The 72,089-nt window shown below is 35.8% G+C and overlaps 1 protein-coding gene and 1 pseudogene across 3 annotated transcripts; one reads left to right on the top strand and one right to left on the bottom strand.

Annotated features, from left to right (window-relative positions):
- Window positions 1–26,692: 26,692 nt before the first annotated feature.
- On the bottom strand, window positions 26,693–29,753 carry LOC120089398 (membrin-11-like). 2 transcript variants are annotated; one of them, XR_005485164.2, is made up of 5 exons: window positions 29,260–29,753; window positions 28,544–28,664; window positions 28,310–28,459; window positions 27,090–27,468; window positions 26,693–26,943 (listed from the first exon to the last, which is right to left on the bottom strand). XR_005485164.2 is itself a non-coding variant. In XM_039046850.2 (4 exons), the coding sequence occupies exons 1-4, from the start codon at window positions 29,616–29,618 to the stop codon at window positions 27,307–27,309; spliced, it is 792 nt and encodes a 263-aa protein (XP_038902778.1). In that variant the 5' UTR covers window positions 29,619–29,676; the 3' UTR covers window positions 26,693–27,306. The 2 variants fall into 2 exon arrangements, 1 of the variants encoding a protein (XP_038902778.1); XM_039046850.2 differs by having other exon boundaries at window positions 26,693–27,468; window positions 29,260–29,676.
- A 34,147-nt stretch (window positions 29,754–63,900) lies between these two features.
- LOC120089058 (binding partner of ACD11 1-like) lies at window positions 63,901–69,070 on the top strand (annotated as a pseudogene). Its single transcript, XR_016523933.1, has 7 exons — window positions 63,901–64,026; window positions 64,134–64,243; window positions 64,522–64,597; window positions 67,591–67,662; window positions 67,745–67,810; window positions 68,180–68,520; window positions 68,862–69,070. The product of XR_016523933.1 is annotated as a binding partner of ACD11 1-like (transcript).
- Window positions 69,071–72,089: the final 3,019 nt, after the last annotated feature.

The raw sequence follows: 72,089 nt of genomic DNA, 5'->3' as shown, positions 1-72,089 counted from the left end.
CAATACCCAATAGCTTACCCAAGGAACTTGGTTAACAACCACTCCAAAATCTCCTTCCAACAGATTTTAACTCCCCAAAGGACGACAACTTGGAACCTTAAAGATACAAGGGTTAAGTCAAACCTAGTTTAGAAATCAGAGCATGCCCACAAACCAACAATAAGGACTATAATCCTTACCAAAACTCTTGTCGAACGATCTCGAACCTGCTAGACAGCCACTCCAATAGTTTCCTCAATTCAAAACTAAGGCAAAAAATAATTCGAATAAGTTAACCTTCATTCCAAACATAATAGGGCCCAAACTTCCACCCAACTTCACAAAAGGCTTACCTAAAACTGCCAGATCCCGCGAACCCAAAGGTGACAGCGGTGGCGGACGACGAATGGAGGGTGGCAGCGGGGTGGCGGACGCACAGATCCGGTGGCTGGGCTCCGACCTGGGCAAAAACCGCACAGGGCGGTGGTACAAAACGAAAGCGGCGGCAGTCCGGCTCGTGCACCGAAGGGAGGCGCGACGGCGAGTGGCATGGTCTGACCGGCGGGATCTGGTCGGCCGAAACCCACGAATGGCGAGCAACGCAGTTGGAAGGAGGTCGACGACTGGGCGTGCGGCAAGGAAGAAGAAATCGGGGGCTCGTGTGGTGACGGAGAAGGTGAGGCGAGGGGCCCTTTTTATAAAAAAAATAATATTTAATAATAATAATAATAATAAAAGGAAAATAGTATAACCTTAATTAGATTTTTTTTCCTGAACCCACTTTATACTATTTAATTCCTTTCATTTTTCCAAAAATAATTAATTCCTACCATAACTTTTTCCAATTGAAAATTTTTTTGAATAAATTCCACGACAACACTTAAATCCTCGCATTTATACTTTAAATTCAGAATCTCAAACATGTCCTTCAACTAAGGACAATTTATGGAAAGGGAAAAGTTTTACATAAAAAAAATAAATAAATAAAAAGGTGTGGGATGTTACACAATTAATCTCTCAGATCCTCATACAAGAACACACATCGGTTATACTAAACTATCAATTTATCATGCTATCGTTCTGTCATAATATCAATTTTTCATGCTAGCATACATCTAGTGCCTGGCCCGTGAGCAGTTCCAATAGTAAGATTACTTATCTCAAATAAAGTCCAAAAATTAATTCAAGCGAACAAACTCCTTTCTAGCTTTCCACAACTTTTGAATGAGATCCTAGAACATGGATAAAAATTGATCTTAATCTTTAAGCCCAATTTTAAACATTAAATCATTCCAAGATTACAGGCACAACTTACCCAATAGTGGTTTGACCAAGATCACCTCAAAGTACTAACACCAAAATTCTTGTTGGAATCAAACTCAAGTTGTTTGCTTCTAAATTCAAAATAACTCCAAAACTTGAATCTAAAGCCTAATTAATCTGAGTAAACAAAAAAAAAAGCAAAAAATCAAAACTCCATGGGCATTCAAAGCTCTTTCAAGAGAGTTCAACAAAGCACCAAAATCTACCCAAAACCTCATCTACTTTCAAGATCTGGTGAGGCCACAGCGGCAGCGTTCGACAGAGGGCGGCAGAGCGCGCGACGGCGACTGGAGTAGTGATGGGTGACCAGCAGCTGGAAGATATGAGGGAACGGGTGACGCGGCTCAGATTCGACAGTGTGGCTTGGCGTGAACAGATCTGGTGGTGCACGAGTGGCTGAAGAAGAACCAAACTGGCGGGGCGGCCTTGGAACAGCATCGGTGGCTTCAGAATGTAGACAGAGAGCGGACGCGGGCACTGAGGGACTCAGATCTGGCATTCGACTTCAGCTCCGGACAGGTCCAGACGATAGCGAACAACAGTGGACTCAATCCAACAAACGAGAGGTGGCTGGCTTGCTGGACGTGTGCGATGATGCGTTGTTTAATGCAATGAAATAATGGAGTAGAATGCGATGGTGGAATATGCCCTGTGCAAACAAGTTTTCTCAGCAAGATCCAAGTATAAATCCTACTGAGTTGCCTGGTAAGACTAGGGTCGAACACAGGGACTAAGAACACAGTATGCGATGGTAAATTTCGATTACTTTGTGGTAACAAATAAATCACAGTGTTGGTTGGTTTGTTGTTTAAGGTATAAAGTTTATGCGGCGGATTTGAGAAAAGAGTTAATTATGCGAAAGATACAATGAGTATGCGAGGAACCGGTTAAGAAGGTCTTTAGCTAGCGTTTCCTGAGGATGTGTTCAAGTTATGCGATCATGCTATACTCATGCGACAGCAATTCATTTTCCAATGCAAATGCGATAGCTCCTAGTTTTAGGATGCATGCGATGTATCCAATGATGTCTATAGAGCTTATTCCTATGTCTCTATTTCTTGCCTATGCGATGATGAAAGATGCACATAGGTACAAGGTGACCACATACAATCATCTCCTATCTTTAGGGTGCATGCGATGCGTTAATAGCAAACAGAACTTATTCCTAAGCTTCTATCTCTTGATTATATGATTCTAATCTGACTTTTTCAAGCCTAGATTCTATCCTTAGACTACCCTCCCAAGTATCTCTAATGGACGAATGACGCATACATAATACAAGATGATCGCATAGAATGAAGATCTCATGTTATTCTAGCTAAGTACTTCTCAACCCATTTGATAGATTTAGTTATTATGTGTAATGTAAAGAGAGTGGACAGATATAAAGATGCAATTTTCATTTTATAAATAAGTTCATAATACAAAATAGCAATGGGAAAATAAGGGTAGAGAGCCTGGTAGCAATATCTTGCTTCCCAAGGCTTTTACACTGAGTTATCTCTATTCTGCCCAAAAGATGTTTTTGCTTCCGCAAGATGTGGCCCTCCCTCTGTTTACTACGCTTCTCGACACTCTTCCCAGTTCACCAGGATGATCTCTCGGCGTAATCTCCCTTCACTCTCTTCCGCCTTCTAAGTATGTAAAATCTAAGTATATGGTGAAGAAGAACTCTAAAGTTTAAGGAGCAGAATCGAACTATTCGAACTCCTTAAACGAAGGTGGCCTTCGGTATTTATAGAGCTTCAGGGTGAAAAGATTTTTTCTCTCGAATGATTACACTGATGGGATATCATTAATTCTCTGTCTGATGCACCGAATATTTATCAACGAAAAGTTGAGTGTACTTGCTACAGTATTTTGTTAACGGCTTGTCAACTTAATTCAGAATCAACCGTCATCAGCTTTCTATCCCATGCGCATATGATCGCATAGTCTTACGGTTGTTAACGGCTTGTCAACTTGATTTATTACGCTTTCACCTTGATGCGCCGGCTTTATAGACTACCTTCTCGAGCAGATTTTCCCGAGCGCATATGATCGCATAGTCTTACGGTTGTAATCTCTTAATGCGCTCGGACGCTAATTTCCTTGGATCGCAATTTCGCCTTGCGTCAACGTATTTTCCTGCATAAAATACATAAGTTAGCTGTTTTAAAGCAATGGATGCATGCGATCGCAATGTTGTAAACTTAATGCTTTTGGATGCAATATTATATATTTTTACCGCTGCAATCCTGCATTGTTTTATATCTTTGCGCTGTAATAACATGCATTTCTACCCGTTATCATGCGACCGCTAGGATTTGGACAAGGAAGATGAAGATTGGGGGAGGGTGTTTCAGGGGCTACTGCACGTGAAGTTGAAGGGAAGGGAAAGAGGAAGAAAAAGAAAAAGAAAATAAAAGGAAAGAATTGAATAAATAAAATAGTATATTTTATTTTATTGTTTCCTTAATCCACATTATTTTCTTTAAATTCCCTACCTTTCCAAGGTAGAATTTATTCCTGCCATCAATTTCCATCATAAATAATTTTCAATGTCAATAATTAAATTCCCGCAATTACACTTAAAGTCCAAAATTCAAAAAATGCCATCAATTAATATCAATACTGAAATTACATTAATAATAAAAAAAAATTTGGGGTATTACACACATTGTTATGAATAAAATAAGAGTTATTTTATTTGCATCACTCATATCTAATAAGCAAAGATCTGTGGTTATTGTATGTAAACCTAAGCATGTATATGAGATATACAAATGGATCATGCCTTAAGTAATAACCTAAAAGATCTATAGTATAAGGATAAAGGAAGGATACCTTATCCTGGTGACACTACGGATATGATCCACTTTGTAGAGGCATACAAGTGTTATGAATTACTACAGATGATCTGATCCTGACCATTCATATGGAGACATACGAGTGGGGGTGCCCTATACAAAGAGTTTGTATAAGACCGAACCACGAGATGATTCGTCTCTTTATATAACATTGTTGATACTTGAAACTTACATCTTACTATAACGACCATAGGTGACATGACCTTAATCCTGAGTGTTTGAGGAACTTCTGTCTTTGAGGGCGGTCCTTTGATTAGTATGGGTGAGAGTGGCCAGATTACCAACTCAAGCAGCCTACCTTTTTGGAGATTTGTCTGATTGGGGAGCTAGGAACTCAGTTACACAAGACGAAATTCACTCCTTCCCCGAAGCAGGGGTAGATTGCTCCCTTAAGGGCTGATTTCAGTTCTTGAACATAGTGGACACATCCTCTCTTTGAAAGAGAGGACCCAGTCATAGTAGGACTATGACTTATTGTTCATTAGAGGAATCAGTGGTACTTAAGGAGTTAGATGTAACTATAGGGGCAAAATGGTAAATTGGCCCAGCTGTACTTACGAACGATCTGTGAAGGGTTATCGCACTGTTGATTGATTGATATGGACACAGAAATATATTTGCAGTGAGGAGAGTGCAGTTGTTGGTCTTTAGTAGAATGCCCAGATGTTAACGGATGGTGGATCCCGTGACTAAAGAGTTTAGTCAGTTATTCACGTACGGTTGAAGCTTCAAGTTACATGTCCATAAGGTCCCCTTGGTAGCTCAATGGATTCAAGCTGAGAATCAGTACTTGGGGTTAGTTTGAAGTTTTCAAATTAACAAGAGGAAATTCAATTATATATGATATAATTGGTGTGATGTATGAGATACATCAAGTGGAGGATTAATGTAAATATGATTTACATTAAGTACCATAAAATAGAAAAAGAATTATGGTTTGTATGTTTCATGAGATGAAATATTAAAACTATAGGTTATAAATATAATATGGTAAGTTGGTTATCATATTTATTTATAATATATTAATTATATGATAATTAATTTTTTTCTCTAATAACCAATTGAGTGGGGGTTATTTGTGGTTTTTATGGTAACCGTGAGATAAAAAGGAAAATAGTTTTCCTAAATTTAGAGAGTTTCTTCATTAACTCATGGATTAAGTTATCAAGTGAAAGTGTTTCACTAAGCGATAGTTGTGCAGAGACTAAACGATTGTGGAGCTTTGACTATACGATAGTCTTTCAGCTGATTATAGCTAAATGATCGCGGGGCTAAGTCTATACGATAGGTTGCCATTTACTACACAATCGGGCACGTGTATACGATAAATGCCTCTTATCTTCCACTGACTCAATCATCTACACAATCATTTTCCTCCAGTCTCTTCCTCAAGCCAAGATCATACAGAGCCCACAAATCCTAGATTCTCACATCGAGAATACTAAGATAACCATTGTGGTGTTATCCTCACTCACTTCGTGGATCGAGTAAGACTCGATTGGTTTCGTGGAGACTGTTTGTTGTGTTCGTTGTGCTCGTGCAGTTGGTAGCAGTCTGTTCGTTGCATTCGTGTTGTTGTGGATGCTTGTAGACTGATCGCGGGATTTGTGAAAAATGTTTCTTCAAAGGTATACATACTCTATCACTTGATACTCTTGTTAGCATACTGTAATTTCTTGTTGTGCATGACCTGTTTATTTCCGTTCTTGTACTGTAATTGTATATGTTCAATTTCGAATGGAATTTGGAACGATCCTTCCGCTACTCATGGAAATTCTCATGTTTGATTTCCTTCAGGGAGAAATTTAAACGATTGGTCAAAAATTGTCCTAAACATGGACTACCTCTAACTGTACAAATGGAAACTTTCTATGGAGGATTAAACAGACCTTTCTAAATTACAGCAGATGTAGTCGCTGCAGCCGGCATTATGGATAAATGATATAATGAAGCCAAGAAAATTTTAGATCGGATTGCAAAGCATAACATGGAATTGGTTGATGATGCCTACGACTCCAGAAAAGACAATAGGAGGTGTTCTCAGAGTGCTATTGACACCAATGCAGTGGCCATTCTTTCAGCATAAGTAGCTACAATGACTAACATGTTGAAAAATCTAACGATGAGTAATGCAGCACAAATGCAAAGTGTAGAGCAGGTAGATGCATTCACATAACCCATGGTCAGCTGTGTGGGTTGTGGAGATCCACACTCATATAATGACTGCCCAAAGAATCCATAGTCAGTCTGCTTCATAAAGAACAACTCTTTTTCAAACACATATAACGCTGGATGGAGAAACCATCCTAATTTTTCTTGGGGAGGTCACCAGCAAGATCAACATCATCCTTGAACACATCAACAGTATAGGTAGGGTCTACCGCCTGGATTCTAACCTACACAGTACCAGCCTCAACATCAAACTCTTAACAGAGGGACAACACGTCGAGCTCATCATCTCCACTTGAAAACCTGTATATATATATATATATAGTTCAGAACGATGTGTTACTGAAAAGCCAACCGTCATCAATCAGGAACTTGGAGAAGCAAGTTGGGAGATTGTTAGCGAGCTGAAGAATCGACTGCATGGAGTATTTCCTAGTAATATTGAAGCACTAGGAAATAACAACGGCAAGGAGCAATGTCACGTAGTGAAATTGCGCAGTGGTAGATCTTTTATAGAAGAGAAGAAGAACCTAAGAAAAGACCTTCATCCTTCAACATCTGAAAACACAACACAAACAACTACGAAAATCAAGAGAGAGCAGCAAGAAATTGCATTGGCTCTATCAGTCCTTCTCAATCGAGCACTTCTAATGAAGGGGAACCTAAGGTGCATCTGAACGCACTATTTTCTCAACGCTTGTAGAAAAGAAATGACGAGAAGTAGTTCAAACACTTCCTTGAGATTCTTAAACAATTACATATTAACATTCCTCTCATCGAGGCAAAGTTCTTGAAGGATGTTTTGAGTAAGAAAAGAAAGATTAGTGAGCTTGAAGCTATGGCACTAACACAGGAATGAAATGCATTGACCCAAAAAAAATTCCTGAAAAACAGAGAGATCCAGGCAGTTTCACTATCCCTTGCTTGATAGGTGGAATAGACGTGGGGCATGCATTATGTGAAGTAGGAGCCTGTATCAATCTCATGCCTCTCTCTATTTTCAAGAAACTTGGAGTTGGTGAAGCTAGACCTACCATGGTAATGCTTCAACTCAATGATAGATCAATCACGTATCCAAAAGGAAAGATTGAAGATGTTTTAGTGAAGGTCGACAAGTTCATCTTTTCGGTAAACTTTATTATTTTAGATTATGAAGCTAATAGGGATGTTCCAATTATTCTTGGACGCCTGTTTTTAGCCACCGAAAAAATTTTGATTGATGTGTAAAAGGGGGAACTCACAATGTGTGTAGATAACCAAGAAGTCAAATTCAATATGTTTAATGCATTAAAGTTCCCAGAGATGCAGAGCCTTATCAACCTATTAATTCAATTCAACTGCCCAAAGAAAAGGAACAAGAAATGGACCAAGTCTGTGAGGTCCATGTGTGAGTGAACCATAACTAAGTTTAGATGAGAGGTAAACCAAACCAACAATCTCATCTCTAGAGGACCCGCCAACCCTTGAACTCAAACCTCTTCCAGATCACTTGAAATATGTTTTTCTTGGAAATAATAATACCGTAGCTGTCATAATTTCAGCTAAACTTTCTCATTCACGAGCAATCGGATGGACACTGGCTAATATCTGAGGAATCAAACTAACTTATTGTATGCATAAAATCAGATAGGAGGAAGGAAAGACTGGATCGATCAAGCCTTAATGCAGGCTCAACCTTATAATGAAAGAAGTGGTAAAGAAGGAATCATTAAATGGCTCGACATAGGGGTGATCTACCCTATCTCTGACAACAGTTGGGTAAGCCTAGTTCAATGCGTGCCAAAGAAAGATGGCACAACTTTTCACACCCCACTCTAGATTCCCCTCTTAACCTGGAATGAGATTGGACTGCAGTAGTTACCAACCCTTTTGCTAGCACTTCTGCCTAACTAACCTATTTAACTTGTTACGAACCCTGAATACATACATCTCATCAACATACTAAATAGAATACTCGAAACTTAACACATGTACATTACAGGGTTGTAAGCATTGTTTATACATACACTTATGTATATTACAATTTAGTGAGCCCAACATACAAGACTAGTCCCTATATGACAGACATATGTGTACTAACAAATACAGAGTCCTCAATTAAGCTTCTTTCAACCTGAGTCTTTGAGTAGTAGAGCAGCAGTAGAGATGTCTTATGAGAACTGACCGCTACCTAAAGGGGGAAAACATTTGAAAACCTAAGCTAGAAGCCCAGTGAGTGACTAGCTTTGAAAACATAAGCATCATATATAAATCTGATAGTAAAACTGAAAGCTTTAATTAAAAACATAAACTTAGGCAACCATCATTCACGTAATCATTAACGTAACAAAGCACAATTTATGCTTTGTTGAACTATGATTTAGTTGAGAGTGGCTCTCTTGCTCACTCTTTACCATACTTAACTGCATTACTACTTAACTGAGAGAAAGAAACCTTTTGTTCAACTCTTTAAAAAACATAACTTGTATCCTTAATTGAGAGAACCCTTTTTGCTCAATCCCTCAATATAAATCATTAGATGGTGTGGAGTAATCTCAACACTACCAACGTCAACTCCACTTACATGCACGTGGTTCTAGTTAAGTACGGTCGTACCTTAGGTATTACCACTCAGATACCTTCTCAGTGTCCTTCAGTATCGAGCTACTCAGATACCTTCTCTATGTACTTCAGTATCAAGCTATTCAAATCCAAGATTGAGCTTCAGTACTTTCTCATCTAGTCCTTCAGTACTAAGCTAATCATGTTGAACTCGCACATCTAAGACTAAGCTCCATTACTTTATCATTTAGTCCCTCAGTACTGAGCTATTCATATGTTCTAAGGCTCATTCTTATCTCTTTATGACTTAGTTGCCCTAAAGCATTCAGTACTAACGTATACTCATGATAATTGAAATGCATAGCATAAACATAAAATTAGAGAAAGATGTGTTACTTGGAAACTATTTGAGAATAGTTGTCATAAATAGCTTTCAGTAAACATGTATTGCTAACACATTCATAAAGCATTTGCAATTCACTTAAAGCATTTAAAACATTTAAAGTCACTCACTGTCTTTGGCAATCCTCTTAATGTACTTCTCCTTTTGATGTCAAACCTTCCAATGCTTAAGCTCACTGTGCGTTGAACACTTAGCCAAATTCTTAGACCTTAACTTGACTAGGAAGCAACTGCTTCACCATGCGTCCATTGCTTGCGTCCATGTCTTGTCTTAGGCGTTCAAGCCTCCTATGCGTTCAAGCTTCTAGCCCATGCCTACAACCCATCACATTTCTAATCCATTGCGTCATACTACCCATGCACCCATCTTGTGGCACATCAACGTATGCCCCCTGCATTCGTCTAGTCACGCTCACATGCTTCAACGCAACCTTTCGCCTAACACCTTGCGCGCCTGCCTGCACGGTCCAATACTCACTCTGCTGCACGGACCAACGCCCTCGTCATTCTCTTGCGTTTATAACCTTAGCATGTGTTGCATGGTTCAATGCATTTCAATGCATCCTTGTGCTCAGGCCAACATATCCCTTGCATGCAACTTAGCTTCTCAGCGCGTGCATTCAGCATCACCCTCTGGCCCTTCAAGCTACTTGCTTGTTCATCCCAAGCAACTGCCTACTTGTTCAAGATTCCAGATTCAGCTTAAAATTTAAATAACTAATTGTTGAAGCCTTCTATCAAGAAATTTCCTTCTACAAACTTGCTCTAAAATGTCTTAGCAAGCTTACCTTCAAATTTCAGCTTAGAACTTCTCATGATTTTGCCGAAATTCTCAAATCATCAAGGCTGGCCTAAGCTTACCCGAAAGCCCGACCTTCAACCAGAGTTTTCAATCTCCAACCTAGTTCCTCTAGAATTTCCTTCCAGCACTTCAACCTCAGTAATTACACACACTCAGGGTTTTAATGGCTCTGGAATCACTCCATTTGCACGAGTAAATTGCTCAAACCCTCTCTTCAAAGCCAAGCTTCTCTTTTATACTAGTAACTACATGCTAACCCCTCAATGTCAAGCTGCCACCACATCCTTAAAGAGATAACAACAAACCTGAGCATGACAGCTAGCTTAGCTGATCAGTCACTATGTTGATCCTTTTCTCTTGGTCAACAACGCAAGGATCAACTCTCAATCCAATGCTTGCAACCACATGGCCACATGCCTCCATACAATGCATCGCCCAACCTCGCGTCCCTCCTTTGATCGCATACTCCTAAGCCAACGCATGTCCTAGCCCACGTATAGCTTAATCTTAACATACCATCAACCAAGCATTAACTCTTCCTCAACACTCAACCACCGAGATTTGCATCGCATGCCTCTTGAACCTTGTGCCAAGACTGCCAACGCTTCAAAGCAATCGCACAGCCTTCCTCGCTTCATCGCATATATCATCATATACTTACTTGCTCCATCGCATAGCTTTAGCATGCATCAAGTGTTCAGTGCCTTGTGCTCATGCCTCATACTGGTCAGCGCACATGCCCAGCCTTAACGCCAACGTCTTGCACTCATCGTCTAGTCCTGCGCACATCGCATACCCCATCGTCTAATGTTCAACACTTATCGTCTAGCGCCTATCGTGTAGGCGTGCAATCTCTATGAGATCACCCTCGCTCAATGCCCAGTGCCTTGCTCCCGCGCAACTGAGTGCTTCCTCACCCTCGCCTGGCCTACTCATTTCACGATGGTTCCTCCTCGCTACACAATCACGCAAGCCTCAGTGCATCCCTGCACGCGTGCACTAGGCTCTACGCCAACGCCCAGCATGCCTTGCCCGAATGCTTATTAACCTCACAAGCCCCCTTGGCTGTCGCATGCCTTGTCAATGCATCATGAAAGATCCTTCAACTCATGCATTCGTTCTTAGTTCCGACACATAGTTTGTCCTTGGATTCAACACTTAGCCTCACACAACCTTTGCAATCTTTGGTCGTTACACACAACCTCATGCGTCAATGCTTCCCAACACCAACGCATGCCTTCTTTTGGCTTCTATACTTGACCAATTTTTTGCTTGTTAAACTATCTAAAACTCACTCGAGACTAAGTGTTTCCAATACTTAGAATTTTCTTCCTCCATCTTCCTACTTTCTTTACTTCCTTTCACAACTTTACTTTAACAGGCCCATTACTTACTTATATAGGAAAAATGGAGTACAAGGCTTACACAACTCTAGTAGTCAACAACAACAATTTGGGACATATGTCAACTTTTAATTGGTCCCAAATTTGATGATTTGTAATTTCATCATTAATTTAGAAAATGACGTGGCAATTTATGATTGGTCCAAAATTATTCATTCAACAGATACCCTAGTTTATTATATTTCTCTATAAAACTCAGAAACTCAGTCTTATATATTAGATATATAAGTTACAACTAGAGTTCTAGTCCAAGCAGAAGTTTGTTGGGTTTTATGTTCTAAAACTCGTGGTTTGTAAACAATATAACTTATTCCGAAAGTTCAATAAGGTGTTATTCAATAGATGTTTTTCTTGATAGAAATCCAATAAACCTAAAAGTCCCTTGACTATTACATGAGTACTTGAACTTTATGTGGAGACATAAAAGTGGATCAAGTTTGAGTAAATAATCAAAATGATCTATAGAATATGAATAAGGTTGGGTGCCTTATTCTGGTAACACTATTGGATGTGGCCCGCTCTATAGTTATTACAAGGAGTTGTAAAGTGTTACAAACGAAGTGATCCTAATTTGTTCATGTTGGGACATGAGGAGTGGGGGTGTCCTTGTGCAAAAGGGTTTGTACAAGATCGGATCACGAAATTCGCCACTCTTACTTTATAACACTCTTTACTATTTAAGACTGACTATTTCACAGCGATCGCCTAGGTAACTTGACCTTAATCCTGAGCTAACTATGAACTTCTATTTATTCGGGATTATCCTTAGATTTGCATAGGTGAGGGTTCACTCAACAGCGCCGGCTCAATAACCTCCCATTTCAGGGGTAAGACTGGATAGATAGTTAGGAACATAGGGTACAAGACATAATTCACTCCTACCCGCTGTTAGGGATAGTAGAGAGGTTGTTCCCTTAAGTGCTGATTCTGGGTCTTGAACAAGGGGCCCCACCCTCTCACTGGCCCGAGAGGGACTCGATTTGTTGATTGGATAACAAAACAATTGTTCATTAGAGGATCAGTGGGACTTAAGGAATAAGAGGTAATTTCGGGGGTAAAGCAAAGATTTGACCCAGCCGTTATTACGAACAACCTGTGAATGGTTAACTCATGGTTATATCGAGTGGACATAATATATCTACAGTGAGGGGAGTTCAACTATGAGCTTTAATGGAGTGACTCATTAGTAACGAATGGGGGTTAGTACGGTCTAATGAGTTTAGCCGATTAATCTCGGATCGTTGGAGCCCATGATCTATAGGTCCACGAGGTCCTCCTACTAGCTCAGAAATGGATTAGCTCTAGAGTAGCATGATAAGTTAATTTGAAACGTTCAAATTAGAATTAATATTTAAATATGATTTAAATATATAAAGATGGATATGTATAAAATTAATTTAATATTGGATATTAAATTAATTATAATTATTTAAATTGTTTAAATAATTATTTATTAATTTTATTAGAAAAATTAATTTATGAAAATAATTTTTGTAAAACTAATAATATTTTCAATTTTAGAAAATAAATTGATTTATGAAATATAATTTTGAAAATTTGAAAAAGAAGAAAAACACAAAATGGAAAATTGGAATTTCTCATCTTCATCTTCAAGTAGCTCACACTAAACTCACCATCTTTAATCTCTGTTACTCCAAGCATGACCTGCAGCAGCCATTCTCATTGCTTGATGGTCTGCAATATATTGAAGAGATTGAAGTGAATTTGAGGCAAGGAAATCGTAAAAATTTTTGCTGAAAATTTGGTTGAAGAAGGAGTTCTCCAAGTGGGTTGCTACTGATCTATCTCCAAGTTTCCTTGATTCCAACTTATTTTGAGTCCCACAACTCAATCTAGAGCACCAAGAGAATATTAGAAAAGATCTTGTGGTCCACAACAATATTTGGAGACATTTGTAGCTGAAAATTGAGATTTTAAGAGTTCTTCAAAGGTATGACTTAAAACCCATTTATTTTTATTTGAGCATGCTTTCGTTTCTGCCAAAATTATTGCATTAGAGTACTTACTGATTCTTGTCACTTCTGTTGTGTGCTGATATAATCCAACAATTGGTATCAGAGCATCATATAAGCATTCAATTCAATTTAATTTTGGTGTGATGGGTGTTTAATATGAGTTATATGAAACTACTGTACTGATATGGTTTTTTTAGTTTTGGCCTTTAATTTCTCTTTTATTTCTCAATTAAATTTGTAATTAGCTCTTGTTTGTGAGCTTATATGTGTTCCCAAGAGTCAGTAATTTATTTGGAATCATTAGAGTTGAAATTAAGTTGTAATTGAAGAAATAAGTGAAGAGGCCGAGTTGCATATTCCAGTTTTTCAACCTCTGTTCATATCGTCGTTGAGGTTCAGTGCTAGACAATCGTTTAGCTTCAGGCATTAGACGATGTGAAGAAAAGCTAGATGATCGTGTAGCTTCGGGCGTTGAGCATTGAAGTGTTGTGCGCTAGACAATCATGTACCTGCGGGAGCTAAATGATGCGTAGAATTGCTATACGATTGTGTAGCTTCGCATGGGAGCTAAATGATGCGTTGAAGGGTTATGCAATAGCACTACAAGATCGTTTTCCTTTGTGCGCATCTAAACGATGCGTCGAGGTGCTATGCGATAGCACTACACGATCGCTTACCTTTGTGCGCGCGCTAAACGATTAAGTTGAGGCGCTAGACGATGGCACAAAGCGATCGTGTAGTATTTGTCTGGCATTAGATGATGGTGCTACACGATAGTGCTAGAAACTAAGCGATCGTGTAGCGTTGTCCGGCACTAGACGATGACACTATGCGATAGATGGAAGACACTACACGATCGTGTAGCTTGGTCAGGCGCTATGCGTTGGCTGCTACACGATCACGCAAACGCCAAACGATCAAGCAAACGCATGGCGATGGTCGTCATAGCTAAACGATGAGGCTTAGCGAGATATTGAGCATGGAGCTAGAGCAGCCGATTTGACCAGTTCTTTTGATTGCTGGTCCTATTTAGACAGTTCGGGTCTGGTTCAAGCAGTTTTGGTTCGGTTTGGAGCGGTTCGAGCGGTCCAAAAGTGGTTCAAAAGCTGTTTTGTAATAATTAGGCTTTTCCTTGCTTGTTTTTGCCAAGACTAAAACCATATCAATCTGTGTTTAACTATTTATGCATTGGATGTATGTTATAATTAAATAAATCTTGTATGTGCATACAGTATGCCATGTATATTTAAAATCCCACTATAGGAAGCATGCTACATGAATTGAAAGTATGTTATAATTTGTTGTAATATATAGTATGCATGTTAGGGTTTCTTGTATTTAATATAATGGTTATATTAAATATTGAATGTCTTTATGTATGTTGTGGATGTTTAGCATGTCTAAAGTTTTATAAGCTGTTATAAAATTTGGTTAGACATTTAAAATCTATAACAAAGAATAGTTGCATGCTCACATAGGTTAACCACTTGTTTTAATAGTTAAAATAGGTCGTTAAACTTGTAAAATTAGGGTAACAAACTCAACCGGTATATAATCCTGTCAAAGGCTGAGGGTATTTAAGTTGACGGCCTACGTAAGCAATGTGAGGTAATAAAACGGTTTATCACCTAGACATCAGTCCATTTATAAGTGTTATATTTGGATAAACTACTTAGACTTAGGGTTGTTTTTATTAGCCGGAAAAGAACCTAAATATAAATTTACCCTTGTTAAGTAGAACACTTCAGTGGTAGTCCAATAACTTCTATATGATAAAGTTAGTAGAAAACTTCAGTGGGAGATTAATAACATATATGATATGCTATTCTTAGCTCTTACGTCCCTAAGAGTTCACAGTCTGGATTTAAGCAGTACTTCATGTCACCCTGGGAGTGACCTCTATATGGAAAAGTATTTTTTAGCTCAAATCTAGATTTTGGTGAATAAGGGGAAGTTGTTCGAACAGAAATCAAGTATACGATTTCAATTGCCACGTCTCCACATAGTTTACACCATGAGATTCATATGACGCTTCATGTCACCCTGGGAGTGACCTCCATATGAAAGCAGATGTATGAGTCAATAACAAGATAAACGGAGGAAGTAGTTCATAGTAAATGGATGAGAACAATGTGTCAACATATCCTGCAGTCTCTTCGGTTAGTTTGGACTGTGAGATTCCTATGTGCGCCTGCTGGTTAACTTTAAGTGGCCCTTTGCTAGTCGTTTAATGATAGCTATCCCCACATAGGGTTGTAACATAAGATTCAGAACAACTCAAGCTCCAGAGATGGATAATATTTCTTAGGTCCATTCCGAACCTTGACTCTCCATTACGATAGCATAGTTAGGGCCGACCTTTGACGTCTGAAAATGGAGGATTACACTTACAGAATTATTAAGTGTTAATAATTTCTGATCAAAAGCGGTACCTAAATGACTATCGGAATATGAGTTATTCTGGAGATAGTATTTAGTCAAAAATGACATGTTGTATTGTTGCAAAAAAATAATTCTGGGTATTATTATTAATTTGCTAAAACTTGATTGGATTTAAAAGCAATTCGATTATAGAATTTGTTTATAATTTCAGAATGACGAGTTCAATAATACAATTGTTGGCATTGGATAAACTGATCGGGGATAATTATGTGACCTGGAAATCAAATTTGAACATGATACTTGTGATAGACGATTTGTGGTTTGTCTTAACAAAGGATTTTCCTCTCATTCCTAGCTCTAATACAACTCGGACTATTCGGGATGAGTATGATAGATGGATCAGGGCGAATGCTAAAGCCCGTGCTTATATCCTAGCCAGCTTATCTGATGTTTTGGTGAAGAAACATGAGGATATAAGTACTACCAAAGAGATTATGGAATCTCTGCGAGGGATGTTTGGACAACCTTCTTTCATCCTGAAGCATGATGCCATCAAATACATTTACAACAGCCGTATGAAAGAGAAGGCCTCTGTTCGTGAACATGTCCTGGACATGATGGTCCACTTTAATGTGGCAGAAGTAAACGGCGTCATTATGGATGAGAGAAGTCAAGTCGGTTTTATTTTAGAATCTCTTCCGAAGGGTTTTTGCAATTCTGTACAAATGCATTGATGAATAAAATTGAATACAACTTGACTACTCTGCTGAATGCGCTACAGGCTTACCAGACTATGTTGAAAACTAAGGGTCTAGAATCAGAAGTAAATGTTCTACTGCTGAGAAGAGAGGAACGTCCTCCAAGCCTGATGTTGCCTCCTCTTCGAAGTGTAAGAGTACTCCTATGAAGAAGGGCAAAGGGAAGGGAAGAAGAAACTTGTTGCAAAGAAAGGCAAGGAGAACGCTGCAGATAAAGGGAAATGTTTCCATTGCAACAAAGAAAGGCACTAGAAGAGAAACTGCCCTCAGTATCTTGCCAAGAAGAGAGCAGAGAAATGAAACAGGCAAACTAGTTCCTGGGGACCGCTTTCTCAGCTTGACCAGTGGGAAAAGTTATTGTTTGATCTTACTGCTTTTGTGATCTTGTAAAGAACGAATTGTATATATTTTTGTTGTGAATGAAATGTTCATTTTCGGAAAATTATGTTTGTTCTATCTCATAGCAACTTCTGTTAAGAATCAAACTGTTAAAAGCCATTTTCAAAATATTCAGATATTTAAAAATGGCTAGATCAAAGTAGAGTAAGTTTAAAGATATCTAGATCTGACTGTTAACAAGAGTTGTTAAGACAGATCAGACACGTCTTACTCAAAGAGTTGAGAGTACCTGAATGTAGTGAGAGGAAAGTTTTCTTCCTGGCCATTATTGAGACTAAGATGCATTCTGATAACTGGTAGAAATGCAAGTTATTGTAGCCTTTTATTTAGAATTATGAGGAATAACAAGAAGAATATATGGTGGTTATACTAAGAATTCATGTGAAAAGTGAGCTTGCGTCGATCAGCATTGAAAATCTGGGCTAACCCAATATTATGCGTTATTCTGCGATAAAACGTCTATTTTTACAGCTATCGCAGGAACCGATCACATGCGGTGAATCCCAGACCATCTCAAGGGTGATCGCGTACGTTCATCGCATGGATATTGTGGCCATTAACCGCATGCATTCATCGCATAGAGGTTGCGGCTACAGAGTAATAACCATGATAGAAAGATGAATGCAAGGGTGATGGAATGCGATGGTACTTCAGAAACCAAGCATGAACACATACATTGGGAGTATCAAAAAGATAATGTTGACATATTACCTACCACGCTGCTAATAACAGAGATTCAGAGAAAGTCCATCGCACCATTAGTGACAGAGATTCAGAGCATGACCATTAATGTTATCGGTGATTGAGCTCTATAAATAGAGCCTTAGAGCCCAACTTCAAAGTATCTGAGCTTCTGCCTTAAGGAAGATCCTTGTGATCACAGATGAGAGTGTGAGAAGACATTCTTTGAGAGCTCTTCATTCCTTCAACCATTCCGAGTGACGACTGGAGCTTTGCCAAAGATAGATCTCGAGAGAGACTACTCCATCGCTCATCCATGGCACCACAGCAGCCTTGACACACATCTGATAGAAGCAAGACATTGCCTACATCTAGCCCTCCATCTCTCTTCTTATCTCTGTATTGTATTACATTTTGGCTTAAGACATTGATACATTTTGTAATCAATGCATCTCTTTATTTCCTTCAACTCCATCGTCATTAACTTCTTCTTTATCATCCCTTACTTTCATTGCAACGAACTAAGTAACATTGCTAGAGTATCGCATACTTAATCTTGCAACATAGACATATGAAGCATGTAGCAAACCACCGAGAGGTGTGTGTTGCGCGAGTATAGTGAGTAAATCCTCTTTGCTTAGTGTGAGGCTGTAGCAACGCTTGTCTGTGAGCGGTCGCAATACTTGTCTACAAGTTGATCAGCGACGACTAATTGCCCGAGAGGGTAAGTACTGGAACTCACTAAGCAAAGTAAGCAGTGCTCCTAGAGATAGGAATAATCTTATGTCAACCATGCTTTATGTGATTATCTTGTCTTATGAGTGCATCATTCATCATTTGGACATACTTGGGAGAGTAGTCTAAAGACTAAATCTAGGCTTGAGAGAGTCAGATTGGATCGCATAAGCAAGAGTAGAAACTTAGGAATAAGTTCTATCTACTGTCTACACATCGCATGCGCCCTAGAAGTAGAATATGGTGGTATGCGGTCACCTTGTTTTATGTGTGTCAGATCGCATAAGCAAGAATAGAGACTTAGACATAAGTTCTATCGACATTTTCGCATATGCATCGCATGTGTTTATATTTGTGTATAGCATGATCGCATAACTTGTGTTGGCGGGGGTTACCCTTGCGATCAAGCTTGATGATGCGGTGGAGTCATCCCCTCCACCATTTTATCTATTTTTCCATACATTTTATCACGCGTTAATAATTTTCGCATCCCTACCAACTCTCATAGTCATACTTCCATTACTTAATCTATTTAATTAGGAGTAGGAGTAGCGCATAGTTCTTTAACTTCATTATTCTTTTATTCTTCGCCGCAAACACATTACGCCACAAAATTTAGTTACAAGTCTCTAAGTTCGACCTCAGATCACCCTGAGAAACTTGCGATCTCGTTATACTTGGTGAGAGAGCAAGAAAACTTGTGGCAGGAACACATGGTCATCGCATATATTCTTAAACGCATATTGCATATCCCTTAGTTCAACGCATGACCATCGACGCATGGAGATCAACTCATATCATAAGACGCACGCATATTTACTCTCCACATTCTCCATGCATCACATTCCCATATAGTTTAATTAAAATCCTATTGTACAATGACATGTTTACAATGATTCTCTGGCTAAAGTGTTTGACTTGCATTAAATTTCATACCCTGAAACAGCCGCCTGCCACTTCTGAAATATTCAGACGCTGCCAGTCAGATACCCATGCCTGCAACTGGTGATTCGACATGAAATGCACGAGCCAATGTATCCTTCATGTGTCGAATGTTGTCGGATGCATACTCCTTGCATTGGAATACTTAGTAAATTTCTTTGATTCATGTGTTGAAATGTGTTAGGGAAGCAGCTTTTTGCTTAAAAGGATATTATTATATGAGTTCACTACATGTATGGAATTTCATGTGTTTTTCTTTATAATGAATGTGATTATATCAATAAAGATCCTAATTATTTTAACTTTGAGAGAACAATAACTTGTATTTCTATAAGTTATCACAACCTCAAATTTTAAACAATGCTCATCCTCGAGTATTCCTAAAATAATTCCTTAACATACTCGTATTATCTAAACGCATTAGCTCCACCTCTCATCATGTTTTTTAATCTACAAATTTTTTAGATTGGCGTTGAAAATACAAGTTTGTTCCCTTTCCCAAAGAAATATATAATCGATCTTTAATGCAGCAAGCCCTTTATTCAAAACTCTTTTGCTTTCTAAAACATTTTTATCTTTCAAATTCAGAAATGTGTTGGAAGGTTTTCTTATTATAAAAAATTTTGTGCAATTTATTATTTTCTCAAGACTACCCATGCATTGATTCAGGTGACTTACTTTCATTTTGGCTTGCCCCCACGGGTGTCATGCGAACATCCAACTATGAGCAAGTATCCCTCACAACTTAACTCTTATCTAACCATTTATGTGTTGTATTTTTCTTCCTTGGGCTTAGATAGCGAAGTTGGGACACGTTAGTCTTGGTTACTTAATTTCGTGTTGGCTTCCTTCACGGGTATCATGCGGGCATCCAACTATGGGTAAGTGTGATTTCCAATCTTAACTCATATCACTGGGATTTCTCTCTTGCGTTGATAGTGGAGTTTGTTGATTATGTCAATTTTTTTTTTTTTTTTTGATGAAATTAAGAAGAATTTTATAAGTAAGAGAAAGCATCAAGTCGAACCTCCCCAACCCCAAATTTTGGAGATCAGCAAGGTCCTCATTGCTGAAAAAGAACTATAAAAATGCTTTAGAATTTTCAAAAGGAGGTTTGAGTTGAGGCCTACATGCATGGGAAATAAAAAAATATGTTTCATTTAGCTAGGTACTATTCTTATATTTCTACTGCCTAATTAAATATGTAAGTAGTCAAACATTGGTATTATCATTGAGGTATCAATGCTAGACGTAAGGCATAAAACTAATAAAAGAAAGTATAAGAGGAATGCTTAAAGTAAAATGCAAGAATTATAGTGATATAAATTTCATTCTTTGATTAAGAAATTTACATGGAATTAAAAAATATATATATGTAAACGCATACAAAAGTAATTCAAATAAAATAGAAAAGGCCAACACCCCCAAATTTAACAATCATTCAAAAGCATGCAAGGTAAACAATCATGACACAAACTTAAAATTTCGATGCTAAACAAGAATTCAAACAGGAATAAAAAAAAAAACGCATAGTATACATAAAGCAAAAAGAAAAAGCAGAAGAGAGGAAGCGTCCCTAGAATATATGTCTATATGCATGCAGGGACACTTTGACACGAGCTTCAAGCAACCTCGCATAACTCGATGGATGTTTTGTTGCATTGCATATTCCCTTCAAAGTATGGCTTTACCCTCTACCAATTTATCTTGAAGGCGTTAGTGCCATTCTCTTGAATGAGCTCCAAGACTCCATGAGGAAAGATTGCATTGATAAGAAATGGCCCTGACCACCTCGATTTAAGCTTTCCTGGAAACAGTCGCAAACGCGAGTTAAAGAGTAAGACCTTTTGACCAATGAAGAATTCTTTCTTACTGATGCGTTGGTCATGCTAACGCTTAGTCTTTTCCTTGCAAATCTTCACATTTTCATATGCGACAACCACCACTCATCCAGTTCATTGAGCTGCAACTTTCGATTTTCCTCTACGATATCCAGATCTATGTTTAGCTTTTTCACTGTCCAAAACACCTAGCACTCCAATTCATAAGGTAAGTGGCAAGATTTTCCAAATACTAAGATATAAAGAGATATACCTATAGGCATTTTAAATGCAGCTCTATATGCCCAAAGAGCTTCATCCAACTTTTGTGCCTAGTCCCTTCCAGATGCGCTGACAACTTTCTCCAAAATCGACCTGATCTCTCTATTAGATACTTCTGCTTGCCCGTTTGTCAGTGGGTGGTATGCGGCAGCCACTTTGTGCCTGACATTATATTTAGCAAGTAATTTAGAAAGGATGCAGTTAATAAAATGTGTATCGTTGTCACTTATCAACATCTTTGGTGTCCCAAAATGCGTGAAAATGTACTTGGTCAAAAATTTAGAAACAGTTGTTGTATCATTTTTTGCATAGACCATTGTCTCGACCCACTTAAACACATAATCCATTGCTACTAGAATGTACTGCTGACCACAAGATGGAGGAAAATGTCCCATGAAATCAATGCCCCAAACATCAAAAATTTTAACTTTGAATATGTTGTTGAGTGGCATTGTGTCCCTTACTGAGAAGTTGCCTGTGCATTGGCATGGGTCACACTTGAGAACATATTCCCTTTCGTCTTTAAATAGAATGGGTCAAAAGTAACCACTTTGGAGGACGTTTGCAACTGTTCTTTATCTTCCAGAATGACCTCCGTAAGGAGAATCATGGCATTAAGATAAGATGCATTGCACTTCGACCTCGGGGACACATCGACACATAATGGAGTCTGGGCCTTACTTGTGGAGAAATAGTTCATCCCAAAAGTAGAACTTGCAATCATACACAAGTCGTTTCCTTTACTAGTCATTGAAGTCTTCTAGAAACTGTTTTATGGCTAGGTAATTGACAACGTCAACATACCACAACTCCTTATCTTCAACTTTGAGCAGGCATTCATCAGGGAATGTTTCTTCAATTTCAGCCTGGCCTAGCTGCATCTCCTTATTCTCGAATTTCAATAGGTGATCAGATACCTGATTTTCAGTACCTTTTAGATCTTTGATTTCTAAATCAAATTCCTATAGCAGCAACACCCAAAGGGAGGCTAGGGCACAACAAGAAGACGCCCATCTCTATGCCGTTATTGAGGTAGAGCAACCGACCCTCATAATTTTAGCCTAGCCTAGCTGCATCTCCTTATTCTCTAATCTTAATAGGTGATTAACTACCTGATTTTCAATACCTTTTCCATCTTTGATTTCTAAATCAAATTCCTATAGCAGTAACACCCAATGAATGAGACTGGGTTTCACGTCTTTTTTGTCCATCAAGAACTATATAGTGGAGTGATCAATGTAAATTGTTGCTGACACACCCACCAAGTAAGCTCTAAACTTCTCAATAGAAAACACTACCGCTAACATTTCTTTTTCAATAACTGTGTAATATTCTTGGGATTCTGTAAGTGTCTTTGACGTGTAGGAAATAGGATGTATCAGGTTTGCCTTCTTTTGGACTAACATAGCTCCAACAGCCACATCGCTTGCATCACACATTAATATGAAAGGTTGCGTCCAATCCGAAGCTATCAATACTGATGTTGTTGATAATGCATACCTTAAGGTTTCAAACGCTTGTTGGCAATCTTCATCAAATATGTAAGGCCTGTTCAACTCTAGCAATGCGCTTAGTTGATGCACAATTTGGGAAAATCCTTCTACAAATCTTTTGTAGAAGCCTGCATGGCCTAGAAAGCTCCCCAGGGCCTTGATGTTTGCAGGTGCGGGCAATTTTGCAATTGTTAGATTGTATCAGCGCGCAGCGGAAGCGACAAGGATCGATAAGCACTCTAATTCATTAATTTTGGCAGAAACGAAAGCATGCTCAAACAGAAATAAATGGGTTTCAAATCATATCTTTGAAGAACTATTGAAATCTCGATTTTCAGCTACAAATCTCTCCATATCTTGTTGTAGACCACCACAAGATCTTCCCTACTATTCTCTTGGTGCTCTAGATTGAGTTATGGGACTCAAAATAAGCTGAAATTAAGGGAACTTGGAGACTAGCTCAGCAGCAACTCACTTGAAGAACTCCTTCTTCAACCGAATTTTCACCAAAAATTCTTACGATTGTCTTGTCTCAAATTCACTCTAATCTCTTCAATATATTGCAGCCATCATGCAATGAGAATGGCTGCATGAGATGCAGCTCATACTTGGAGTAATTGAGGCTAAAGATGGTGGATTTAGTGTGAGCTACTTGAAGATGAAGATGGAAAATTCCAATTTTCCATTTTGTGTTTTTTTTCTTTTTCAATTTTTCATAAATCAATTTATTTTCTAAAATTGAAAATATTATTAATTTTACAAAATTAATTTCATAAATTAATTTTTCTAATAAAATTAATAATTATTTATTTAAAAATTTTAAATAATTCTAATTAATTTAATATCCAATATTAAATTAATTTAACACATATTCATCTTCATATATTTAAATCATATTTAAATATTAATTCTTCAATTCTTTTTAATTCTAATTTGAACGTTTCAAATTAACTTATCACGCTACTCTAGAGCTGGTCCATTTCCGACCTAGTAGGGAGACCTTGTGGACCTACAGATCATGGGCTCCAACGATCCGAGATTAATCGGCTAAACTCATTAGATCGAACTAACCCCCATTCGTTAACTAATGGATCACTCCACTAAAGCCCATAGTTGAACTCCCCTCACTGTATAACTATGATTAGTAAGTTAACCCTTCACAGGTTGTTCGTAATAACGGCTGGATCAAATCTCTATTTTACCCCCGAAATTACCTCTTGTTCCTTACGTCCCACTGATCCTCTAATGAGCAATTGTTTTATGATCCAATCAACAAATCGAGTCCCTCTCGGGCCAGTGAGAAGGTGGGGCCCCTTGTTCAAGACCCAGAATGAGCACTTAAGGAACAACCTCTCTACTATCCCTAACAGCGGGTAGGAGTGAATTTTGTCTTGCACCCTATGTCCTCAGCTATCTATCTGGTCTTACCCCTGAAATGGGAGGTTATTGAGCCAACGCTGTTGAGCCAACCTTCGCCTATGCAAATCTAAGGACAATCCTGAATAAACAGGAGTTCATAGTTAGCTCAGAATTAAGGTCAAGTTACCTAGGTCATCGCTTTGAAATAATCAGTCTTAAACATTAAAGAGCGTTATAAAGTAAGAGTGACTAATTTCGTGGTTCGATCTTGTACAAACCCTTTTGCACAAGGACACCCCCACTCTTCATGTCCCAACATGAACGAATTAGGATCACTTCGTTTGTAGCACTTTACAACTCTTTGTAACAACTACAAAGCAGGTCGTATCCAATAGTGTTACCAAAATAAGGCACCCAACCTTATTCATATACTATAGATCATTTTGACTATTTACTTGAACTTGATCCACTTTTATGTCTCCACATAAAGTTCAAGTACTCATATAATAGTCAAGGGACTTTTAGATTTATTGGATTTCTATCAAGCAAAACATCTATTCAATAACACCTCATTGAACTTTCAGAATAAGTTCTATTGTTTACAAACCACGGGTTTTAGGACATAAAATCCAACAAACTCCCACTTGGATTAAAACTCCAATGGTAACTTATATATCCAATATATAAGACTGAGTTTCTGAGTTTTATAAAGAAATACAATAAACTAAGGCATCTGTTGAATGAATAATTTTGGACCAATCACAAATTGTCACGTCATTTTCCAAATTAATGACGAAATTACAAATCTCAAATTTGGGACTAATTAAAAATTGTGATATGTCCCAAATTGAAATTGAAGACGTAAGTTGGTTAGCTAAGTTCAATTAAGCCCAAAAAAAATAAGTTTAATTTGGTCCAAATACCAAATTATGCTCAAATCCAATTATTGGGCCTAAGGGCTAGGTCCATAGACCAACCAAGGCTTGGTACACTAGAGAACTCTATAAATAGAGAAGTTCTATTTATTTCTGGTGGAAGAAAATTCTACACTCCAAAAAACGGAGAATTCTCCCAACAATCAGAAGACTTCCATACTTTGAACCTCGACTTCAAGAATATCACAAGCGTACTCGTTCAAATAAGAGAGAATCAAGTATTATAAATCAAACCACATCTGCATCAAATCTACCTCAACACGAGTTAAACAAGTTTTTTCGGGAAGCTCGTGTGAACATATGTAGATTTTAAAATAAATATATCAATATTATCTAATTAAATCAAACATTTACTGTGTATATATATATATGTATATATTTCCTGTAGAGACCCGTCTCAAAGAAGAAATCAAATTAAATGAATTAAATTTATAATTATATCTTTTTGTAAAAAAATAAAAATAAAATAAAAGAAATTTTGCAGTCTTTTTAAGTTTTTTTTAGTTTTTTTTTTTTTAAGCTAACAATATGCCATGATTGTATTTCAAGTTGAGCACAACATCCAATATGCCATAATTATATGGATGTCTATTAGTTTTTTTTATTATTATTATTATTTCTATAAATAGTTTGACTCTCTTTCCTATTGATAAAAATTTTCTTCCAAAATTTTCTTTTTAATTATTATAATATATCATGTTAAATTAACTAAAAATATAGAGCAAAGCAATCATCCAATTATCATTTACAATGCAAATAAAAGCATTCAAGTAGGTAAGCAGAGCCTTAACTTGGAAATACAACTTCTACCATGAATTTATTTGTTTTGTTTTATACTTTCTTTCTAAAAGTGTTCAAAATTCAAGCAAGTTTTAACCTTACTGTTATTATCATTAGTGTTTTTATGTTTTACAATCTGGCTTCAAAGTTAAATGATCCTTCAAGGGGAGAAAAAACCATATTAAAAAAAAAAAAAAAAAAACAATTTTTTAAAACCCAAAACTAAAAAACAAAGTAGAAGATAATTACCTAGAAACATATATACCACACTACCACTTGGGTTAAGTACATATAATCTATCTTTCATAATCAGGAAACAATATTATTCACCTCAAAATATTTCATTGAATACATTGAGCTTGCCATCAAAATTAAAAAATCAAACTGTAAATTGCCGAAATAATTTGATAATGAAGATTCTTTATACTCTTGGAAGGAAACAATAAATACTTTTTATTAATAAAATGAAAATAGGCTAATGCTCAAAAGTACAAGAACTCCAAGAGAGGAAACAAGAATGAAAAGCAAAGAATAAAAAGGAATAACACAAAAGTATGTTGCGAGGGTAACATAAACTCATTCCAGTTAAGATAGATATCTCGAACAGCATATCTTGTTTTGGAGACACGGTGAGGAGGGCCTTCAAACGAGAAGAACCGAATCAATCATCCCACGATAAAGATTTATTAGGAAAAATCCTCTAATTGCATTCAAACCATAATTTTGATAATAAAGGTGAAATATGGGAGTCAAATAGCATATAGGCACAAGAGTACAACTTTCAATTTTAAACACCACACTCATCAACTAAGGTTTTGCCTAAGGACCTAACTTTTACCATTTCTTCCAAAATTGGAAAAACGCTATAGAGAATGTTGAGGCAACTCTAAGCTTAGTTGTAGTTCAAAATCTCCACATGTTTGAATTACAAACCTGAAAGAAAAATTCCATAAGGAAATGTCACAAACAAAAGCCTAGCATCACCACCACCATCAGCAAAAGAAGCTACTTCTGACACATCCATGCATCTCACATCAGAACTTAAACGATGGCAACCCAGAAGGGAGACTGCAGATTACCTGAAAATTTGCTGGGCAATCGAACTTGCAAAGCAAAGCTCGACATGGAGGGCATCATCAAAGTAGCTGTGCTTTCTATGTACTCTATTTTGTCTTCTGGATGGTGAGACCTCCAGAGGTGCAAACACTGGGAGGTCAAACTAAAGCCAGCCTCAATATGTACCTTCCTTCAAGGAGCCAGCATGGATTGAATTGTACGACAATCATTGCGTAAGAATCACCGTATCCATCGAACAAAAACAAACACAACTACTATGGTTAAAATCATGCCTGCATATTTAATCCAATTATCAACTCGGTGTCGTCTCTCAATGAGTTTCAGTACAGAGTTGGAGAGCCCCACTGTATTAAGGACGTCTAGTGCCTTCCTTTGTGCTCTCTGAACCACAAAAATAAATGAATGAACATGAGAGACAGAAATGGATTTTTTTTTTTGTGGGGGTGATCAAAATGCAATGTAGTAAAGCCAATAAAGGCTGTAGTAAAGCAACTGCGGATTCAGCCTGCTGTAGTTTATAATTGCAAGTTTTACTCCGTCTGAGAAATAATTAAATGATACTAAGAAGGTAGTTTGGTTTAGTAAAATAATGAAGTCTTTTTTGTACAGAAATCAAAAACAATCATGGCACCATCAAAAAGCCTCCGACGAATGTTAGCCCATAAGTTTAGATTTGCACAATCTTAGGTTACAAAATTGCTAATCTCCCATAACTATAAATTTGTATAACAACGCTCTTTTATCCAATCGTAGATACTAATTACAAACTAAAACAGAAAACACAGTCAAGCCTGCCTAAATTTCTATAATACATATTTTCCACACTTCTAATTATAGGTCACATGAAGTTGGACTCATCAACTAAAACTTATTAAAACTGTGAGTCAAACATTCTTTTAAGTATTTAATTAGTATAATGCACATGTTCTCAAGCCAATCAAAGAGTTTTTTACTCCAGGAGAATCTATAACTGGCATAATATAGCAGACTCTAGTAAATATTCATATGTAGAGTATAACTTCCAAAACAACTCAAAGACGCCATACCTGCAGCTATCTCCTAAAGCAACAAGAGACTATGAATATAAAATAGAATCTTTACCAAATTCACATTTAAAGGGAATGCATCCAAATCCATAGTCTTCAAAGATTTCTTTAACAGTCAACGGTAGCCTCAGCAAATAAAAACATATTTATCTACATGCTCTCAATTATGCACATACCTTCAGGCGGTCTCTCTGCTCAGAGTATTTGAAAAGGATTGCTTCTCCGGTTGCACTAGCTTCCTCTAACATCCGTGATGAATTTCGAACTGAGTTCATAGCTTGTGCCTCGTCGTCAAAAATTCTTAAAATGTGAGCAGAGTCACCACTCTACAAAAAATAAAACCAAAGACCACTTGAAATGAAAGGTTAAAGAAGGGGTTCAGCCACAAGTAGCTAAAACTAAGTACATACAGCTCTTCCAAGTAATTCTGTTCTCTCTTTCGCTTCCATCATCCGTTTCTGGTTTCTAAGAAAATACTTATCCAAACTTTGTTTCATAGAATCAGCCTCCTCAGCAACCTGTTCCACCTTTCTGCACAACAATTCCCAGTTGTATCACATCAAGGTTAGTCTAAAATCTCCTATTGCCCCAAAAGCTTAAGATGATGGGTAAAGGCAAATTTAGTATCATACTTGGAGTTGAAATATGAAGAAGACCCAACAAGTGGAATATTAAATAGGAAGAAAATAACATTGCAAGGTTTAAACACATTACTTCTCTAGACCACCTACCATTGATCAAAAAGTTTAAGCTAATGAGTAATGATAAATTCAATATCATATCATCTAAAGTTAAGCATTATCAAATTGGACATAAGTCGTAAGACGAATTACAATAAATTCCCAATCCCACATTCATTTTTCTCTTTTCCCTTGTATGGAAGAAGCAATGAGTTAACTCCAAGGAAACAAACAGTCACAACAGTCACATTTGAATAAACTAACAAAACAAGAAATTCAGAAAGAATAAGCAATTTTGAATAAAACCCAATAAGAAAAACCATTTAATTCAAAATTCGACCCAACAAAGGACGAATTCAATCAGATGATATGGTAACCGTACAACTACAAATTCAATCAGGAAAAAAAAAAAAAAAAAAACACAAAGGTGGGAATGGAAGAAGAACCTTTTCCACAAATCACGTTGAGATTTCGCCGCAACAGACCGCCAGAGCCTATCCATCTCCACACAGAGAGACTGGATCTGAGTAATATCCCTCTTGATCGAGAAGGAAAGCTCGGGGGAATCCAAGCCGCTAGCCGCCGTGTACTCAAGACGCTCCAGCTTCTCAAGCCCATCCCTAGTCCTCAACAACAGCCTCTTCGCACTCTGGTATATCTCCGAAAGCGTACCTCCTCCTCCTTCCAAGGCCGACATTGGAATCACAGAGAGTAACAGAGATTTGGATTTCTTCAAATCTGAAATTCGAGAAGAAAAAGAAGAAGAAGAAATAGAATTGCAGATAGTTAAGCGAAAATCGATCATAAAAACAGAGAACAAATGAGAGATTGAAAAATGAATAGAAAAACTCTCTTGATCTCGATGATTGGAGAAGCGCTAAGAAATATCAAAACGACGCCGCGTTCAGGATGATGACATGGCGTATTCTTGGACCGTAGATGTTTACGTCTTTTGTAATGAATGGATCAGATTGTTCGAGTATGTTCACATGCCTAATGAAGGTTTCGAGATGACATCGCCAGACCAATGAGAGGTTGCCAACGCATTGAGCTTTATGACGTGGCAGACATCGCGTTTTCAAGGTGATTGATTTGGGATGCCGATTCTTTTCTTTATTTTCCTACGTTGTTTCACAAAATTTCAGTTTTTAAAATCTAGTGTATTATTATTCTCGAAATTTCAAAACTTATCCGACATAGATATTTTATACCTACAAAATTGTGAGTTTATTACAGTAAAATTATGGTTTAATAAATTAATTTTTAAATATAAATAGACTTAATAATTTTCAACTAATATCTTTAACATTGATAGTTTATGTCATCTTAATTATTAAATTATAATTATTAGGATGATTATCAATAATCTAATTAATTTATAATAATTTATTATTTTTAATAATTAGTTTAAATTAATTAATTATGTTTAAAAAGAGTTTAATATAAAAAGTATTCGTTTTATTTTTATTTTTGTTAATTAAACAATCATAAATTTATTTGACGACTATAATAATTGGTCACTTCTATTTAATTAAGTAATTATTTAACTTTTGTTTCTAACTAGAAAATTGGTAAATTGAACACTCATATTAACTTCCATAGATTAATTAATGTGTATATTCAAATACAGACATTAATTACATGTATTTTGTAATCGTATTGAGCTGTGGGGCCCAACACTAATAGTAAATGAGACAAGTTTGTAATTTTAAGTAAATGCGATCAAAAGCAATTCAATTAAGTTCGCGATTCATAATCATTACAATTGATCCATGAATGGAATTTTATTATGATTATACTAATTTTTATTACGACTGGGTGAACATGGCCTTAAATGTCATAAAGTGTTTGTCTATTATCGATTAAAATTACATTTATTTATATTATATATTATATATACTATCTAAAATGGACTAAGAGATAAACTTTTAAAATTGTTAAAATCATTATTGTTACATTCAAAATCACCCCAAATACGTTTTTAATCACTTAAAATTATTTTGATATTTAAATTTACACTTCTAGAAGTTATGAAGCACATACACAGATACGGCTACACGAGACGGATACGGTGATTCGTCAATTTCTAAAAAACTAAGATACGGATACGTCTAAGGATGCGTCATGTTTTATTTATTTTTTAATATATATATTTCTAAAAAATGAGGATATTGATATGTTGAAGAAACATTTAAAAAAAATCTAGGATATAGATAAATTTAGCGTACAAGTTAATAACAATAGCACAAAATAGAATACAAACACTGAAATACAATACAAAAAAAACAACATCTAAGATGTTGAAGTACAATAGTTAATAAAAAGCAATAGAAAAGTGACTCATATTACAAAAAAGAAGAAGAATAAGAGGGGGAAGTATGAAAATAAACGAAGAACTTATTGATGAATATATCCAAATGATTTATATTTTTTTAGACTTTGTGGGGACTCAAATGTAAATATGAAGATTGAATGATTCTAGTCTAGGGTTTGGTCTTTTTTTTTTTTTTTTAGTTTTGGACTCAAATAGTGAACTTTTTAAATAGGTTGCCTAATTTTAGATTGGGAAAGATTAGATGAGTTACTTATCTTTTTTCTTAAAAAAAAAATATGCATAGAAATAGATACGTTAAATTGCATGTTAGATACGTATCTGGGAAGTATCTAGAAGTATAGATACGTCAAATCGCGTGTCAGATACGTATCTGAGAAGTATCTGAAAGTATCGATACCCGATACGTGTCTGATATTGATTCTAAAGTATTTGTGCTTCATAGTCTAAAAGTAATTTTCATATCATTAAAATTGATTTTGAATTATAAAAACACATTTCATAGTGATTTAAAAAATAACAAACGTGATTCTAAACAACTCAAAATCATTCTTATATATGTCCTATAATTGGGGCAACGGTGAAAATATTTTGACTTAAATGGCTAAATAATACCTTAGCTTAATAATTATAATAACACATGCAAAGTTGGGTAATATTTTCACCTACTATAAGCAACAAAGTTAATTCCCACATTTAGGCAAAGCCAAATCAACTCTTTTGAAATGAAAATTTGCTTATAAACCTAAACCCCATGGTAAGCCAAGAATAGATAAGATCACTAATAAGAACAAAATTTCCTAGAATCGTCTACGTGACACATTAATCAACTTGGTTAGTATAAGCTTTTGTTGCAAAAGTTACAAACATTGCAAGACTTGGTCGTTGAGTTCGAGAAAGTCAAGAAACTCCCAAGGGTTGATGACTGAATAAAAAATATGATCAATTTTCTCATTCTCGAGTATGTCTTAATTCGAAGTTGTTCGGGAATAGTAGTGTGAACCTTTTACCTAGATTAATCATGTCAACCCTTTGTCTAAATTATGTGTTGGGGTTAATGCCCTAAATCTTGTATGGTCCTGTAGTTTGTTAACATCTATATGAACAAACGCTTGTGATGTAATAATATGAGATATTTTCTTCACTATTGTCTATGAAATATGAGATTTTTTAGTTGCATTTACCACACACCAATAAACTAGGATCCCTGGTTATCGTTGTAACTTAAGCATGTATGTGGAGACATACAAAGGGATCATACCTTAAGTGATAACCTAAATGGTCTGTAATATATGGATAAATGAGGGAAACCTTATCTTTGTGACACTATGGATACAGCTCGCTTTGTAGATGTTACAAGTGTTGTAAAGTGCTATAGATGGTCTGATTCTTATCATTCATGTGCAGACATGCGAGCTGGGGTGTCCTATACAAAGGAGTTCATATAAGACCGGACTATGAAATGTTTAGTCTCGTTATATAACGTCGTTCATGACAGAGACTTTCATTTCACTATGATGACCATAAGTAACATGACCTTAATCCTGAGTGAGTTGGGAACTCCTACCTATGAGGGTGGTCCTTTGATTTGCATGGTATGGGTGGCCAAATTATCGACTCAAACCTATCATTTTGGGGATTCGTCTGATTAGGGAGCTGGGAACTCAACTACACAAGATTGAATTCACTCCTTCTCCGAAGCAGGGGTAAGTAGATAGATTACTCTATTAAGGGCTGATTTTGGGGCTTGAACGATGTGGTGCCACAGATCTTCTCATAGTCCGAGAGGTGTTCACTCATAGTAGAACTATCATGTATTGTTCATTAGAGGAATCAGTGGTAATTAAGGAGTTAGATGTAACTACAGGAGCAAAATAGTAAATTGGTCCAGTTATACTTATGAGCGATCTATGAAGGGTTATCGTACTATTAATTGGTTATATCCAATGGATACAAAATATATCTGTAGTGATAATAGTGCAGCTATCGGTCTTTAGTGGAGTACCCACCAGTTAACAAATGGTAGATCTCGTGATTAAAGAGTTTAGTCAGCTATTCACGTGCCTTGGAGCTTCAAGCTACAGGTCCATAAGGTCCCCTTAGTAGCTCAATGGATTCAAGTTGAGAATCAGTTTTTGAGTTAGTTTGAAGTATTCAAATTAACAAGAGAGAGTTTAATTATATATAATTAAACTGGTTCAATTATATGTGATATAATTGATATGATGTATGAGATACATTAATTGGAGGAATTTAATATAAATATGATTTATATTGAATAAAGGAGAAAAGAAATATGGTTTAAATATTACATATGATGTGATATCAAAACTATAGGTTATAAATATAATATGATAAGTTAGTTATTGTATTTATTTATAATTAAAATAATTATGAGATAATTGTGGTTGGTTATTTTCTCCATTAACCGTGAAAGTGGGAGGTTATTTCAGTTTTGAATAACTGAAGGATAAAATGAAAAGTGTTTTCATTTTGAAAGAGATTGCTTCATTGTGTGTATTACTAATCGTTTAGCTCACGAGAGACTACACGATAGCCTTTTAAGCGAGAGACTAAACAATCGTGTAAAGCGTCTTTTATTAAACGATTGTGTAAAGGATTTACTAAACGACCGCGTGCTAAGCAAGTTTTACTAAACGATCGTGTACCAAGCAAGATTTACTAAACGATCAAGCATCACAGTCTATGCGATAAACAGTGCATTCTCCGACTTGTTTGAGTGTATAGTTCGATCGTTGCCTTCCTCCATCCCTCTAACAAAATCACAACAAAGTCCACACCTCCTGGATTCTCATTCCGAGAATACTAAGGTAACTTATATATGTTAGATACTAAAACACCTAGTTATGAAATGCATCATACCGTTATTGCGGGTACTAAATAAAATTTAAATGAAAAATTCTCTTTATTATGGCATGAACGTTTGGGATATATTTCTAAACAACGAATGTAACGTCTTGTGTCAGATAAAATTTTCAATTCTCTTATTATGACAGACTTGCAAATCTGTATAAAGTGTATCAAAGATAAACAAACAGACAAAATAAAATTAGGTGCAAATCGAGCTACATAAGTCTTAGAACTGATACATACTGATATTTGGTGGTTTGTTCCTTACATCTTCTTGGAATAGACAACATTATTTTATCACGTTCATTGATACTTTTCTAGATATTTCTATTTGTACTTAATTCATGAGAAATCTCAAGCGTTAGACATGTTTAAGTTTTTTAAAGTTGAAGTTGAGCTTCAACTTAATAAAACTATCAAAGCTGGCAAATATGATCGTGGAGGTGAACATTATAGGAGATATGATGGCTCAAATGAATAACGTCCAGGTCCATTTTCTCTCTTCCTAAAAAAATGTGGCATCGTACCACAATTTATTGTGCCAGGAACATCAAGTATGATGGTTTGGTAGAAAGCCGTAATAGAACACCTCAAGATATGGTTATAAATACGATGAGTCATACTTCTTTACCTAAATCTCTTTTGGGAGAGGCATTAGATATGGTTGTATACATACACAATCGTGTATCTAACAAAGCAATAATTAAAACCCCTTATGAATTATGGATTGATAAGAAACCCAATATAAAGCATCTTCATATTTGGGGTTGCCTAGCTGAGGCTAAATCTTATAGTGAAGGATCTCTTAACGAAGAATTCCATGAGCGCATTCGGATCGCTTCAATTTCACAGTGACCAAAATACACCAGATACATTCAAACGCAAAGTCATGCAAACAAACGGTCAATTAACGACATGCTTTGAACAAAAAATAACAAGGGAGAGAGTTCACATACCAGTTGAAAACAGTCTTCAAACTTTGGAACTCAACACAGCGGATGACCTCTACCCGATCAACCAACGCCAAGCAGATGCGTCGACTACAGCAGCACGAACAACCACAAAAACACGAACGCAGCGGGGACGACACCACCAGAAAAGAGCCTCAGGTATTCTCGGAGTGAGAACCCACAGCGTGGTCTTTGGTGAATTTGGTAGAGGTAGGAGGAAGAACTGATCGTGTAGGTGATAAGCAAATGGGAGAGAAATGAAGCTATCGTATAGAAAGATGTTTATCGCTTAGGAGAAACTACACGATCGTGTAGATTTTACTGAACGATCGTTGATGTGTTATTTTATACGATGAAATAATGGTAGGGATTGTTTTGATGGAAAATACGTTGTGCAAACAAGTTTTCTCAACAGGACCCAAGTATAAATCCTACTGAGTATTCTGGTAAGCCTAAGGTCGAACTCAGGGACTAGAAAAACAATATGCAGTGGTAATTTATAGATCACTTTGCGGTAATAATAAATCAAAGAGTTGGTTGGTTTGTTGTTTACAGTATAAAATGTATGTGGCGGAGTTAAGAAAAGAGTTAATATTATGAAAGATGCGATGAATATGCGGGGGAACGGGTTGAGAAGGGGTTTAGCTAACACTTCCTAGGATTGCATTCATGTTATGCGATCATGCTACACACATACAACAACAAATCATCTCTCAACACAAAGGCCACAGCTTCTAGTTTTAGAACGCATGTGATATATGCGATGATGTCTATAGAACTTACACATCAACCTCTATTCTTGTCTATGCGATGACGATTGACACACATACATACAAGGCGACCGCATAGTACCATAACCTATCTCCAGGGTGCATGCGATGCATGTTGACAAACAGAGCTTATCTCTAAGTCTCTATCTCTTGCTTATGTAGATCTAATGTTGCTCTCTCGAGTCTAGATTCTAACCTAGCTCTCTCAAGTCTTAGGTTTTTTCTTTAGACTCTCTCTTGAGTAGCTCTAAAAGGGTGATGGACGCAACATAAGACAAGATTATCGCATGCGATGAAAATCCTAGGTTATGTTAGCTAAGTACTTCTCAACCCATTCGATAGATTTTGCTACTTATGCGTGTTTTAAAGAGAGTGAACAAATGTAGATAAGCAAGTTTCATTTTATAGATATATAATCGAAATACAGAATGACAATGCGGAATAAGAATAAAGAGCCTGATAGCAATTTCTTGCTCCCCAAGGCTTTTCCACTGTTCTTCTCTACTATGCTCAAAAGATATTCTTGCTCTCGTAAGATTTGGCCCTCTCTCTATTTTTCCATGCTCCTTGGCACTCTCTCGAGCTGACCAGGGAGATCTTCCAGCGTCTCTTCCCTTCTCTCGCTCCGCCTTCTAAGTATAAGAAACTAAAAACAAGGCTAAGTATCGTCTAAATGGTGAACTCTCAAAACTGGTGAATCTTTCACTAAAGGTGGCCTTTGGTATTTATAGACTTCAGGGTGAGAAGCTTATTCTCTCTTATGATTGCGCTGATGGGATGGCATTAATTCTCTGCCTGATGCGCCGAATATTTGTCATCGAAAAATTGAGTGTACTTACTACAGTGGTCGTTAACGGCTTGTCAACTTAATTCAATCGACCATCATCAACTTTCTGCCCCATCGTAATCTATTAAGCTTTCACACCGATGCGCCCACCTTGATGCGTCGGCTTTATGCGGCCACCTTCTCGAGTAGATTTATGAACGCAAATGATCGCATAGCCTTGCGGCCACAATCTTGATTTCGCGAGTGCAAACAATTGCATAGCCTTGCGGTCGTAATCTTTTATGCTTTAATTTCTTCGGATCGCATTTCTGCCTTGCGTCAACACATTTTTCTGCACAAAAATACATAAGTTAACTGTTTTAATGCGATGGACGCATGAGATCGCAATGTTGTGAACTTAATGCTTTTGGACGCAATATTGTATATTTTTATCATCGCAATCCTGCATTGTTTTATGACTTTGCGCTGTAATAACGTGCAATTTCAACCGTTATCACACCCCCAAATTTAAACAACGCTTGTCCTCAAGCATAAGCTAAAGATTTCTTTTAGAAAGTCGAGCGCCTTCTCTTTCCTAGATTTCTCAAGGATGCCTTATTCAAATCCTATACACCAAAATCTCCTTAATTCTTATTCAGGTCTCTTCTTAAAATATTTCTAAAATTTAGGGACCGCAAGTTTATCCTTCAAAAAGATTTACTAGATTCAGGGCATCGCATGATTTATTTCATAAAAAAAACTATTTCACTGGGGTATTTTTAAATGATTTTTTTATCCTTGCATATTTTAGACATATTATTTTTTTTCTATGACCTTGTGATGCGTTATTTTATGCAGTGAAATAATGAAAGGAATTGCGGTGATGGAAATGCGTTGTGCAAACAAGTTTTCTCAGTAGAATCCAAGTATAAATCCTACTGAGTTTCCTGGTGAGTCCAGGGTCGAACTCAGGGACTAAGGAAAACAATATGCGATAATAATTTTTAAGAATACTTTGCGGTAACCAATAAATCCAAGAGTTGTTTTTGGGTTGTTGTGTGCGGTATAAAAAGTATTCGACGGAGTTAAGAAAAGAGTTGATAATATGGAGAATGCGATGAATATGTAGGGAAACGGATTGAGAAGGGGTTCAGCTAACATTTCCTAGGATTGTATTCATGTTATGCGATCATCCAACACACATACAATAGTAAATCATTTCTCAACGCAAATGTTACGGCTTCTAGTTCTAGAACGCATGCAATATATGCGATAAAGTCTATAGGACCTACACATAAGCCAGCAAGTTCCATTTTATAGATATAGAATTGAAATACAGAATAACAATGCGAAATGAGAATAAAGAGCCTGGTAGCAATCTCTTGCTTCCCAAGGCTTTTACACTGTTCTTCTCTACTCTGCTCAAAAGATAATCTTGCTCTCGCGAGAGTCGGTCCTCTCTCTGCTTTTCCACACCTTCGGGTTCTCTCTCAAGCTGACCAGAGCGATCTTCTGGTATCTCTTCTCTTCTCTCGCTCTGCCTTCTAAGTAAAAGAAAAACTATGAACAAGGCTACTTCTATCTAAGGAAAAATTATCTAACTGTCTGAACTCCTTCCCTGAAGGTGGTCTCTAGTATTTATAGAGCTTCGGGGTGAAAGTCTTCTTCTCTCTTATGATTGCACTAATGGAATGGCATTAATTCTTTGTCTGACGCGTCGAATATTTATCACCGAAAAGTTGAGTGTATTGCTACAGTAGTTCGTTAACAGCTTATCAACTTAATTCGGAATCAACCGCCATCAGCTTTCTGTCCCATCGTGATTTATTACACTTTTCACTCGGATGCGCCCACCAAGTTACGCCAGCTCTCTGCGGCGACCTTCTTGAGCAGATATTTGCGAGTGCAAAACACCGCATAGCCTTGCGGTGATGCAATCTTTTGATGCGCTCGACCATTAATTTCTTGTGATCGCATTTTTCGTCGTGCATCAATGCATATTTTGCACAAAAACACATAAGTTAACTGTTTTCATGCGATGGACGCTTGCGACTGCAATATTGTGAAATTAATGCTTTTTGGACGCAATCTTATATATTTTATCAACGCAAACCTTCATTGTTTATTAACTTAACACTGTAATAACGTGCATTTCTGCCCGTTATCACCTTGCGCTGATCCAAGTGACTAGGCTTCGTTTTGGCTTTCCCCCACGTATGTCATGCGGACATCCAACTACGAGTAAGGCCCTCTTTCTCAGTATAAACTCATGCCCATTTGGCAGTGGAGTTGCGATCATTTATTTATGCATTGATTACGATTTCTACCTTCGTTTTGGCTTGCCCCCATGTGTGTCATGCGGACATTCAATTATAAGTAGGATCCAATCACAACATTATGATTTATATATATAATATTGCAAGCTAAAAATAGCAAGGTCCAAAATGAATATTGCACCCCCAAATTTAAAATACGGCAATGTTCTCATTGCTAAAGGATTGAAAGAAGTCATGCAATGCTCTTAAGAAGTTTTGTAAAGGGTCAGTTTGAAAGAAAGCTAGCAGACCACTAACTTCTAGAAATATTTCATGAGGTGACTGTCCTAAAATTAAGTTGACTCTAATGTATACGAAAAAATAGAAGCATGTGTTTCATCATTGAAATCATAATTAGCAAGGAGAAATAATGCGGTGACTTACTAAATTAATCAATGTTAAATGATTACGCCAATTAAAGAAGATGCGATGATAAAATTTTTAGAGTTAAAATGCGATGCGATAGTGAAAAATTTGGAAATAACTAAGTCATAAAAAGATACAACCACAAAATTTGCATTGTTGCCCGCATCCTGCTTTGCGGCGAACTGCTTTCTTTGAATAAGTGATGAAATAAAGTAGTTGCGTCTTCGTGTAGTGCCTCCACAATTGTTCACCTCGATCGTTGCAAAAAACAGAGGGTCAAATAATAATAAAACAAAGTTAGCAAAACCTTTATATATATAAAGATAAACGATAATCGAAATAACATAAGAGTAATGAGAGTTCATGAATCATTGGTAGGAAAAAGATATTCCAAAAGACTTGCGCCCCAAATGATTTTCTGTCATATGCCAACGCAGGGGCCACTCGATTTTTTCTTCATTCCGAATTTCTCAGGTCTACGGAGGTGACCTTGTGATGCCAGTCTTCTCCGCGATATATTTTCACCTGTTGCCCATTAACTTTGAATATGTTGGTCCCGTCGCCATTGGATAACTTAACCGCTCCATGCGAGAATACCTCTCTGACTATGAAGGGTCCGGACCAACATGACTTTAATTTCCCAGGGAAGAGTCGTAGCCGTGAATTAAATAGTAAAACCTTTTGCCCAACTTGGAGATTCTTTTCGCGTAATTGTTTGTCGTGCCAGCACTTTGCGCGCTCTTTGTAGATCTTTGCGTTCTCGTATGCGTGAGTTCTCCATTCCTCCAGCTCGACCAATTGGAGTTTTCTTGCTGCCCTCGCTGCCTTTAAGACGAAGTTAAGCTTTTTCATCGCTCGCAGCACTTTGTGCTCCAGTTCAAATGGTAAATGAAATTCTTTACCGAACACCAACGCATATGGAGACATGCCTATAGGTGTCTTATAGGCGGTCCTGTATGCCCAGTACATCGTCCAACTTTGTTGTCCAATCTTTTCGAAAGGTTTTACCACCTTCTCCAATATCAACTTGATTTCCCGGTTGGACACTTTAGCCTGACATTCGTCTGTGGATGGTATGCGGTGGCCACTTTATGGAGGATATTATATTTGCGCAGCAATTCTTTGACAGTGTGATTGAAAAAGTTAATGCCTTCATCACTTATTATGGCATGTGGAGTGCCAAAACGAGCGAAAATATTCTTCTTCAGGAATTTGGAGACTACCGCCGCATTGCTTGCGGTGCATGCTGCTGCTTCTACCCACTTGGAAACGTAGTCAACAGCTAACAAAATATATTTGTGACCATTCGATGATGCGAATGGTCCCATGAAATCAATGCCCCAAACGGCGAACAATTCCAATTCTAAAATGATATTCATAGGCATCGCATGTTTCTATGAAATATTACCCATGCGTAGGCACCAGTCACACTTCATCGCGTAGTTTCTTGCATCCTTGAATAATATTGGTCAATAATATCCACGTTGTAATACTTTTTCTGCTGTGCGCTGGCCTCCAAAGTGCCCTCCATATGACGAGTCATGACATTGTGATAATATGCGTTAGTGAGCAACATTCGGTACACACAGTCGCAGAATCTGGTCTGACCCTCTCTTATACAGATTTGGTTCATCCCAATAATAAGATCTGCATTCATGTTTGAGCCGCCTCTTTTGGTGGTTGCTATAATCTTTGGGAAATTACTCGCAAACCAGATAATTTACCACATTTGTGTACCATGGCAATTCTTCAATCTGAAATAGCTGCTCGTCTGGGAACGTTGCACTCACTTCTGACTGATTGCGGTCAACCTGGATAAATGATCTGCAACTTGGTTTTCCATATCGAATCCCTAGAGGAGGAGAACCCATTTAATCAACCTTGGCTTCACATCCTTCTTTGTCATCAAATATTTTATCGTCGAGTGGTCAGTATGGATGAGTACTTTCGTTGCCAGCAAATATGCTCTGAATTTCTCCAACGCAAATATCACCGCATGCAATTCTTTTTCTGTAGTGGTGTAGTTTGTTTGAGCAGGATTCAAGATTTTAGTCGTATATGTGATGAGATGTAGCATTGTTTTTCTCTTCTGTGCCAGCATTGCTCCCATCGCATAACTGCTTGCATCACACATTAATTCAAAGGGCAGTGTCCAGTCTAGTGCGATCAACACAGGTGCGGTCGTTAATGCGTTCTTCAAAATCATGAATGTGTTAAGGCATTTGTCATCGAAAACAAACTTTCTATCTGCCTCCATCAACGCACTCAGTGGTCGTGTAATCTTTGAAAAGTCTTTGACAAAACGTCTATAGAATCTAGCATGTCCCAAGAAGCTCCTGACAGCCTTTACACTCGTTGGAGGTGGGAGCTTTTCAATCGCTTCAATTGTTGCCTTGTCCACCTCCAACCCATCCTTAGAGACCTTGTTCTCAAGCACAATGCCTTCATTTACCATGAAATGACATTTCTCCCAATTAAGCATGAGGTTCGTCTCCTCACATCTTTTTAATATCTTCTCCAAGTTGTTAAGGCAGACTTCGTATGTTTTCCCATACATGGAGAAGTCGTCCATGAATATTTCTACATAGTCTTTAAGACATTCCGAAAAGATGGCCATCATACACCTTTGGAAAGTGCTCGGCGCATTACAGAGGCCGAATGGCATGCGTCAAAACATAAATGTTCCATACGGGCAGGTAAATGTGGTTTTTTCTTGATCTTCAGGAGTGATCATGATCTAGTTATAACTGGCATACCCATCCAAAGAGCAGTAGAAGTCATTTCTAGCTAGACGATCCAGCATTTGGTCAATAAAAGCTAAAGGGAAATGATCTTCTTTGTTGCCGCATTTAGTTTGCGGTAGTCCATGTGAATCTGCCATCTGGTGACGGTACTTTGCGGTATCAGCTCGTTATTTGCGTTAGGGACTACCGTCATCCCTCCTTTCTTCGGCACGCTTGCACAGGACTGACCCACGTGGTGTCTGCTATTGGATAGATGATGCTCGCGTCTAACCACTTGATTATCTCCTTCTTTATGACCTTCTTCATTGCAGGGTTGAGCCTGTGTTGATGTTCGATCAATCCTTTGTGATTCTCTTCGAGACGAATCCTATGCATACAGTATGTGGGGCTGATTTCTCTAATGTCTGCGAGCGTCCAGCCAATTGCTTTTACATACTTTCTTAGAATGCTCAGCGGCGCATCTTCTTGGTCTTCATTAAGTGCAGAGGAAATGATTACCAGTAACTTTTCATTCTGCCCCATAAAAACATACTTCAGGTGATTAGGAAGGGTCTTCAGCTCGATTGTTGGTGGTTATTCTAAGGACGGTTTTGTGGTTTTTCTTTCTTCATTCACTGTCAGATTGTCTTCTTTGGATGCGATCATCTCATCTTCCTTGTTTTTTTTCTATGATCGCATTGCATGCTACAATGGATGTGATCGCATCCTCATCTTCGTTTTCATCTTCAGGCTTCTCTTCGTCATTCAAACTTTGTTCATCGTCGGATTCATTAAGGTCTTCTTCATCAGGATATTTATGGCTCAGATAATGTCAAACCTGAGCTTATGTCCATTCATGCTCAAGGTGATCTCTCCTTTGTGTATATCAATTTGGGCACGACCGATCGATAAAAATGGTCGCCCTAGGATAATGGGCACATCTTTGTCTACTTCGTAGTCCAGGATGATGAAGTCTGCTGGTAATATAAATTTGTCGATTGTAACCAGAACATCCTTCACCTTCCCTTCTGGATGCACAAGAGATCTATCCGCTAATTGGAGAGTCACCGTCCTGGGCACAAGTTGCCCCACATTTAGCTGCTTGAAAATTGACAGGGCATCAAGTTAATGTTGGCCCCGAGATCGCATAGCGTTTGACCGATGTATAATCCTCCAATTGAGTGAGGTATAGTGAAACTCCCAGGGTCGCGCATTTTCAGTGAGATTATAGATTTTGAACTCTGCGTCAAAACCACCATGGCGAACTTACCAGTGCCTCTCTTCTTTGTCACCATATCCTTTAGAAACTTCGCATATGCGGGCATCTCCTCAATTGCTTCAGTGAACGGAATATTAATATGCAACTGTTTTAACATATTCATGAAGCGTTGGTACTGTACCTCATCATTTTTCTTCTTTTTAATTCTCTGTGGGAAGGGTGGCAGTTGTATTCTTATGGCCCCCTGTTCTTTTGGCTCCAAGGTGGACACAATCTCTGATTCCATCGCCTCTTTTTCTTCTGTTTCTTCTCAAGTCACCGCAATCTTTGGTTCCAGCACAACTGGAGCAATCCGGCTAGACTTCTTCTTCTCCCCTACCACAGCCTTTCCACTTCGTAACGTCATGACTTGACATTGCTCTTTACCCGTACCCCCGGGTTACGTGGGAGTTCCGTTGAACTCGGTAAGGCCCCTTGTGGTCTGTTCTTGAGTTCTCCCGCAATATAGCTTATCTAAATTTCCAAGTTGCGGATAGACGTTGCTTGGTTTTGAAGCATAGTTTCGTTCTTTTCAATATATTTCTTTAACAAACTTTCCAAAGAGGAATATTGTGGCACCTGTGAACTGCTGGCTTGATTACTCGTTTGACAGTTGGTTCGCGAGAAAAATCTAGGTGGCCCCTCTTTTTGCGTCATTAATTGAAAATTTTGTTGTTGATTTTTCCACGTGAAGTTGGAGTGGTTTCTGCACCCAGGGTTATACGTGTTAGAAAACGGATTATTCTTCACAAAATAGATTGACTGTGGGTTTCGCGGGCATTCCTCCATTTGATGTCCTTCATCGCAAGTAGCACAACTTGCGGTTATCTGGTTGATTGCGTTCACTTGCCCACTATGCGTTGTTGGGCTGTTGATTGCAATTCCCTGTATCAAGTTCATCATCGCAGTCATTTGACTCTAAAGGGATGCGATAGTACCATTGTTCGTGTCACTGTCCTTGATTTTCAATCTTTGATCGCTTTCTTTCAAGTCTTCATGATTTTTAGAAATGTGATCAAGGATATTCTTGGCCTCATCATAAGTTTTATCCAGTGAACCTCCAGCTGCTACCGCATTGGTAGTGGTCTGCGATGAAGGGTTTAATCTGTGATAAAAAAATCTCCATCTGTAAGCAATCTGGTAAGCCGTTATGTAGGAAATCTCTTACCAGCCTCTTAAACCTCAGCCACGCATCGGTAAGCGATTCATCAGTATCCTGTTCAAAATTGGTTATCAATTTCCTTCTTCTGGCATTCTCCATCGGAGGGAAGTACTTCTTCATAAACTTCTCTACTACTTGTTCCTATGAGGTAATCTCCCCTGGCTCAAGAGAATAAGCTCATTTTCGTGCTTGGTCACACAACAAAAATGGAAACAAAGTTAGTCGAACCTCCTCAGTGGAGATGTTAGGGAACACAAAAGTGTTGCAAATCTCGATGAAACTCCGGAGGTGGGCGTGCGGATCCTCGCCACGCCTTCTAATGACATGCAGAAATGCATGTCATCTTAGGCCTTTTACTTAGAATTATGAGGGCTATTAAACGAAATATGCGGCAATAAGGGCTACAAAAATAGACAATTGAACGCATAATAAAGCAAAATAACGAGTTAGCTGAGATTCTTAATGCTAAACGCCGCAAACTCAATTTCTCGTGAATTCCTAACACAATTGCCACATATTCCGCTTAACAGCCCTCATAATTCTAAGTAAAAGGCCTAAGATGACATGCATTTCTGCATGTCATCACCTTACACCAAACTGTCCGACAGTTTGGATCATTTGTAGCATCACCGGTTTCATTTCGAATCTCGATCCATTAAGAGCGGGCCTCATGATTCTTGGGGAGAAATCGTAGAGGTTGGGTGACGTATAGTCCCGAATGGGCCTATTGCAGTCGTTCGCCAATAGGATGGCATGACACTATTTTCATTTGGTGCTCTATTTCTTGGTTGTTCCACCATGTTATCTTTCTCTTGTTGTTGGCGGCTATCTCTCAATCTTCGTCGGAACGTTCTTTCAATCTCTGGGTCGTAATTCGCCAGAGATTGAAAGCTACAAAGAAAATCGAAAAATTACCATTAGCACAATGTATTGTCGAAGTCCCTAGCAACGGTGCCAAAAACTTGATGTGTTATTTTATGCAATGAAGTAATGGTAGGGATTGCGTTGATGGGAAATGCGTTGTGCAAACAAGTTTTCTCAGCAGGACCCAAATATAAATCCTACTAAGTTTCTTGGTAAGCCTAGGGTCGAACTCAGAGACTAAGAAAAACAATATGCGGTGGTAATTTATAGATCACTTTGCAGTAACAATAAATCAAAGAATTGGTTGGTTTGTTGTTTACAATATAAAATGTATGCGGCGAAGTTAAGAAAAGAGTTAATATTATGAAAGATGCGATGAATATGCGGGGGAACGGGTTGAGAAGGGGTTTAGCTAACACTTCCTAGGATTGCGATCATGCTACACACATACAACAACAAATCATCTCTCAACATAAATGCTACGAGTTCTAGTTTTAGAACGCATGTGATATATACGATGATGTCTATAGGACTTACACATAAGCCTCTATTCTTGTCTATGCGATGAAGATTGACTCACACACATACAAGGCGACCGCATAGTACCATAACCTATCTCTAGGGTGCATCAGATGCATATTGACAAATAGAGCTTATCTCTAAGTCTCTATCTTTTGCTTATGCAGATCTAATTTTGCTCTCTCGAGTCTAGATTCTAACCTAGCTTTCTCAAGTCTTAGGTTCTTTCTTTAGACTCTCTCTCGAGTAGCTCTAAAATGGTGATGGATGCAACATAAGACAAGATGATCGCATGCGATGAAAATCCTAGGTCATGTTAGCTAAGTACTTCTCAACCCATTCGATAGATTTAGCTACTCATGCATGTTTTAAAGAGAGTGAACAAATGTATATAAGAAAGTTCCATTTTATAGATATATAATCGAAATATAGAATGACAATGCGAAATAAGAATAAAGAGCCTGATAGTAATTTCTTACTTCCCAAGGCTTTTACACTGTTCTTCTCTATTCTGCTTAAAAGATATCATATATAATCGAACTTTCTCTTGTCAATTTGAACATTTCAAATAAACCCAAACACTGATTCTCGACTTTATCCAAGCTACCCAGGGGACCTAATGGACCTGTGGCTCGAAGCTTCAACGGTCTATGAATAGCTAACTAAACTCTTTAGCCACGAGATCCACCATCTGTTAACTGTCAAGCATTCCACTAAAGACTAACAGCTGAACTCTTCTTACCACATATATATTTTTATGTCCATCGGACATAACTAATCATGAGTACGATAACCCTTCACAGATGCTCATAAGTACAGCTGGACCAAATTACCGTTTTATCCCTGTAGTTACATCTCACTTCTTAAGTACCACTGATTCCTCTAATGAACAATACAACATAGTCCAATTATGTGTGAACACCTCTCGGGCCAAGAAAAGGTGTATGGCGCCAAATCGTTCAAGTCCTGGAATCGGCCCTTAAGGGAGCTATCTATCTACTTACCCCTGCATCGGGGAAGGAGTGAATTCCATCTCGTGTAGTTGAGTTCCCAGCTCCCAAATCAGACGAATCCTCAAAGTGGTAGGTTTGAGTCGGCGACCTGGCCACTCGCACCCATACAAATCAAAGGATTGCCCTCAATGGTAGGAGTTCCCAACTCACTCAAGATTGAGAACATGTTACCTATGGTCATCCTAGTGAAATGAGGTTTCTATTATGAATGGTGTTATATAATGAGACGTTAACACTTTGTGGTCAGGTCTTATACAAACTCTTTGTATAGGACGCCCTCGCTCGCATGTCCCCTACACAAATGATCAGATCATACCATCTGTGACAAGTCACAACACTTGTGACCATTCCACAAAGCGGGCTGCATCCGTAACGTTACCAGGATAAGGTTTCCCTTTTATATCCATATACTACATACCATGTTGGTTATCACTTAAGACATGATCCACTTGTTTGTCACCACATACATGCTTAAGTTACATACAGATAACCAGAGATTTTAGGTTTATTGGTTTGTGGTAAAGCAAATAAAATAAATAACTGAGCAAAATCAAGAAGTAAAATAAAACATCATATATTATACATAATAAGCGTTCGTACAAACTGTTTACAAACTACAGGACACGAGACTTTAAGGCATCAACCCCAACAAACCCGACCTTAAATGTGAGTAACTCGAGACCCGATCCGGAATTTAAATTTTTAAAATTTTTTAACCCAACCCAACCCAATCCTTACGGTTTAAGTTGGGTAGTTTGGGTTGGTCGGGTTATCGGATTTTTTGAACACCCCTAACTGTGAGGTCTATAACGGAAGTGGGGGTTGTTCTGAATTTTCAAATTTCATAGAGTTTAAAATACAATAAACAAAAATTATGCAAATTAACAAATTTTATAGCATGTTTCTAGATTCAACAGAGAAAGGGATTAAGGGTTTGGATTTATATTTACCATTGAAAAATTGAACCCTCACGAACCTCTTTCATCTGGTCACAAACACTTCATACAGAAACAAACCTCAACATGGACACCATGACAAATGAACCTCCTGTATTCTCCTTAGGGGTGAGAATTACTTAGAGAGTTGTGGGTTTCTTTGTTAATTTTGGGAGAGGAAGAGGGTTTGAGAGGAGAGGAATTTTTCTGTGTTTGTGAGAGAAATTATTGAGAGATCACGGCCAGAGAGTAACTAGTAGACCTTATCTGCGTCAGAAGCAAAAGGAAGAAGAAAATCTCTTATAACCTCTCATTCCCACGTACGTGATTAGAAAGAAACCAGGGAAGGGAGTTATAACTCCCTTTTTTTATTAAATTCAAATTAAACTATTTTAATTCAAATTATAATTATATATTAATAACTTTATTATATAATATATATTATACTATATGTTATATCTAATAAAACATATAATCTATATTTTTTTTCTATTGTAATAAATACAATATAACATATAGCTTGAATTCACTCAATCATTTATGACATTTAATATAAATCAAATTCATATTAAAATTAATTATATGAATCTCATCCATATAAATAGTATTTGGATCATATTCAAATATTTAATTCCTCTCAAAATAAACTTTGTATTATAATGTATCAAATAAACTTTATATTTAATTTCTCAAAATAAACTTTATATTATATTATATTGAAATTAATTAATTTTTCATTTGTAAAATCAAATTTTGATTTTTAGATAAAATTGGAAATTGGAAAACAAAAACTCCATCACCTAAATAGCTCACACATAAAACATTAATCTTGCCTTTGTCTTCTCCACGCATGAGCTGCAACTCATGCAACTCTTCTCTTTTGCATGTTGATCTGCAATATAATGAAGAGATTGGAGTGAAAATCGAGCATGCAATCTAGAGAGTTTTTTAGAGAAAAACTGGTTTGAAGAAAGGTTCTTCAACAAGGTTGCAACAGTGAGCTTTTCTTCTTCATCCCTTGATTCAAGCTTGTTTTGAGTCCCAGAACTCAATCAAGAGCACCAAGAGAATAGTGGAGAAGATCTTAAGGTGGTCTACAACAAGATATGGAGAAGATTGCAGTTGGAGAAGGAGCTTTGAAGAAATTCTACAAATCTTGTAACCCATTTTCTGCAGAAGCATGCTTTATATTATGCCAAAATTAGTGAATTTGAGTGCTTAGATGATCATTGTGTTCCCGCTGTTGTTGATACAATCCTACAATTGGTATCAGAGCATCAAATAAGCATTCAATTCGATTTAATTTTGGTTTGATGGGTGTTTTATATGAGAAATATGAAACGGTGCACTGATAGGATTTTCTGAGTTTTGGCTGTTTAATTCTCTTTAATATCTAATTTAAATTTGTAATTGGCTCTTGTTTGATGAGCTTTAATTGTTCCCAAGAATCTATAATTTATTTGGAGTCATTAGAGTTGAAATTAAGCTGTAAATCAAAGAAACAAGTGAAGAGGCCGAGTTGCAGTTCCAGAAAATCAGCCTCTGTTCTTATCGTCGTTGTGGTTTCAGTTGCTAAACGATCATCTAGCTCCAGATGCTACACAATGTGAAGAAAAGCTAGATGATCATATAGTAATGGGCACTTGTCGTTGTGATGTTGAATGCTAGACGATCTTGTACCTGCGGGAGCTAAATGATGCGTTCAATTTGCTATACGATAGCATTAAGCAACCATTTAGCTTTGGCGTAGGAACTAAACGATACGTTGAATTTACTATACGATGGTACTATTCTATCATTTAGAAATGATGTGCTCTAAGCGATGCGATGAAGTGCTATGCAATAGCGCTGAGCGATCGTTTAGATGCGGAGCTAAGCGATCGCGTAGACATAGTGCTAAGCGATGCGTTGAAGTTTCTATGCGATGGAACTAAAAAAATCACTTACCTACGATGTTGAACGACGCAATGATGTTCTATACGATGGAGCTAAGCGATCGTTTAAGCTACAGTAGATACTAAATGATGACATGCAGTGCTAGACGTTGGTGTTAAGCGATCGTTTGGTTCTATACGATATAACTAAGCGATAGTGATGAAGAACTATACAATAGCCTTGAGCGATCGTTTACTTCAATCGTTTATCTTTGATTGGGAGCTAAATGATGCGTCGAGTTGCTATGCGATAGCAATATGCGATCGTTTACCTCTATGCGGGAGCTAGACGATGCGTCGAGTTGCTATGCGATAGCACTACGCAATTGTTTACCTCTATGCGAGAGCTAGGCGATGCGACGAGTTGCTATGCGATAGCACTACGCGATCGCATACCTTTGTGTGGCAGTTGGACAATGCGTTGAATGCTATGCGATGGCATTAAACAATTGTTTACCTTTTGTGCCACTAAACAATCAAGGGTTTACTAAACGATCTGGCAAAATGCTAGACGATGGTCGTCATTGCTAAACGATGAAACTTAGCGAGATGTTGAACATGTGCAAAGGATGCTGGTTCGACCGGTTCTCTTGTGGTTGGTCCGGTTCAGATAGTTTGGGTCCAGTTCAAGCTACTTGAGTTCGTTTTGGAGCAGTTCAAGCAGCCCAGGAGTGGTTTGGAAGCTGTTTTGTAATAGTTAGGCTTCTGTTTGCTTGTTTTTACCAAAACTAAAACCATATCAGTCTATGTTTAATTATTTATGCATCTGATGTATGTTATAATTAAATAAGTCTTGTATGTGCATATAGTATGTCATTTAGGTTTAAAATCCCACCAAAGGAAGCATGTAACATGCATTGAAAGTATGTTATAATTATTATAACATATAGTATGCATGTTAGGGTTTCTCGTATTTAATATAAATGTTATATTAAATGTTGAATGCCTCATGTATGTTGTGGATGTTTAGCATATCTAAAGTTTTATAAGTTGTTATAAAATTGGGTTAGACATTTAAAATCCATAAACAGTAGTTGCATGCTCACGTAGGTTGACCACTTGTTTTAATTGTTAAAACTTATAAAACCTAGGTTACAAACTCAACCGGTATATAATCCTGTCTAAGGCTGGGGGTACTTAAGTTGATGGTTTACGGAATACCTCCTACCTGGGGATTATGGTCGAATTATTGAGCGTTGGTAACCAGTTTTATGAGCATATGTGAGTGATGTGAGGTAATAAAATGATTTATCACCTAGACATCGTAGGTTAAAGTCCAATTATAAGAGTTATACTTGGATAAACCATATAGACTTAAGGTTGTTTTATTAGCCGAAAAGAACCTAAGTATAAATATACCCAAATAGAACACTTCAATGGCAGTTTAATAACTTCTATATGATAGAGTTATTAGAAAACTTCAGTGGAGTTATTAGAAAACTTCAGTGGGAGATTAATAACATATATGATACATTATTTTTAGCTTTACGTCTCTAAGAGTTCACAATCCAAATTTAAGCAGTACTTCATGTCACCCTGGAAGTGACCTCCCTACGGAAAGTATTTTTAGCTTAAATCTAGATTTCGATGAATAAGAGGAAGTTGTTCAAACATGTCTATTATACGAAAAAAAAGATTTCAATTGCCACGTCTCCACATATTTTATACCGTGAAAGTCATATGACGCTTCGTGTCACCCTGGAAGTGGCCTTCCTACGGAGAGTGTTTTGTATGAGTCAATATCAAGGTAAACGAAGGAAGTAGTTCATAGTAAGTGAGTGAAAGATATGTGTCAATATATCCTACGGTCTCTTCCATTAGTTTGAACCGTGAGATTCTTATATTACACCTGCTGGTTAGCTTTAAACGGCCCTTTGCTAGTCGTTTACCAATGGGTATCCCCATGGAGGGTTGTAACATAGAATTTGGAACAACCCAGCTTCAGTAAAATGAATAGAGTCTTATAGTTCCGTCTTAGATATTGTCTTCTATTTTAGAGGCAAATTCATATCGTCCTATAGGATTTGAAAATGGCGGGTCACACTTAGAAGAATTACTAAGTTGTTAATAAAGATCTTGACCGAAAACAATAACTAAACAACTATAGGAATAAGAGTTATTGTAGGGATAGTGTTTGGCCAAAATTGTTTGTTTTAGTGAAGGAATATCTGACTGCCCCATGGTAGCACATATTCTGACTCACTAAAATATCGTTGCAAATAAATAATGGTTATGGGTACGTTATTACTTTTTGCTAAAACTTGATTTTGGATTTAGTTACAATTTGCTAATTAGAATTTGTTTAAATTTTATCAACATGTCGAATTCTAGAATACTCGCCTCCAATGTACATAACAGTAAAATCAAATCAACAAACAAATTACTAGCGGTTGATTATACCAAAAGAGTTTGAACAGAGGATTGTCCTCTATCTCCAAACTCATCTGAAATTTGAATTATGTAGATGAGAATGTTGAATTCGAACAATAAGATAAATATGATTTACTTATTATCGAAGCATGTTTACTGGAGAACATTAAAATCTGGATAATTGATTCAGGTGCCGCTAATCATGTATGTACTATCTCACAGGAAATAAGTTCCTGGAGAAATGTGACAGAAGGTGAAACAATCTTTAAGATAGGGACCGGGGAGATTGTTTCAGCCAAAGTAGTGGGAGATATGAAGTTATTTATAGGAGATAAGTACATTTATTTGAAAAATGTATATTATATTCCATCTATGAAAATGAATCTAATTTCTATCTCATGTTTGCTAGAACAAAATTATAAAGTTTATTTTAAAAATGGTGAAGTGTTCATCAAATGGGAAATAAACAGTTTTCCTCTGCAAAATTAGGAAATAACTTGTACATGTTAAAACTAACTGAGGTTAAAGCTGTTTTGAACATAAAGATGTTTAAAACTGTTGGGACTCATAAGAAGAGGAAGATTTCTCCAAATGCCTATCTTTGGCACTTGAGACTGGGTCACATAAATCTTAACAGGATTGAGAGATTGGTTAAGAACGATCATCTAAATAAGTTGGAAGATAGTTCATTACCACCATGTGAGTTTTGTCTTGAAGGTAAAATGACAAAAAGATCTTTTTCTGGAAAAGGTCTTAGAGCCAAAGAACCCCTAGAGCTTATTTACTCAGACCTTTGTGGGCCTCTAAATGTTAGAGCAAGAGGAGGGTATGAATATTTCTTCAGTTTTATAGATGATTATTCTAGGTATGGGCATGTTTACCTAATGCACCAAAAGTTTGAAACTATTGAAAAGTTCAAAGAGTATAAGGCAGAGGTTGAAAACCAATTAAGTAAAAAGATTAAAACACTTCAATCGAATCAAGGTAGTGAGTATTTGAATATAGAATTCCAGAACTATTTGATAGAATGTGGAATTCATTCTTAACTCACAGCCTCTAGCACACCTCAGCAGAACGGTGTGGCAGAGAGGAGAAACAGAACCTTGTTGGACATGGTTCGTTCCATGATGAGTTACACTCAGTAACCAAATTCTTTTTGGGGACACGCAGTTGAGACTGCGGTGTATATTTAGAACATAGTTCCCTCGAAAAGCGTTTCTGAAATGTCTTATAAGCTCTGGATGGGATATAAAGGAAATTTACATCATTTCAAGATTTGGGGTTGTTCAGCACATGTTTTGGTGCAAAATTCTAAAAAGCTGGAACAATGTTCAAAAGTATGTCTATTTGTAGGCTACCTAAAAGAAACAAAAGGTTGTTTCTTTTATGATCCTCAGGAAGATAAAGTGTTTGTATCGACAAACACAACCTTCCTGGAGGAAGATTATATAAAGAACCATCAACCTTGCAGTAAGCTAGTAATAGAAGAAATGTCTAGATAAACGACAAGTGTATCAACAAGAGTTGTTGATCTAGTAGGTCCTTCAACAAAAGTTGTTGATAGAGCAGGTCCATCAACAAGAGTTGTTGATGAAACTGATACTTCACATCCTTTTCAAGATTTGAGAATGCCTCGTCGTAGTGGAAAGGTTGTGCAACAGCCTGACCGGTACATGGGTTTAACTGAAACTTAAGTCATCATACCAGATGATGGTTTAGAGGATCCATTATCTTTTAATCAAGCAATGAATGATGTGGACAAAGACCAATGGATTAAAGCCATGGACCTTGAAATGGAATCTATGTATTTCAATTCTATCTGGGATCTTGTAGATCAATCGGAAGGGGTAAAACCCATCAGCTGCAAATGAATCTATAAGAGAAAACGAGACCAAGCTGGTAAAGTACAAACCTACAAAGCTAGACTAGTGGTAAAAGGGTTTACCCAAAGAGATGGGTTAGATTTTGAAGAAACCCTCTCTCCAGTTGTCATGATGAAGTCTATTAGAATACTCTTGTCCATAGCCACATTTTATGATTATGAAATATGACAAATGGATATCAAGACAACTTTTCTGAATGGCTATCTTGAAGAATGTATCTATATGTCTCAACCAGAAGAGTTTATATAGCAGGGTCAAGAGCAAAAAGTTTGCAAGCTTAATCGATTCATTTATGGATTAAAACAAGCTTCTAGATCCTAGAATATGAGATTTGACGTTGCGATCAAATCTTATGGCTTTGAACAAAATGTTAACGAACCCTGTGTCTACAAGAAAATCGTCAACAAAACTGTCGCTTTTCTAGTGTTGTATGTTGATGATATTCTACTCATTGAGAATGAGGTAGAATATCTAGCTGACGTTAAAAGATGGTTGGCTTCACAATTCCAAATGAAAGATTTGGGAAAAGCACAGTATGCTCTTGGAATCCAAATAGTTTGGAATCGCAAGAACAGAACATTGGCATTATCTCAAGCATCTTATATAGACAAGATGTTGCTAGGTATAAAATGCAAAATTCCAAGAAAGGATCTTTACCTTTCAGGCATGGAATTCACTTGTCTAAGGAGCAGAGTCCTAAGACACCTCAAGAGGTTGAGGAGATGAATCGAATTCCATATGCATCTGCAGTTAGGAGTTTGATGTATGCAATGTTGTTTACTCGTCCTGACATATGCTATGCCGTAGGAATTGTCAGCAGATTTCAATCCAATCCTAGTCATGACCATTGCACTGTTGTTAAAAACATTCTCAAGTATCTTTGGAGAATGAGAGATTATATGCTCGTGTATGGTCCTAAGGATCTGATCCTTACTGGGTACACTGATTCTGACTTTTCGACCGATATTGATTCAAGAAAATCAACTTCAGGGTCAGTATTCACTCTAAACAGAGGAGCAGTTGTATGGAAAAGCATCAAGCAGAGTTGTATTGCGGACTCCACAATGAAAGCTGAGTATGTAGCTGCAAGTGAAGCAGTAAAAGAAGCAGTATGGCTCTGAAAGTTCTTGACAGATCTGGAAGTAGTTTCTAACATGCACCTGCCTGTCACTCTCTATTGTGACAACAGTAGAACAGTTGCAAATTCAAGGGAACCACGAAGCCATAAAAGGGGAAAGCATATCGAACGGAAGTACCATCTCATCATGGAGATTGTACACAGAGGAGACGTCATTGTCACTCAGATTGCTTCCCAAGACAACTTGGCTGATCCATTTACGAAGGCCTTCTCAGTTAAAGTGTTTAAGGGTCACCTAGTAGGACTAGGTCTATGAGTTTTGAATCACTAGGGCAAGTGGGAGAATTGATGGGTATTGTGATGCCCTAGTTTATTGTATTTGTACATTTTATTCTCTCCATGTAAAATCAACATTGTATATATTTGTATATATTGATCCACTGGAGTTTTAGTCTAAATGGGAGTATTGTTGGGTTTTATGTCCTAAAAACTCGCAGTTTATAAAATTATAAACATTTTCTATTATCAATATAATTGTTATTGATCTCATAAATTGTATAAAAGTCTAATCCAATAAACTAAGACCCATGACTATAGTATGAGTACTTGAACTTTATGTGGAGACATAAGAGTGGATCGGGTTCAAGTAAATAGTCAAAATGATCTATGGTACATGAATGAGGTTGGGTACCTTATTCTGGTAACACCATTGGATGCGGCATACTCTGTAGTTGTTACAAAGAGTTGTAAAGTGCTACATACGATGTGATCCTAATTCGTACATGTTATGACATGAGGAGTGGGGGCGTCCTATGCAATGAGTTTACATAAGATCAGGACCAAGAAATAAGTCACTCTTACTTTATAACATTGTTTACTGTTTAAGACTGACTATTTCACCTAGATGACTTAGGTAACTCGATCTTAATCCTGAGCTAACTATGAACTCCTGTTTATTCAGGATTGCCCTTAGATTTGCATAGTTGAGGATTGGCTCAACACACCAGCTCAATAAGACTCTCATTTCAGGGGTAAGACAGGATAGATAGATGGGGACATAGGGTGCAAGACGGAGTTCACGCCTACCCGATTTAGGGATAGGAGAAAGGTTGTTCTCTCAAATACTGAATATAGGTCTTGAACAAGGGGCCCCACCCTCTCACTGGGTTGAGAGAGTTTGGTTTGGTGATTGGATCACAAACCAGTTGTTCATTAGAGGATCAGTAGAGACTTGAGGAATAAGACGTAATCTCGAGGGTAAAACAAACATTTGACCCAGCCATTATTACGAACAACCTGTGAAGGGTCGACTTGCTGATTGGTTAAATCATGTGGACATAATATATCTACAATGAGGGGAGTGCAACTATGGGCTTTAGTGGAATGACCCATTAGTTAACGAATGGAGATTAATCTGGTCTAATGAGTTAGCCAATTAATCTCGGATCGTTGGAGCCCATGATTTGTAGGTCCACGAGGTCCCCTACTAGCTCGTAACGGGCTAGCTCTAGAATAGCGTGATAAGTTAATTTGAAACGTTCAAATTAGAATTAAGGGAATTAATAATTATATGAGATATAATTATGTTTAATTTTAGAATTAAACGGAATAGGAGAATTTATATATTTAAATATGATTTAAATATATAAAGATGGATATGTGTTAAAATTAATTTAATATTTGATATTAAATTAATTAAGTTTTATTTAATAATTAATTTATGAAATTAATTAATTTTTCATTTTTAAAATCAAATAGATTTTTTAAATCAAAATTTGATTTTTAGATAAAATTGAAAAATTGAAAAACAAAAACATAAAATGGAAAAATAGATTTTTCCATTATCCATCACCTAAATAGCTCACACATGAAACATTAATCTTACCTTTGTCTTCTCCAAGCATGAGCTGCAACTCATGCAGCTCTTCTCTTTGCATGTTGATCTGGAATATAATGAAGAGATTGGAGTGAAAATCGAGCATGCAATCTATAGAGTTTTTGAGAGAAAAACTGGTTTGAAGAAAGGTTCTTCAACAAGGTTGCAGCAGTGAGCTTTTCTCCTTCATCTCTTGATTCAAGCTTGTTTTGAGTCCCACAACTCAGTCTGGAGTACCAAGAGAATAGTGGGGAAGATCTTGAGGTGGACTACAACAAGATATAGAGAAGATTGCAGCTGGAGAAGGAGCTTTGAAGAAGTTCTACAAGAGGTATGTCTTGAAACCCATTTTTCTGCAGAAGTATGCTTTATATTATGCTAAAATTAGTGAATTTGAGTGCTTAGACGATCCTTGTGCTTCTACTGCTGTTGATACAATCTTACACACCTTCATAGGCAGGAGTTCACAACTCACTCAGGATTCAGGTCATGTCACCTATGGTCATCCTAGTGAAATGTAAGTCTACTATTAACGATGTTATATAATGAGACTATTATAGACCATTTAGGTTATCATTTAAACATGATCCACCTGTATGTCTCCATATACATGTTTAAATTATATAAAATAACTTAGAATAGTAGATTTGAATGGAAGAAAATAATTACCAGATGGTTTAGATATTCAATGAGGTTTTGCTTCGAGAGGGAGAGTTGTTGAAGAAAGTGAACCAAAACTTTAGCTTCAATGTGAAATTTCAGCTCCTTGTTCTTCTAGCTCCTGTTTAGACAATAAAATAGAAAGCAGATAACAAGTTGTTATAAACTGTATTTTGTTCCTCAACTCTCTGTAATAAATACCTCAGTGTAAAGAATAAGTGTAAGTTTATTTTCTTTTTCAAATCAGAGAGTATTTTTTTTAGAAGGAATAGAGAGTGAGAACTTATCTGATGTTATTGCTTGTAAGTCTGGAAGTCCTTGAATAAAGCTTGAAGATCACTTCTAAAGTGGATGTAGGTGGAGCTAATCACCAAACCATTATATTTCATTGTCTCTTTCTCTTCTTCTTTCTTTTCTAGTCACGCATGCCTGAAATTCATGCTTTTGAGTTCAAGATCTTCATTAGTTTACTTGCAAAAACGAAGAACAAAGAGAGATAAGTAGAAAGTAATTCTGCCCTAATTTTTCATCACCTTTCTGTCAAAATGAAAATGGAATAGACAAGGAAGAAAAAAGTTTTCTTTACCTTTTGTTTTCTTTATGAGCATCATGGCATAAGAAGAATCACACATGACAGCTACCTTTTCTTTTGGTGTTTGGATGCTTGTGCCCATAAGAAATCGCAAAGCCATCCATTAATAATAATGGAACTCCGCACAAAGTTTGCTCCCGTAATATGAGTTACCACCCCTTGATCACTTACACTACCCCAAACATATGATTGCATTTTCCAACTAAAATGGAATATTACTACAAAAATTGAATTGTATATCTTAGTCCTGAGAAGGCATGATCCTAAACAGATACTTGACACGTACCCCTTCTTCCAGGTCCATTACAGGGGAAATGAAAACCAAGATTTGCTTTATCTAGTATCAAACGTGAGCTATGAGAAAATAGAACACCTTTCAAGGGTATCAATACTGTTACACGAGTCATAAATGCATGAATATGATGTACTAAAAAATCATTGTTCCTAATGGAATAGGTAACAAAGCCACTTTGCTGCCTACTGCCACTAAATCACCACCCCCCAAGTCAAACTGGTGCCTATTGTTACACTAGGGGCCATTATACTAGGTGCTAAAGCATTGGTGTTTTGTATCTATTGAGCAAAGACGTGTTGTAATTGTATAACGGTATCTGAAAACATATTTTGAGGATGTCCTAAAGCATTTATGGTATCATTATGAATATACATACTAAAATAGTGAAAACTTAAAAATATATACACCCAGTTGCGATGTGATATGATTGCATTGCGATGCCTAAGTACACGATCTAATAGATCGTTGTACAGATAATTGGATCATAGTCTCTTACCATAAAAATGGTTGCATGCGTAGCAACACTAACTATGAGAAATCCACCTATCATTCATTTATTACTTAATAAAATGATTAAGTGGTGGAGGTTTCTCTAATTTAATGACATTTATTTTTAAAAAAAACAATAAACCTTTCAATATTCCACATCCAAAACAAGAACAATGATAAGTTTTTGATCGTTGTTTGGAGCTTTTCTTTGTTCGTAATCGTTGTCGAACAAAATTTGTAAAACTGGATGATTTTCATTCTTTTTATCTCTCAAATGTTCATTTTTTATGTATGAAAATATTGGTTGGTAATGAACCTTTGTGTGACTGATTTGAGTTATTTTTCCTCAATTTTATCATAATAAGAGAAGTTGACAAGGGTGGACTCCTCACAAGTCCGTGGTTTTTACTCTTCATATCGAAGGGGTTTTCTACATAAAATTTGTGTGTGTTCTTTGCTTTTAGTATTCCAGAATTTTGTGGTTTATTGCTGTCCATTGTTGGTTGATTGTTTGATGATTATTTTGTGATTTATTTTTTGTATTTTGGAGAAATATTTTTTTGTTGATCGTTATGAAGGAGATCCTAGTGAATTGTTATTATATTGTTTTGATCCTATCACAAAACGGATTAAAAATTGAGAATGAAGCAAGATTCAAAGATAAATAAAAGAGCGAGGATTTAGAAAATAGCTGCAAACGTAGTCAATTAGGTGGAGAAGAAAGTACGAAGAGGTAGGATTTCTTCTCATGTTAAGTAGTATTTGAGAATACGTACAAATTCTTCTTCTATTTTTTGTAAATATTATATTCTTTTATATTTATTTGTAAATATTATTCTTTTGTTGTTTTTTTAGTTATACAACAGAGTATCTTTACGAGAATTTGTTAGTAATTTATGTTATATATTTTTTCCACCCCAATTTATATACCAGAATGAGAAAACTTTTTTCTACATTTTCAATTATTTTTCTCGAAAAATGAATCAAGTTCTAAATAAATTTTTTCTTTATGCTTTTCTAGATCAACTCTCTAAAATTTCTAACATTTTTTTGGAGAGAGTGTTCTAAATTTAAAATCAGTGTAGTTTTAAATTATAAAAAATTAAAATTGAAACATAGGTGAAAAACAAAAGTAAAGGGATGGAAACTAAAATATCATGAAAACTAAATCTAAATCAATAATTTTAGATACATTTTTCCGAAAGTTAATTTCAAAATATTAAATGAACTTTATTTTCCAAAATTAATCTGGATTTTTTATGAATCTTTATTAAAAATATTCAAATTCCAAAATAGTAAAAAATAAATTATATGAATCTTTTCCCATGTCACTTACTCCAATATTCATTGCTGATATTATTTAAGAGATAAAATATTAATTTTTAAAAGGTAATATATATATTATCACTTTTTTGATACATAATCAAAACTTCAATTAAGAAACTAACTTAAAAAATAAAGTGAAAATTGTTTTAAATTAATAATTTAAACGTAACCATCAACCTGAGTAATAATAATAATAATAATAATAATAATAATAATAATAATGTGAAGATTCATGATATAGATAGCTTGAATATAAAAGGTTTTATCCATTTATTTTCTTAAAGTTAATTTTGAAACATGTCTATCATTAATTATAATTAACAATAATATTACTTTTAAATATATGTAAAAATTTGATGTGATGTATCTCTCTTAATCAATTGTGTAATTATCTGAAAATTTTATTAAAATATATCATAATATAACTATTAGTCAAATATTAATTAAACTTATATTAATAATTTCATATTTAAAAGACAAGTACGTGAAAAATCTAGTGACTATAATAAGTGTCAATATACCTAATTCGATGACAATTAAGAAATCGATTGAGGAGTTGTTAATATAAAGGTTTAATTGATAGAAAAAATCACTTTTGGATCATTTTTTGACAATAAGAAATTGTTATAGAAAAGGTTACCATGACATATAATAAATGACAATAAATCTTTATTGTTGACTAAATTAAAAAGACATGAAACAACTAATAATGATTGATTTTTGATGTGTCATCTTTATACTTTCCTTTATGGTGGATTTAAAGACTAAAAAAAGAGTCAAGAAATGTGCTATTAACAATTTTTTAGAGTCGTGAAAATTTGTTTCGGTTGTAATGTACCAAAATCTCATTATCATAAAACTTTTTAATTTGGTATTTTGTTGTTGCCATATTTTAAAATTCCTTCTTTTGGTCTTCCTTTGTGCTTTCTTGATTCTTTATAACTTTGATACCAATTGTTAGTGGAATGATGTATTTTGATCAATTTTCAACTCTTTTCTTTTGCACTAATGAGTTGTCAATAATTTAGATATATAGGTTGTAAAGTTTCATCTTTTTAGAGCATGGAAGACAAAATGGATAACATAGAAAAAAGAAATAAATGAAACAAAATACAAGAATTTAAGTGGTTTAATGTTTACATGCCTACATTAGATATAAAGTCAGTAACGACTAATATTTATTTCATTAGATAATTATAAATCATCAATACATCAGATTTGAATGTGAGTCATAATCACTTTTATTTCTTATTTATTTCTTTTCTCTATACATATATAGGTTGTTAAAAGAGAAGACAACCAATTGATTTAACTATTTTTTTTCATCTGAAAATTTACATGTTACTTTAGATGCTGAATATTTTTTGTTACAATACATACAAATTTATTTTCTTTAGACAAAATTCGTCGATTTCCTCAAGTATTTGAATTATTTGATATTTTAAAATTATATTTTGGCTATTAAAAAAGGTAAAATTAATCATTGTAAGTTTTACTTTAATTTGAAAGAAGATGTACCACAGCACTAATGATTAGTTTGAACAATAATAATTAATTAATTGTCTTGTATGCCTTGTTTGGAAGATTATTATAAGAATGAATAATAATAATAGTTATTATTATTATTATTATTTATTATTTGAAGAGCGTGGGAAGTGGTAAATTCAAATCCAGGCCTCTACTTTTTTTTTTGGTGTAAAGAAGGTCATATTCAGCGGTCAAAGTTATCTCGTTGACCAAGAAAAGAATGTCCCTATCCCCGTCCTGCCCTTCTCTTTCTTCTTTATTTACCATTCTGCCATTTCATTTTTCCTGCTGACTTTTTTTAAAAAAAATTATAATAACCAACTTTAATTAAATTATGCGTTTTGAAGTTCTTTAAACAAAAAAATGAATAAATAGTCATATGTTTTGTAGACTTGTTCAATTTCATTAATTATATTTTTAAATAGGTAAATTCAATCAAATACTTTCAATAATTTAAAAATTAGTTTATAATTGTTAACTTTGTAAATTAATCAATAATTGTTAATTTTGTAGAAAAGAAAATGGAGGATCGAACTCAAACCTTAAAATTAATAGTACAAATTTATGTTGATTGAGTTATGTTTATGTCGATAATTTTAAATTATCATTAAATATTAATTATAAAATTTGCCTAAAGAATATTACTTTGACTATTTTAATGCATGTAGACTCAAATATATTGTATTTTGACTTTGTTCTTTTTTCTTTTAACAAACTTGAATGTAGCTTAATTTTTTTCCATATAAATTCTAGCCTTTGACTTATAGAAAGATGGTTGATGTCTTAAATAATTTACTTATTTTCTAGTTGGCATAACTATTAGATAGTGTGTCAACGATTGTCGTAATAATTTGGTTTGTTTTTTCAATGTTATAAATCATTTTAAATTCGAACAAATTTTGAATGAATTTTATTGTTTGATAGTTTTTCATATCATGTTTTTACCAAAAAAGAGAAGAAGAAAAAGTGGAAGAAAAGAAAATAAATCTAAGCCAAAATGGTCAACTTGGAAAATTTTTGTAAGGTTTTGAGGTAAATTAGATATCTAATAGTGTCATATTTTATTTTCTAACTAATAATTAAAGGTAAAATGCTCATGTTAGTAAATTTTTATATTATTGTAAATATTCTGTTTAATTCAACAATTGAGGAGTAATGATCGAACTATCAATCTTTGAATTGACAATGGATGTTTTTTTTCCACCTAAGTATGCTCAAATTGACAATATTCTTTATACCAGAAACTCCGACTAAATTTATTTCAAATCTTTATTATTGTTGTTTAATGCCTAACTTTAAATCTGTCTTGAAAATTTATTGATTTTAAATGGAAGGTAAGTTTGAATAAACGTGTTCTATAAATAATTTTATAATTAGGATGTATTTTTACTAATTATCGCGATTGAGAGAGAGAGAGATTATATGAAAAAAAAGAAAGTCAATAACCTAAAAGAATTTTGTTGTTGATGAATTGATAAAATAACGTTAAGAGGAAAGATAACAAAACAAAGAAAATATAGGAATCTTAAAAAAATATTAATAAATCAAATAGTATTTACAAGCTTACTAAGAAAAAAACATGAATAATAAGCTTCAGCATAAACCATGCTATCAACTATCCACATTTTCATTGATATTTTAATATTTAGATTTGATACAGAAGAAGTGAATCGACATTCGTATCACATCATCATAAAATATAAAACTAAATAATAAAATCACAACATTAATTTTGTAACTTTATAATTTTTTCAAGAAATATTCATTTACATCCACATTTTATCAAAAGTTTCATCAACATTACGGGACTGTTTGGGGTGCTGAGATGATATAGGATGTGGAAATTCTGATGTTCAGGGGATTTTCATTGAATATGAACAATCAAATATGATCGAGTATATTCAAGCACTTAGATGATATACAATACACAGGAAAAAAAATACGGAGAAATACAAAACACGTTCCAAAAATGGGTTTACAAAAAATTAAAATCGACAAAATAGGATAATGAGTCTCCAAACACTGACATGATATAGGATGTAGTGATATACTATCTCATGTTGGTTCCCCAAACAGTCCCTACATTGTATCCGACATCAACATTAAAAAAAAAAAAAAAAAAGAGAGAAAAAAAAGAGAGAAAATGAAAGGGGCAAATTTGGAAAGTGAAGTTTCTCTGACATACTAATTTTCCTGCTTTTTATCTCTCCCACGCTTTGTCTGGTGCTCATACTTTCTTTCAAATTTCCTCTAACCTCCAACTTCTACAAACTTCCTCTCTCTCTCTCTCTCTCTCTCTACAAGAAATTCTTCGAATTCTTCGATCATAAGCTATGCAGGTAACAAATCTCTCGATTTCCATTTCTTTCTTTCAAATTTTGCTCTTGATTTCCATTATCAACTTCAAATTTTCACTTGTTTTTTCATCTTGATTTCTTCTGCTCAGTCTCAAACTCGAACGGTTCAAGTCAAGCACGTTTCGGATCTAGCTACTGAGAGGGAGATTCACGAGTTCTTCTCCTTCTCTGGAGAAATTGAGCACATAGAGATTCAATGGTACGTGATTAACTTTGTGTTACTGTAAACAGAACTGCAAAAAGTGGTAAAGACAAGATGTGCATGATTACTTGATTGATTAATTATGATTCCTTTTTCTATGCGGCTGATTTAGTTGTAGGTTTCGTACTGTTAGCAATTAAGCATGCGAGTTTTGTGGATTTCCCTTGTTTTTTTTTTCTTAATAACAAGTGTGAGGGTTGTGATTCTTATAGCTGACGAGTAATTAAGGAAATTCCTCCTGAGATTGTTGTTTTAATTTATTCTTGTTGCTGCAGTGAACAAGGGGAATCCAAGACTGCGTTTGTGACATTTAGAGATCCCAAAGCTCTTGAAATTGCCTTGTTGTTATCGGTATTTTTTCATTATCTCGATTCTCTTTCATATCCACGAAGTTCAGTTATTGTGATGTGTTTGTTGAACTTGTGGTTTTACAATTAATGTCAAAGAGCGTCATGTTGAAGTTTGGTTCATGTGGGTGTCTATATTTGGCTGTGTTTACCTTCTTATTTAAGCCATATTGATTGTTAGCGTCTAGTTAGTTCTGTAGCCTCTTTACTTTTATTTCCTTCATTTTCTTGCCATTAGTTTTGATTAAGTTGAAAAGTAATGGATGAGTAGAATCTCGGTTTATTTTATTTTACTTTATTTTTATTTTTTTAATGGAAATACTTTTTTCCTCCGAAGAAGATTTTTCTACACGTAATCTCAAACATGACCAGAGAAATTTCTTTATAGCTGTAATATACGATATTTTAGTTGAAGCTACCCTGTTTTTGCATTTTTTCTTTCTGATCAGCACTCCACTCTTTCTAATAAAATAATATTAATATTAAACCATAGATAAGCTATCAAACTAATGTTAAAAGTGGCATGCTTTTGGATAGTTCTTTTTTTTTTTGAAACGGAAACAAACTTTTCATCGAAATAATGAAAAAAGTCTAATGGTCAAAGTACAAAGAGACTTACAAAAGCTTTGAAACAAAGCAATCATAACTACGGATCAGCGGGCGCACCAGGTCATCTCAACTAGGTTGACACTGCCTTAGCGCCCTCATCATATCCCCAAAACTATAGGTGTCCTCTAACATGCTAAAAATAAACCAAATCAAATCCGTATGGTAAAAGACTTAACATAGGACTTAAAAAAATTCGCTTAAGATACAAAGATAAAAGCATTCCAGTTAAGGCAAATATCTCTGATGGAATAATCTTCGAATAATTTGGCTTGTGAACACCAAAAGGATGCAAGAAGCCTGATTGAGTTGAAACGGTCTGACCAAACTACAGCCTTGTTCTGAAAAACTCTTTGGTTGCGCTCAAACCAAATTTCTAATAGTGTGGCCTTGACTGCATTTGTCCAAAGTAGCTGGGCTTTAGGTGAGAGAGAGGGTCCTCTTAAAACTTGAGAGACATTAATGCCAAACGAATGCCCAAAGGCCCATGACACACTGAAGTAAGAAAGAATTTTCCACCAACACTTACCGGAGTAAGGACAATAAAAAAACAGATGCTGTAGATCTTCACTGTTTGCAAGACAGAGAGGACAGATTGCAGGTGATAAATAATGGCCTTGGAGCTTATGTTGCAATACTGATGAACAATTAAGGATTCCATAAATCATAATCCAAATCAGAATGTTGATTCTTTTTGGGCTTTTGGAGTTCCAAAGAGCTTGGAAAAGATCTTTATCCATGGGAGAAGAGGAGCATAGATGCTTTTGACAGAGATTTAACGGAGTATTTACCTGAAGGTTCCAATGACCAAATTTTTGCATCTGGGAGACAAGAGGGCCTTTTGCCTTCCAAAGCACACATCAGTTGCTGAAATTCTACTATTTCCTCTTCCTTTAGCTGCCATCTAAAAGAAAATTTCCAAGAAAGGGTTGTTGAATCCGAATGATCTTCTATACTGCCATTCCGTGATGTGCAAGGTGGGAGATTAGGGGAAAAAGTGTTTTGAAGGGCTGATCCATGCACCATTTTTCGTTCCAGAAGAAAATATTCCTTCCAATACCTACCTGAAAGTTAAATAGATTTAATGTTTATGTTGAAATTTCAATGAGGCCTCCCAGGTGATGCCGTATGGCTTTAAGAACAGGGTTTTTCCAGAATGGTAATGGCAGGTTCTTGATTGCAATCCACCTTCCGTAACAAGAAATGACTTTTGGCAATGAGGGAATCTTCTTTGTCCATGGCTCCATTTTCAGATGTAGATTCCCAACTTCGCTCCATTTGCCACTCACATACTCGGGGTACAGAACCCCTTTACATTTAATTAAAGCTTTATCTGCTTAAAACGGGTTGATTGCAATAGAGACTTGAAAGAACTCTTCAACAGTTTTCTTAATTTCAAACCAGGAGTAACATCATTTTTGTTACTACTAACATAGATTCAAGCGGCATATTCCACACATCCTTTTCCTTTTTAACCCAAAACGATGACGCAGGGGTGGGATTTTTTCTGAAACACGAATTCTCTGTTCCGGCGTGGATATGCTTTTCTCCTTTTGATTTCTCAGCTCCAACTTCTGAATTAGATTGCACTCATTCTTCGGAATTAAGTTGAAGATTTTCCCCAACTTTTTCAACTTCATGATGGTTGTGTAGAGGATGCCTGCTAATCTGAATGCTTCCTTTCAACATTTGAGCAAAAGAAGACCACCCCTGTTTATTCCTTCCAGCTGGAATATGTAGATTCCACCTTCTTCCTGTTGAAGGCCATAGGGCGTATTCCACGAACCATCCTTCTCTAGATTTAAATTTTGCTATACGGTGAACTCCTCTGTCTACTCTGAATTTTCTGAGTAAGTCTTAAACTTTGTCTTTCAGGAGATTGTTGAAGTTGTCTATCGGTCTGTTTTTTTACAAAGCGTGGTTCGATGAGAATGAGTTCATAGTGGAAGTTCTTTTTTTTTTTTTTTTTTTTTTCTAATAACGGTTTTTAAGAACTATGATGGATATCTCAAGGTTATTTAGCATTAGTTTTAAGTCGAGAATTTTGGAGCGAAAAACAACTCAAGGAAAGCAAGGATGGAAAGAGAAAAAAGCGAGATGAGAGTAATGGTTGAAGGTGAAACTATTAAACTGAACTTTATGAACAAACATCTGCCTTGCTTTTACTTTTTGTTACGAATAAAAGCATTAGTGGTAGTACTAAATGGACATGTTTCTAGAAAAAAAAGGAAGCTATTACCTTTTCTTTGCATGATCATTTCTTTACGCAATAGTGGAATTATTTGATATTTTCATCACAGAATAGTGGAAATATGCCTTTTCTTCTCCATATCTATCTGATGCCATAATCTACTATAAACAATTTCTATTATTCATTTGTTTGTTATTTAGGGAGCAACAATTGTAGATCAGATCGTGAGCATAACTCCGGCTGAAAATCATGTACCAAGAAGAGAAATGCAGGTATTCTTGTGTTTGAATGTTTTTCCAGGCCTATCTAGCCGTTTATTATATATTCAATATTTTAGATTTACTATATTTGCAGGAAGTGCGGGTTGTGGACAATGCTGCATGTCTCACGCCTACAGAAAATAGTTCTCCTAGCATTGAGGTAAATGTGTTGACCCCCCTCTATGAATTGATAAGTATTTGTGTAGCATATTCTTTCACGTTGATGTAGTACTATTAAAGGAAAACCACTGGGGAGTTTCATCAAATGGAAAATTTTAGGACTTGTTTCTTGTTTTTTGAAGTTAGATTTTCTTAAATTGATGTAGATGGATGAAAAGTAAAAACTTCATTTAATGCTTGTCGTCATGAACCTCACTACACTTACTAAAACTATGTTGAACTGGTGAAACAGTTTCAAACTTTCAGTTTTCATGTGGATTTTGATTTTGGTAATTTATTTGACTATACGAGTGGATAATGAGGCACCTTTTCTTTTTTTTTCCCATCTTAAATCTTTTTGTGTATATAGGATTCTGCAAGCCAGCCTAGCAGTGGAAAAATGTATGTTAATAGAGCACAAGAAGTAGTTGCAACTGTGCTTGCTAAAGGTTCAGCAATTGGACAAGATGCCATGAACAAGGCAAAAGCATTTGACGAAAAACATCGGTTAACAGCTAGTGCATCTGCAAAGGTATTATCCTTTGACAGAAGGGTTGGGCTCACAGAGAAATTGACAGTTGGAATATCAGCGGTTAACGAGAAAGTCAAGTCTGTAGATCAAAAGCTTCACGTTTCAGATAAAACAATGGCTGCAATCTTTGCAGCTGAGAGGAAACTCAATGATACAGGATCTGCTGTCAAAACAAGCAAGTATGAATCATCATTCTTGAGGAAACATTCGTTGGCTAAACATTTGCACTGCTCTATTCTGTTGGCTTATCCCCTAAGAAATTTTTACTTCCCTTCCTCCTGCTATCTTCAAATTTTAGAACAAGAATATTTTCCACCCTAACAAGAAAGCAGAAAATTATTTTTTTAGAACAGCTCCCAAACAACTCCTTTTCAACTTCTTGAGAACTTTAGATCGATATAGTCGTATATTTCTTTTACTCAAATAAATTACAGTGGCTCTACTATTCATTCTAAACTAAGCAGTTATGACAATAGACGGAGGTGAATTAATTGTCTCACTCCATCTTGGCGTTGAACAGGTATGTGACAGCAGGAGCTGCTTGGCTAAATGGTGCTTTTGGCAAAGTCGCAAAAGCTGGGCAGGCAGCAGGTACAAAGACCAGAGAGAAGTTCCATTTGGCTATGTCAAACTTAATTACAAAGGTGCGTTTATGAAACCCTTTTCTATGACGACCTGAAAGTCAGGATTCTTTGGAAAATCGCTTTGCTGTGAGTAACTAAGAACAATCTTAGGAATAATAGTTTTTACGAATCAGTTACTCGAATATATATTTCTAGTTTTTTGTTTGTGGAATAGCCAAAACCATGCCTAAAAAGGAAATTTTGCCAAGAAGAGAAAGCTCTCTAAAACCTCAAGTTCATGTCTCCTTCAAAGAACCTAGGCTGTTTGGAGTCTTTAAGAAAAACAAGTAATTAATGACAAGTATTAATTAAAATCAACATTTTGTAGACAGATTAAGCCAAATCCATGGCTGATAATGAATAGTTCCCAAAAGAGATTTCAAGCTTCTTCCAAACCAGCCAAGTTTGGGTTACCTATTTGGATTGATTTTTTTAAGTGCTTTAAAAAAGTATTCATTAGTGCAAAAGAATGTAGTTTAAGCCTTTTGAAAGCCAATTCAAACAAATCACCAAAGCCTAGCCTTGCAAGATTAGAAAAAAATAGCCGGGAAAAAACAAAGTAACTAACTAAGATCCCATTTGGTAACGATTTTGCTTTTAGCTTTTTGTTTTTGAAATTTATGTTTGTTTCTTCACAATTTTTCTACTTTTATTTTCACCTATCTTAAAGATTAGTAGTGTTTATAGACATCATTTTAAAAAAACCAAATGATTATTAAATAGGCATAAAACTAACAATTGAACGAAATTAATTGATTTAATCATTCTTTTTCTGTAAAATTCTCTCTAGTTAAAACTACAGAAAGGTCCATTATTGGCTGCACTCTGTTGTAATTGACCTCTAGCTTTGAAACATGCAGGAACCCCCAGTTGTTGCCTAAGCTTTACCTCACTTCACTTGGCTTGGCTGCTTGCATTCTCAATGGGGGATTGAAATCAGTTTCTTCAATTCTATTTCTTCAGGTTATTTTTTTCTTGATGACTGTGCTCTATTTTTTGTTTTTTTAAATTTTAGTATTATTTTTTATATTGTTCATATTCTTTAATTACAAGGATGTTTGGCTGATGAGAATTTTGCATTTGTAAAATTTGTAAGATTGGTTATGGAAGTGTAAAGAAAATCCAATTATGGTTTGTCTTATACTCTTAATTATTTGTTTAGGAGTAATCAAGTTTGTGGCTCAGCTTGCTTCTTGCTGACATTTTGGCTCTTCTTGCCTGATCTTTAGCATGTGAGGCCAATTCCTATTGGTTACCATTGCCTGAGTGGGTCCATTCTAATTTTAAAAACTTTAATTTCATTAAAAATCCCAACAAAACCCTGAGAGCCGACTTTTTCCACACAACCCTTCATTTCTATATGAATGAGGAAAGAAAACTTTTTCTTTTGACAATATTATCCTTACATTTTATCATTTTGGACAATAATATCCTTGTGTTTTCATAGAATACCCAAATTGCCATTCACACACATTAGGAGACCACCATCAAATCCCCACTACATAATAACCCACCCCTACAATTAGAACTCATCCACGAGTCTAAAAAAAAACTCGCCCATCGAAAAGAAAAATTACAATAGATAATATTTTTAGGGATAATAACTAAGTGTATAATAAAATTGTAAATATAATAAAGTCTATTAGCGCTAGACTTCTATTGTGATAGACTCTTACCAATGATGTACTATATCATTGATAGACTTTTATTAGCGATGTGGTCTATCACTAATAAAATATGTAAATTTTGTCATATTTGTAATTTTTTTTACATTATCTTATATTTGCTAATACTTTGAACTTGATTGTTATATTTATAATGGTCCTTTTTTTAGATTAATATTAAAGACCACTTTTAAGAACATGTTAATTTCATGTCACTTTTAAGAACATGTTAATATTTTGGACTTCGTTATATTTATAACTGTCTTTTTTTTAGATTAATAATAAAGATCACTTTTAAGAACATGTTAATTTTATGTCTATTTTAAAAAGGAATATCCTACTAACTTTTAGATTTTCCTAAAATCAGGTTGAATTTTTAATTAACATTTAGTTTTCAATATTATACTTTAAAAATCATATTTATTTTATATATTGATCTATTTCTCACACAATCAAATCTATTTTTTCTATTTTTATGAGTTAAATACATCAATTTTTTTTTAAAAAGTATAGCATATCGATTTTTTTTAAATAAAACTATCTCCCTTAATATTAAAAAATAAATCTATAACAAACAAAATTTATCATACTAAACAATTATTAAAATTTTAAATTAAAAAAAAAAGTAAAAAAGAAGTTGATTATAAGTCTATTTAAGTTATTATATCTAAAATAATATATTTTTTAATTATTTACCATACATTTTAATCTACTTTTTTAAATTTAAATTGAAATTTATCAAATGTTATTTTACTGTAATTGTTTTTTTTTCAAAAGTATAACTATTAGCAATTATTTTAAATGTTTTTTTTCAAAAGTATAACTATTAGCAATTATTTTAAAAGTTACAGCAATCTCTAACGAAAATAAAATGAATGATGACCTCTTAAAATCCCTCCCTCACACTCCTATCCCATATGATTTTTCATCTTCTACGGTTTTCCATAAGTCTATGATAATGAAGTTTATTTCACCATTTGTTTCATTATAAATTTAAAACACATTGTTAGATTATATAAATGTGAATCGAGACAACTTCACTCCATGACAAATAATAGTAAAAGAAGAAAGTCATCTGCTTGGTTACTTCAATGGCAATGGAAAAATAAAATGAAGATTTAGCATACCTAGAACACATTTTTTCGAGCTTTTATATAAGACACTAACATTTTTATATTTTCTTTGATCTTTCGTTTTAATTCTTATTTTCATTTTATGATATTCCAAAAATTTAAAATAAAATAAAATAAAATAAATAAATAAAAACTTCTACTTTTAGTTCTCTTTCCTTGTTGGTAAATCTCACCTATCTTGAAAATAGGTCTTAGATGTTAGAAGATACATTTACAGAGCATCAAATGGATAAATGTTAAATCATTTATATCTATACTTTTAGTCCTATGTTTCATGATTTGTACGATGCTATTTGTTTACAATTCTCAATTGAAATGAAAATTCAAT

Source organism: Benincasa hispida, chromosome 10 (assembly GCF_027475165.1).
Source record: "Benincasa hispida cultivar pf3 chromosome 10, pf3_genome.v1.1, whole genome shotgun sequence".
NCBI lineage: Eukaryota > Viridiplantae > Streptophyta > Magnoliopsida > Cucurbitales > Cucurbitaceae > Benincasa > Benincasa hispida.
The sequence above is the reverse complement of the archived record's forward strand: the minus strand, read 5'-3'. Positions and strand labels throughout refer to the sequence as shown.

What these genes read in the sequence shown, in the direction of transcription:
- LOC120089398 (XM_039046850.2), bottom strand. Translation starts at nt 29,618, where the DNA reads ATGATCGATTTTCGCTTAACTATCTGCAATTCTATTTCTTCTTCTTCT. An exon ending in CAGAATTACTTGGAAGAGCT is followed by an intron (nt 28,460 to 28,543) that starts GTATGTACTTAG and finishes TATTTTTTGTAG; the next exon opens with AGTGGTGACTCTGCTCACAT. An exon ending in AGCAGAGAGACCGCCTGAAG is followed by an intron (nt 27,469 to 28,309) that starts GTATGTGCATAA and finishes TTTGTGGTTCAG; the next exon opens with AGAGCACAAAGGAAGGCACT.